The sequence below is a fragment of the Oncorhynchus gorbuscha genome, linkage group LG20 (assembly GCF_021184085.1).
Source record: "Oncorhynchus gorbuscha isolate QuinsamMale2020 ecotype Even-year linkage group LG20, OgorEven_v1.0, whole genome shotgun sequence".
In the NCBI taxonomy this organism is placed as follows: domain Eukaryota; kingdom Metazoa; phylum Chordata; class Actinopteri; order Salmoniformes; family Salmonidae; genus Oncorhynchus; species Oncorhynchus gorbuscha.
In genome coordinates, this window is record NC_060192.1 from 33,300,529 (window position 1) to 33,372,617 (window position 72,089).

Sequence of the window (72,089 nt, forward strand, 5' to 3'; positions counted from 1 at the left end):
AGTTTATTTTTGGATGCATTGTTCAGATATTCACAGAAGAAGATATAGCATAACACAATCATCCTAACCGGAAAAATGTAGGCGACATTTGTCCTAGTGCTGAGGAAAGATTGACCCAACACAAGCAGTCATATTTTCTAACTCTCGGCTGATGTAAACTACAATATGAATTAGCTAATAGCAATTACTGTATATAATTAATCACATCACGGGTGAGTGAGCTCACCATTGATCGAAATAACTAGGTAAAACACTTTATAGAAATAGCGTGCAGACATGCATTTTTTCCTCACAGAAACCGAAGATAATAAGAGAAAACGAGATGAGTTTGGTCTGTTTGTAGTATGCATGTTGAAGGTGTGTGTCATCTACCGTCGTTCACATCCCACCATTCATTTCCGGAAGTCCTCAAAAAAATTTGTGAACTCTTACTCACCTCATTTTGTTATAACATCTTTGGTCAAACAGACGTGAATCCCAGAATGCATTGTATGTCAACAAACATGGCTTCACAGCTGGGATTAGTTTAGCTCATCATAATCAGTACAACCTTCAAAAAGGTATTTTACACGCATAATATGTGCCCATTACAATCTGTGCAAGAATCGGAATGCATGATTTGTCACCTAGAATTGAAAACATGTGAATAAAATCGTAAATGCACAAATAATTACCACACAAAACATTTTCTGATAGTGATTTATTGATACAAGTAGCGCGTGCCGGCAGTCAACCACGTAACCTCCCACTCTGCGCCATTCAGTGTTGTTGCAGCCATGATACTATGCCTTAGAGATGGGGGTGGAAATGCAGTTGTTGTTCAGTCACTGGATGGATATTAAATATGGGTTATGCATATTCAGTTTTTTGTCCTCTAGTAAAACAAGTTGTTGAACCAACTACGAGTACTGCAATAAAATAGATTAATATTACATATGGGCATATGTGTTTTCTTGCTGTGTTTTCATCCAGTACAACTGTTAAGGAGTGTACGTTAGCATACAAAAGCTGGCCTCATTCTTCAGCTCCAAAGATGTCCAGCTCAGTTATGATATTGGCAAATAATGTTTCTGGTTTCTGAAAGTACAGAATAAAGAGGAATTATTCATTAGAATACAATATAAGGATATAGCAATAAAACAATACTACAAAGAAGTAACATAATAAACACTGCTATAAAAAAAAGAGTTTATTGCATTGACAAAACCACAGATTTGAACTAACTTTTGAGCTCCAGAAGGGGGCAAGGCAGGGCAGAACAGAGCTATGCTGAATAGACCAAATAAACAAACCATGGTCATATTTTTTATTTATTTAACTAGGCAAGTAATTTAAGAACAAAATATTATTTACAATGATGGCCTACACCGGCCAAACTCGGACAACGCTGGGCCAATTGTGCGCTGCACTATGGGACTCCCAATCACAGCCAGTTGTGATACAGCCTGGATTTGAACCAGGGTGTCTGTAGTGCCATAGACCGCTGCGCCACTTGGAAGTCATAAGGCCAGGGTAGCTTCAAAATACAACACATGCTAATAGTTTTCTGACGCAACTAGCATCGTTTTACAGAGCTAATAGAATAATGTAGCTAGGTAAGCATGATTGACAATAACACCATAAAGGTTATAACATGTGTAACGTTACCTCACGTGTCCGCAGTTATAAGGAATATATTATGATCTACAGCTACAGCAGAAACGGCATACGGAAACTATTATTATAACTATTATAACGTAATGAGGCACTTTCTTTGATGGAAACGCAGCCTGGATTTGAACCAGGGAGTCTGTAGTGACGCCTCTAGCACTGATGTGCTGTGCCTTTGACCGCTGCACCACTTGAGAGTCATAAGGCCACGGTAGCTTCAAAATGCAACAAGATAATACTTCTCTGACGCATTTAGCATTGTTTACAGAGATAATAGAAGAATGTGGCTACATAAGCACGATTGACTATAACACCATAAAGGTTATAAAATGAGTAACGTTACCTCACGTGTCCGCGTTGATAAAGAATATACACAAATATATTATGCTCCATACATACAGTACGCTACAATAGAAATGTGGAATAGAAAATGTGAACACGTGTGCAGATCCTGTTCTGACGGGAGATGAGCAAATGTCTGCAGACGTGAACTGCACAAACAATTGGGAAGTGCTTGGGGAATTTTGTCCGTTTCAGAAATGTCCCAAAAATGTAATTATCCGCAAAAGTAAAAATGACTATTTTTATGTGAATGAATGAGGAGGCGGAACACACCTAAATTCAAACTGTTTTTAGAAAATAAAAACTTGTTTGAAAATCATTTGAAATTGAAGTTAAAACAACCTATAAATGTAAACAGGCTGCGTGCTTTAGTTTGAGGGCAGCGCGGATCAAATGTACTGTTACGTATCAATCACATTCTGGAATGGAGAGAACATTCTAACATCACGTGCAGAAAAAACTCACGCTGGGGCGACCGTTAGAGATATTTGGAACTCACGCATGAAAGGGTTAATATCTGATCACTTAGTCTTCTGATTAATGACGTATTATTTACCTCATGTTAGTCTCATTCCAAACGTCGTAAATTGTTGGTTATCTGCACGAACCCAGTCTTCACTATGAGTCATCCATACATCAATTGTCTTAAATCACTTATTTACTAACTAAGTAATTCACAGAAATGCATAACCAAACACTAGATAGTTACAAAGAAATTATAACAGTGTTTCTCTAGTGAGTGGGATAAACCGGTATCGCGGCTTGGTGGACACAAAGGGATGTGGGGGTCAACTGAGATGAGACACGACAAAGTTGATATTTATAACAATTGAAATGCTAATACTTTGCACATGAACACTCACTCAATCGGGAATAATTGCAATCAATACAAATATTTACGCTCAGTGTGTCGTCGGGATCTCTGTTGAATAGTGTGTTTCTGTTGGAGAGTTTGTCCTCCTTCTCTCTGTCGTGGTTAGAATGGATAGTTCAGAGTGACATTCATTCATGTCAGTATAGGATAGATGTTTCGGCGGTTGTCGGTCTTCGCATTCAATGATACTGAATTCCTAGCTGCAGACTAGTAATTAATATCCAAGACTTGTTCTTATTCTGTCGGTAGTCTAAGAGTTTAACCACGTGGTATGGTTAAAAGATTCAGCCATCTCCTCAAACCTTAGGTTTATGGTCTCCTCTCAAACTTTGGCCCTCTCGTTATCGAGGTAAGCTGGTCTCAACCTTATTCCTCTCGTAATTGAGCGAAACATGGTCTGTTGAGATTTTCTCAAGGTGGGGGTTTTATTCGGAAGAGCAAAAATGTGCCTGTCCCAGGACGCCAGACCATAACTGTGCTCATGGGCGGTCCTCTGATTTAGTTTCCTTCATTAAACAGACCAAAATCACATTACACAATTTCACAAACAGTATCATCCTCACTCATTCATCTTATACAACAATTAGATGTAAGCCTCATATCTGAGGCTATTGTATAAACAGTGTTATGGTAATATGGCTGTATTGTCTCCCATGAGTTTCACAAAATTTGACCAAACGGACCAGTTCGTAGCTGGATTCTTCACCAATCTTTTATACCTTCTCCAGAACATATATGTTGTTCAGACCTCAAGATCTGGAAGAAATTGAGGTGGAAGAAATTCCTTTGTTCTCTTTATGAAAACTCACTCTCTCTATATACTGTGGCCATGAGGAGATAATCTCCTCCAGGAATTTACGACCTGAGTTCACAGCAGCCTGACTGTAGGAGACAAGGAGAGGGGATGGTAATCGCTGTACCCAAAGAGGGAAATGTCATGACACTTCATAGTCTTCAAAAAGTCTTAGGGGATCTTGTGCAATATTGCCATTTTGCTATCTTCTGGCAGGGAAACAACATATTCTTTCAGATGTGGGGCAGTATGTGTTTGGGACACACTTGAGGGAGATCCTAGTGACATTCAGTTAGATTGAAACGACATGTGGAAAAACATTTACGTTTGAAATAAATAATTGTAAGGTTGGATTCATGGACTGAAATGAACTATACAAAAGACTAAATGGACTAATGATAACAATTTAATGGACTTGAAATCATTCTACACTATGATACAGTGGTGAAAACAAGTATTTGATACACTGCTGATTTTGCAGTTTTTCTTTAAGAAGCCCTCCTGTTCTCCACTCATTACCTGTATTAACTGCACCTGTTTGAACTCGTTACCAGTATAAAAGACACCTGTCTACACACTCAATCAAACAGACTCCAACCTCTCCACAATGGCCAAGACCAGAGAGCTGTGTAAGGACATCAGGGATAAAATTGTAGACCTGCACAAGGCTGGGATGGGCTACAGGTCAATAGGCAAGCAGCTTGGTGAGAAGGCAACAACTGTTGGTGCAATGATCATCCTGTCTGGGTTGGCGCCCCTGTCACACTACCCTGTAATGGATTAAAATCCTGCAGTGCACGCAAGGTCCCCCTGCTCAAGCCAGCGCATTTCCAGGCCCGTCTGATGTTTGCCAATGACCATCTGGATGATCCAGAGGAGGAATGGGAGATGGTCATGTGGTCTGATGAGACAAAAATAGAGCTTTTTGGTCTAAACTCCACTCACCGTGTTTGGAGGAAGAAGAAGGATGAGTACAGCACCAAGAACACCATCCCAACCGTGAAGCATGGAGGTGGGATGCATCATTCTTTGGGGATGCTTTTCTGCAAAGGGGACAGGATGACTGCACCGTATTGAGGGGAGGATGGATGGGGCCATGTATCGTGAGATCTTGGCCAACAACCTCCTTCCCTCAGTAAGAGCATTGAAGATGGGTCGTGACTGGGTCTTCCAGCATGACAACGACCCGAAACACACAGCCAGGGCAACTAAGGAGTGGCTCCGTAAGAAGCATCTCAAGGTCCTGGAGTGGCCTAGCCAGTCTCCAGACCTGAACCCACTAGCAAATCTTTGGAGGGAGCTGAAAGTGCGTATTGCCCAGCGACAGCCTCGAAACCTGAAGGATCTGGAGAAGGTCTGTATGGAGGAGTGGGCCAAAATCCCTGCTGCAGTGTGTGCAAACCTGGTCAAGAACTACAGGAAACGTATGATCTTTGTAATTGCTAACAAAGGTTTCTGTACCTGTCTGCTTTTCTGATATATCAAATACCTATGTCATGCAATAAAATGCAAATGAATTAAAGATCATAAATGTGATTTTCTGGATTTTTGTTTTAGATTCCGTCTATCACAGTTGAAGTGTACCTATGATAAAAATTACAGACCTCTACATTCTTTGAAAGTAGGAAAACCTGCAAAATCGGCAGTGTATCAAATACTTGTTCTCCCCACTGTATACGTTTCAGTCAGAAGGTCCCAGTCACTGACTGTAGGATTGTGGTTACGTGGTGAGCATAAACAGGAAATGCACAGCAGCAACCAGGAAATGCTTTGTCGTCAGTTTTTTTTATTTGAACATTTTTATTTGAACATTTTTAACAGCATTAAACAATCAACGTTTTATTCAAATCTTATTCTACTTAAATTCATCCCATTTTAAAGAAACAGAAAGAGAAGTATCAATATGAGTATAGGAAATCAGAAGAAACAGTGAGAATACGTCCCTTCATTGCAGTCTCCTCAGGAACTTCTCAGTCTAAATTAATTGAATATATGAACACAATATGTCAAAAGTCCTCTTTGACTGGTTAAAGACAAGGTGGAACACCTAATCTGATCCCTTCCAATATTCTAACACCGAACAGAAGGGATAGAGAAGAGTTTTCATAATATAATCAGAATGAATGGATCCCTATGGTTTTTAAAACAAGAAAGTACGGCTTCTGGACAGAGATGTTAGTGGGAGATTGATTTAGTCGTTGTCGAGTCTGGCTTCTTCTTCAAGGTGCTGCAGCAGAGTATGGTTCCTCCTATCAGGAGCATGGAGGCGGCCCATCTACTGTGTTCAGCAAAAGATATCAAAAGCCCCCTCCTGTATTCTGGAAGGTTATGTGTCAAGTAATAGCTCAAGAAGACATTGGTGAATTGCAGGATACCAGCCAGGATGAAGAATATTCCAACAATGAACCTGGCCTTGACCCTGATCCTGTTACTCTTGATGCAGTTACAGCACCTGGTCCCAAAGATGGACCCCATCACTCCTAGAGCTCCCAGGATGGAGGAGATGGAGGTCGTGATCATCAGAAACGTCCATGTGTAGGGGTACAATATAAACAATACAGAGATATAACAGGGCATGAGGGAGATTATCCATCCAAAGATTCCCATCATCCATCCAAACACTCCCACATTGATGCACAGTATGAACCCTTCAATGAGGAGCAGGGCGGCCGCCACCCAGCTGAAGTACAGCGAGTTCCCCAACTCAAAGTTTCCTTTGTACTGTCTGAAGCAGTCGATTTGGACGGTTATTTTTACCATGAATAAAGTGCTGAGGATGAGAATTCCGTCCAGGATGAAAATAATTCCAGCGATGATTATCAATTTAGTCTGAGACGTTTCATCTTTGATGCAGTAGGTGCACTTTGCTCCGACCATGGAGATTGTGACCCCCAGAACCCCCAGGATGATGGCAGTGAGGATCATGGCTTTGACAGGCTGTATACAATCTGGCAAATCCCACATGGAGTTGTACACCTCACACTGTGTCTGTCCCTTGCCTTGAGTCACACATCTCATCCACAGGCCGTGCGTTACCACCTCTGTGTTGGCAACATTAGCCTCTATGATGGTTATCTCTATCCAGGTGGGGAGTGCACAGACCACGATGGTCAGTATTAATCCTATGACTCCCAGGGCGATGCCCACGACCTCCACGGTAAACACGAAATCCATTCCCATCAAAATGCTGTCTCCCTGACTGCGTCTCATTCAGCAAATGTGTTTACTCAAGTTCGTTGCTGACTCCTGTAAGAATGCGGCGCTGTTCCACTCAGATGACCTCTATCACTGTTCAATGCTGTGATGTCACTTAGATATGTTGTCACGGAAACGTAAATCCTATTAATAAAAATGTGGGGCAGGATGTGGCAGCGACCCGAATAGGTAAAAAAAACTCTACTCAGTTGAAACTCATCAAACAGCATTGTGTAACAGTATGGAATGTTGAGAACCAACCTAGAATTAACCAATTAATACCAAATAGGGATAATTATAATAACTATACAACAATGTTGTTGTGATTTGATGAAAATTAAAGTTTCCCAATCTGAGTTTGGGCTGAAGAGGTATTAAAACCTGTTTTAGTCTTCCCTCAACCCAATCCTAACCTTAACCATTAGTGGGGAAAATGCTAAACTGACCCATGATCAGCAACTATGGGCAACTTTACCCGACACCCCAAAGCCTGTTCTGAGGGGCAATGATAAAGGGACTGGGCCTAAACAGTACACATTAATAGATTGAAACTACATGCTGAAAAACGCTTGACTGTGAAGTAAACAATTGTGAGTTTGGATTTATGGACTGAAAGGAACTATACAATAGACTAAATACACTGTGGCAGACCAGGGGTTTTGGTCAAGACTTTTACACAGATCAGACATGGACAGAGTATTATTAGCTCAGTTTCAATGGTCTTTATTAAATAATAAATCCAAAGAAAAGGATAGGTCTCCCCATGAGACACTCTCTGGGATACGTCTTCTGGGCTCCGGGTCTTGCTGTATCCTGTCGGGCACATAAACTAAAACTCCCTCGTGTTAGCTCGGGCACCTTCTCCAACTACACGGAAGTCACCTTACTTCCCCACCTTACTTCACCAACTCCCCAATCAGCCCCAATTAGTCCTGGGCGGAGAGACCGTTGAGACCTGGCATGTCCAGCAGCTGGAGCCATCGGCTCGTGATGTATACTCCGTCTATCACCGGGCCTCGACCAGTCTCCCCCTGGTGGATGATCTGCTGTAGGCCACAAGACTAATGATAACAGTTTCATAGATAAGGCTTGAAATAATTCTACATTATGATATATGTTTCAGATCAAATCAGTCGAATGAAGCACAGCAACTGGACGCAAACCATAGTTTGCAGTGCATCAGTACCACTGTCATGGAGGATGTAAACTCAAGCACCGAAGTAACAACTGAGGTGGAACCAGCAACAGGAGTGAAACTCACCCAGCCTCCCAGACCTGCAGTCGAGAGAGGAGACTACCAGGGCACAGACCGTATGTGAAGTGGCCTGGCGCCAGTGACAAGAAGTTGTGGGAAACAGTGAATACTGACCTTACCTTGACCCTCGAGAAACTTCGCGGCACAGTGGAGAAGAAGGACACCATCACAACCCTGGTGAAGTCGTACTTCCAGGATCTGCAGTTCTGCTTCACCACCTCAGAGTTCACCACCTCATGGCAGTGCCTGAATGTAGGTATAATGGCGAGATGTACCATTTCTCCGTTGGCATTCATAATGGCAATGGAGGTTATCATCAGATCCTCAAAATGGGTTGCTGGTGGACAGCGAGTCGACTCTGGTTTCCGCCTCCCTCCACTCAGAACATGGACGACATTACAACATTGACCACCACTGTCCCATGCACCAGGAGACTGCTCAGAAAACTCAAGGAGAACATCAGCTGGGCCCGTATGAAGATTAAACCATCCAAGTCACGCAACATCTCAAATGTGAAGGGAGTACTCTCTGCCCGGAAATTCTTCATCGGAGATGACCAAATCCCAACAGTGTCTGAGCAGCCAGTAAAAAGCCTTGGAAGGTGGTATGATGCAAGCCTGAAGGACAAAGCCCAGGTGCAACAGCTACGCAAAGACATCAGTAGTAGCCTACAGTCGATCGACAACACCCAGCTACCTGGAAAGTTAAAGGCCTGGTGTCTGCAGTTTGGTCTCTTAGCCCGGGTGTTGTGGCCCCTAGCAGTGTATGAGGTTCCAATCTCAACAGTGGAGAAGATGGAAAGAGGAGTCACAGGCTACTTAAAGAAGTGGCTCGGAGTTCCATGATGCCTTACCACCATAGGCCTCTATGGAGATGGTGTCCTCAAGCTGCCCCTCACCAGTCTAACAGAGGAATTCAAGTGTACACTGAATGAATCTCGAGACCCAGTGGTGAGCAACAACGCGCCGACCTTGGAGGCAACAGCAGCCCTCAGACATGCTGACATTGTGGGTCATGTTCAGCAAGGGAGAGGAGGCCTTGGGCTAACTAGCCATGCTGCTTGAAGTAAGGCCACTCCTTCAGAGCAGCGGAAGATGGTAGTGCAGGAAGTATTCCATCAGGAGGAGGGTGCAAGGTGAGCCAAGGTAGTCTCTCTTGCCAAACAGGGACAGTGGACTCGATGGGACAGTGTGGAGAAGAGGAAGATCAGCTGGAAGGACCTGTAGCCTTGGAAGCGAGGCGGTTGAGCTTTTCCATCAGAGCAACATATGACGTCCGTCCAACACCAGTTAATCTTCACCAATGGTATGGTGAAGATCTGGACTGTGCCCTCTGTTCCATGCCAGCCAACCTCAGGCACATTCTCACAGGGTGTAAAACAAACCTCACCCAAGGACGCTACACTTGGCGTCACAACCAAGTCCTTAAAAACCTTGTGTCCGCCCTGAAAGACAAGCGAGCTGCCACCAACTCTCTACCATCCCCAGCAGCACCACACCCCTTACGGAAGATCTTTGTCCGCGAAGGGGCTAAACCACCGAAGAGCGGCTCTACACCATTAGAGCGAGACCAGCTGCTCTTGGCCCACGACTGGAAAATGCTAGCTGACATTGGCCGGCAACTTGTGTCTCCTCCGGAGATCGCAACCACCACTCTAAGACCTGACATGGTGCTCTGGTCCCGTTCGCTCAATAAGGTCTTCATCATTGAGCTCACAGTACCCTGGGAGGACTCAGTAGATGAGGCTTATGAACGAAAAAATCTGCGCTATGCCGATCTAGCTGCCAAAGCACGGCATCATGACTGGAACGCAGAAGTCCGACCAGTGGAGCTGGGCTGCAGAGGTTTTGTGACAACATCTACAACCAGACTGCTTAGAGACCTGGGAATTAAATTCACACAGGACACCGGATAAGACTCCCATTCGGAGTCAGGGTCACTATGAAAGAAAATGTTCAGTTAGAATAGTTTCATATATGAGCCCTGTATCAACAGGTATAATAAACAGATATATATATAGAGAGAGAGAGTACAGGGAACATAAGGTTGAAAATATTATTATGACCTGCTAGATCTACTGTCTCTTTTATATTATGACAGACCAGCTTGATCTACTGTCTTTATTATATTACAACAGACCAGCTGTATCTACTGTCTCCATTTCACTTTGGCCATTGTTGTGGGCCTGCCCTCCCCTCAACAGCCTCAAATAGGCTATTTCACATTTCATGACATTACATGTTTATATATTGCTTCTAAAATATAAAATAAAAATCACAAATAATATTTTATATTATTAATTTCAAACAAGGGCATTAGCATGATAAGAACTTACCAGTTCAAAACGATGTCCTCTCCCGTTCAAAAAATATTCCTCCACAATCGCTAAATGAATCGTCCTACAACAATCTCTGTCTCACCTTCCCAATCAATTTATTCTGAAATTGTGTGTACAGCTGTATATCTAGACTTAGATTTAGCTTTCACTGACTTAGTCGCCATAATGATTGATATATAAACAGCTGAATCTGCGCGTTTACCAAACAATGCAGTGCGTAATATGTGTTTCTCCTTCAGGTATGAAACTTCAATAGCGAATCACTCACTTTACGCTGGAGCTTACTACATGGGTTGGTCTTGCAACACATAAACATGGCCTATTGCCGTTTACCTCAGCTCATTGGCTATCTACCCAGCTAGATTTCAAGATGATCAGTGGTCATTGGGTTAAAAGACAGTCAATCAACGAAACAGCGGGCAAATCATTGGTGCACAATGATGTCATGACTTGTTGTCTTCAAATCGGTTTCTTTCAGTCAATATGTCCCGCAAAATCGCCCATCAGGTTCGATTGTGTTACAAACCAAACATGACTGGAAAAGTCATGTTCTGTGTGGGTTATTTACCTGGAATGTGTCGTTGAAAATGGAATGAGACGGAATTCACGACACAAGCAGTTCACAAAATGTTTCGTGTTAGGCTATAAAAACGGATTTTATCAAACCAAAGATCATTCATTGTGTAACAATGAGCATTGGAATTGCAAACAGACGAAGCTCGTCAAAGGTAAACAATTTATTTTAATGCAGTTTGTGATTGTGCTGGTTAAAAGTGTTGTTTTTTATGGGGCTCTATGCTCAGATAATCACATCGTATTCTTTCGCAGTAAATCATTTTTTAAATCTCACAACGCAGTTGGATTAGCAAGATTCTAGGCTTTCGATACATGTGAGACACTTGTATTTTCATTAATGTTTAATATGACTATTTATGTAGCGATCACCATATGCTGGTGGAATTTCAGCCCGCTAGCGGGTTCCGTGCGCAGAGAGGTTAAGAGTTTATTCAGAAGATAACAGATCTATAAACATTATTTTGTGGTGCTCCGACTTTCTAGTTAATTACATTGATTAGCTTAATCAGGGAATATTAATTACAGATAAATTATTTTACAGAATAGCATGTCATATCACTTAATCCGGCATAGCTAAAGACACTACAATAGAGAAAAAGTAGAGTCGCAATTAAATGGCTCAGACACAAGAGGAATGTGGCAGGGTCTACAGTCAATCATGGAGTACAAAAAGAAGACGAGCCCCGTCTCTCTCTCTCTCTCTCTCTCTCTCTCTCTCTCTCTCTCTCTCTCTCTCTCTCTCTCTCTCTCTCTCTCTCTCTCGATAAATAAACACAGCATGGGGATGAGGTAGATAGATGGGCTGTTTACAGATGGGCTATGTACAGGTACAGTGATCTGTGAGCTGCTCTGACAGCTGGTGCTTAAAGCTAGTGAGGGAGATATGAGTCTCCAGCTTCAGTGATTTTTGCAGTTCATTCCAGTCATTGGCAGCAGAGAACTGGAAGGAGAGGCGACCAAAGGCTAGTAGTCTGGCTAGTTCCACTTGAAAATGCAGCAGCCCTGTCTGGTCCCTCCTATCAGGAGCATGGAGGCAGACCAGCTCCTCAACTCAGCTAAAATAATCAGGTCGTATCGGATAAACCAGACAAGATATGTGAGCTGCAGGTGGACATCCATTATCAAGTAATGGAAAACCTCAAATTCAGTGGTGAGCTGCAGTATAACGGCCAGGATGAAAAATCTGGCCTTGACCCTTGTCCTGTTACTCTTGATGCAGTTACAGCACCTGGTCCCAAATATGGACCCCATCACTCCTAGATCTCCCAGGAAGGAGGAGATGGAGGTGATCGTCATCAGAACCATCCATATGTCCATATATTGGGATTCAGGATAATTCCCTACAGAGATATAACAGGCCACTAGGTAGACTATACATCCAAAGATTCCCACAGTGATGCACAGTATGACCCTCCAATCAGGAGCAGGGTGGCCGCCACCCAGCCGAAGTACAGCGAGGCCCCCAATAGTGTCTTTCTTTCGATCTGCGTGGAATGGTCGATGATTGATATTGCTACCAAGAAAACAGGGATGAGGATGATAATTCCGGCCAGGATGAATTGTATTTCAGTAATATTTATAAACTTGTCCTGAGACTTTTCGTCTTTGACGCAGTTGGCTCACCTGGCACCGACCACGGAGACCACGACCCCCAGAACCCCCAGGGTGATGGCTGTGAGGATCATGGCTCTGGCGGCCTGCAGAACATCGGGCAAATACCACCCAATGGAGTTGTACACCTCACACCGTGTATCTCCCACGCCTTGGGTCACACAGCTCATCCACAGGCCGTACAAGACCACACCTGTGTTTGTAAAGTTAGTTACTATGAAGGTTGTCTCTATTCAGGTGGGGAGAGCACAGATCACGACGGCCAGTATTCATTCTGGGACTCCCATTGGCGATGCCCTGACCTCCCCCATTTACACGATATCCATGCCCATCGAAATGCTATCTCCCTGACTGTCTCGCTCAGCTGATTCGTTCACTCCGAAGTTTGTGATAAAGTAACTTATATGTTTAAAGTAATGACTAAAGAATTCCCCCCTGAAACGTATAAGACGATGTGAAATGTATTCTAATTACAAGACTATGTGAAATATATTCTAATTATAAGACGATGTGAAATGTATTCTAATTACAAGACGATGTGAAATGTATTAGAATTATAAGACTATAATCCAATAATGTATGTGTGAGAAGTTAAGGGTGAGAAATGGATGGTTGAGAAAACAAAGGACAATTGAACTACACATGACCTGGTTGTAACTCTGACAACTGATAACAGGACAGAGGGCCTTTCCAAGGCCCCTCTAATCTAGGGAGGACAGACACAGCGAGAAACTGCCAGGCCGGTGGGGGTAAGAGTTATAAAATGACTGTGTATGCATTGTTTGACTTCAGAGCTCTCTGGATAAACTACAACTAACCTTTTGCAGAATCTTAGTCTTTGCATAATTATTATTAAACCCAGAGTCTTACAAATCTCGAGAATTGGTCAAAGCTTAAATTATTGTTTAGTTATCATCATTATCATCATTGGGGTGGAAAATCTCGTGACAGGTTGTTCATCAGTAACTAGGGGCAACATCCCCCCTAGACGCCAAAGCCTGTTCTGAGGGGCAATGATAAAGGGACTGGGCCTAAGAGTACACATAAATAGATTGAAACTCTATGCTGAAAAACCCTTGATTTTGAAATAAATCATTCTAAGGTTGGGTTGATGTACTGAAATGAACTATACAATAGACAAATGATTACTGTTTCATTGATAAGGCTTGAAATAATTCTACACTATGATATACTGTATGTTTCAGTTAGAATGTCCAGATCACTGACTGTAGGCTTGTTGGTAATGTAGTGAACATAAACAGGAAATGCACAACAGCAACCAGAAAATGTTTTGCAGTCAGATACAATTATTTAATTTAAACATATTTAACAGGGTTAAAAAAAAAATCAACTACTGACTCAAATCTTCTCCACTTAAATTCATCTATTTTTTTGTCCCATTTGATAGAAACTTAAAGAGAAGTTTTAATATGGGCATAAGAAACATTGAGAATTTAACCCTTCATTGCAGATTCTCCTCAGGAATTTCTCCTCGCAGTCTAAATGAACTGAATATTTGTCATAAACTCCTCTGTGACCTGTTAATGACAATGTAGAAAAATACTAAAGACATTACTGTAATGTAATCAGGTTGTAACCTTCGTATGCTTGCAATGTGCAATGATAGAAAAGTACTTGGTAATGGAGATGTACTGCTTTACTTCTCAGGCTGAGAACTGCCTGCATCTATTGATAGTCACGTAGCCTCAAGGCCAAGATGTTCCGAAAGCAGCAAAGGGCCTGAGACTACACAGGTGTGGTTGATGGCTAATAGCAGAGTGAGAAACCACAGTCTATACATGTTTTTCTCATCTTAGATACTTTGTACCTAATCCAATGTATCAATGTTAAGGTATGATTGGCAGTAGGTTGTCCACACCAACTAGTATAAGGAGTGTTGTCTCCGGTTTCGCCACACAGATCTATACTATAGACTACTGAGGTATTCTGTATGTGAATCTGTCTGCAATTGCATTTTATTACAAACGACTTTAATACCAAGAGTCCTGTGTCTGTGTCATCTATCTGAAGGAAACTTACATCACCCCTTGCAAAGGACCACCCAACACCCACGACCTCCACCATTTCCACAATATCCATGCCCATCAAAATGCTGTCACTCCGAAGTTTGTTCTTGATGTCTGAAATGAACAATATAATACATTACATAGACTAATGATTACTGTTTCATTGACAAGGCTTGAAATAATTCTGCACTCTGATGTACTGAATGTTTCAGTCAGAAGGTCCCGGTCACTGACTTTACAGTCGTGGCCAAAAGTTTTGAGAATGACACAAATATTCATTTTCACAAAGTCTGCTGCCTCAGTTTGTATGATGGCAATTTGCATATACTCCAGAATGTTATGAAGAGTGACCAGATGAATTGCAATTATTTGCAAAGTCCTTATTTGCCATGCAAATGAGCTGAATCCCCCATAAACATTTCCACTGCATTTCAGCCCTGCCACAAAAGGACCAGCTGACATCATGTCAGTGATTCTCTCTTTAACATAGGTGTGAGTGTTGACAAGGACAAGGCTGGAGATCACTCTGCCATGCTGATTGAGATCAAATAACTGACTGGTAGCTTCGAAAGGAGAGTGGTGCTTGGAATCTGATTCGATCTTAACGGTTAAGAATCGTTATCCGCAACCCCTGTGTCATCAGCCTTCGAGATTTGAGGGAGCCAGGTTTTACTAAGTTGACTCTTCGTAACGCCTTACCATCTCGTGCCCATCAGAGAGGGGGATTGTTCTTCCTCTGTCATCCATTGTTACCTGCAAGGAAACACGTGCCGTCATCATTGCTTTGCACAAAAAGGGCTTCACAGGCAAGGATATTGCTGCCAGTAAGATTGCACCTAAATCAACCGTTTATCGGATCATCAAGAACTTCAAGGAGAGCGGTTCAATTGTTGTGAAGAAGGCTTCAGGGCTCCAAGAAAGTCCAGCAAGCGCCAGGACTGTCTCCTAAAGTTAATTCAGCTGTGGGATCGGGGCACCACCAGTACAGAGCTTGCTCAGGAATGGCAGCAGGCAGGTATGAGTGCATCTGCATGCACAGTGAGGCAAAGACTTTTGGAGGATGGCCTGGTGTCAAGACGTGCAGCAAAGAAGCCACTTCTCTCCAGGAAAAACATCAGGGACAGACTGATATTCTGCAAAAGGTACAGGGATTGGACTGCTGAGGACTGGGATAAAGTAATTTTATCTGATGATCCCTTTTCTGATTGTTTGGGGCATCTGGGAAAAAGCTTGTCCGGAGAAGACAAGGTGAGCGCTACCATCAGTCCTGTATCATGCCAACAGTAAAGCATTCTGAGACAATTCATGTGTGGGGTTTTGGACCATGGACCCAAAATATCGATATTTTGTTCCCCGAGCCACTTAGTTATAATTTTTGCCTTATGGAAAGGTGCTCCATCACGTTGGAAAAAGCATTGTTTGTCACCAAACTGTTCCTGGATATTTTGGGTCCATGGCCAGGAAACTCCCCAAACCTTAATCCCATTGAGAACTTGTGGTCAATCCTCAAGAGATGGGTGGATAAACAAAACCCCACAAATTCTGAAAAGCTCCAAGCATTGATAATGCAAGAATGGGCTGCCATCAGTCAGGATGTGGCTCAGAAGTTAATTGACAGCATGCCAGGGCGGATTGCAGAGGTCTTGAAAAACTGCATATATTGACTCTTTGCATCAACTTCATGTAATTGTCAATAAAAGCCTTTGACACTTATGAAATGCTTGTAATTATACTTCAGTATCCCATAGTAACATCTGACAAAAATATCTAAAGACACTGAAGCAGCAAACTTTGAAAATATTATTTGTGTCATTCTCAAAACTTTTGGCCATGACTGTAGGCTTGTTGGTGATGTAGTGAACATAAACAGCAACCAGGAAACGTTTTGCAGTCAGATACAATTATTTTATCTGAACATAAATCACAGGGTTAAACAATCATCAACTGATTCAATTCTTTCTCTACTTAAATTCATCCCATTTTAAAGAAACATATAGAGAAGTGTCAATGCTGTTATAAGAAATCAGAGAGGAAACAGTGAGAATATGTCCCTTCATTGCAGTTTCCTCAGGAACTTCTCCCAGTCTAAATTAACTGCACACCCGGAGTGCTGCTGCAGCATTCTGTGGCAAGTCATTTCATTCTCAGACATTTCTTCTATTACTGCAAGTTATTGCTAGTTTGACCACCAGAGGGCATCTTTGAGAAGGATTTGCTAGTATTCTGTATTGGCATTACTAGAGAATATAAAACTTTATTGTAATGACATAGTATATGGGATTGATTTGAAGAAATTTGGCTTAATTCAATTTATGGTGTTTCCATTCAGATAAAACAAAACCCTTAGGTGATTGTCGGGAGTAGGCTACAGGATTGGAGGATTCTAAATTGTTTGCCTTCATTAGACAACTTTGTTCCAATATTTCTGTAAATCAGTCATATTTGTTCCTATAGTAATTTGACTGTAAATGTGCTGCTGGAAACAATTTATTTATGCTTTATTCCCAAAGTTTATTGACACTGGCCATATTCAATGGGTGTTGAGCACTCTCCGCTCTGGTACACTCAGATGAGTGCTCTGAAATGCGGGTAGATAGTAGGCACATTACATTTTTAACAACATTATTTTCTGATAGAAACTAGTTCAATGCATCCGCCTTGGAGCCCAGTTTCAGAATATGACCACATTTCCCATATTTCCCAGCTTATTATTATTGAAGTAATCGCAAAAGAACAGGCCTTATTTTAGTGCATTTTTCACCCTGCCAGCTCCTATTAGTTGTATTGAGCACATACTTGCCTTCCAAAGATTCTATTCCCAGCTTATTGTTCAACGTCACAATGCCAGCCTCGCTATTGTTGGAAATGAGACCTGCTCACATTGTTTTATAGTTAAAATGTAAACAACAAAAATAATATTGGAACTCTGCGGTCTTCCCATTGTTTCCTATGGAAGAAATATAGGCATGTCTGTCTATTTCATCAAATATCTTGCAATGTGTATATTTTGATATTTTTCAAGTCGGATACCATTTTAATCATGAGAATCTCCTCTGTCTAGTTATGTAAGCCTGTGCAGCTAGCTCAGTTGTCATCAAATGCTAGCCCCAAAATACTTTTTGCCCTTGGAACGTTGAGAACCCCCCCATTGTTTTCCTATGGAGAGGCATGCTGTCTATTTTGCCAAATATCATACAGTGTATATTGTTTTTGTGTATATTGTGAAATGGCTAGCTAGTTAGCGGGGTGTAACCGGTGTGAAATGGATAGCTAGTTAGCGGGGTGTAACCGGTGTGAAATGGCTAGCTAGTTAGCGGGGTGTAACCGGTGTGAAATGGCTAGCTAGTTAGCGGGGTGCAACCGGTGTGAAATGGCTAGCTAGTTAGCGGGGTGTAACCGGTGTGAAATGGATAGCTAGTTAGCGGGGTGTAACCGGTGTGAAATGGCTAATTAGTTAGTGGGGTGTAACCAGTCTGAAATGGCTAGATAGTTCGTAGGTTGTAACCTGTGTGAAATGGCTAGCTAGCTAGTGGGGTGTAACCGATGTGAAATGGCTAATTAGTTAGCGGGGTGTAACCGGTGTGAAATGGCTAGCTAGTTAGCGGGGTGTAACCGGTGTGAAATGGCTAGCTAGTTAGCGGGGTGTAACCGGTGTGAAATGGCTAGCTAGTTAGCGGGGTGTAACCGGTGTGAAATGGCTAGCTAGTTCGTGGGGTGTAACCGGTGTGAAATGGATAGCTAGTTAGCGGGGTGTAACCGGTGTGAAATGGATAGCTAGTTAGCGGGGTGTAACCGGTGTGAAATGGCTAGCTAGTTAGCGGGGTGTAACCAGTGTGAAATGGCTAGCTAGTTAGCGGGGTGTAACCGGTGTGAAATGGATAGCTAGTTAGCGGGGTGTAACCGGTGTGAAATGGCTAGCTAGTTAGTGGGGTGTAACCAGTGTGAAATGGCTAGCTAGTTAGCGGGGTGTAACCGGTGTGAAATGGCTAGCTAGTTCGTGGGGTGTAACCTGTGTGAAATGGCTAGCTAGCTAGTGGGGTGTAACCGGTGTGAAATGGATAGCTAGTTAGCGGGGTGTAACCGGTGTGAAATGGATAGCTAGTTAGCGGGGTGTAACCGGTGTGAAATGGCTAGCTAGTTCGTGGGGTGTAACCGGTGTGAAATGGATAGCTAGTTCGTGGGGTGTAACCGGTGTGAAATGGATAGCTAGTTAGCGGGGTGTAACCGGTGTGAAATGGATAGCTAGTTAGCGGGGTGTAACCGGTGTGAAATGGCTAGCTAGTTAGCGGGGTGTAACCAGTGTGAAATGGCTAGCTAGTTAGCGGGGTGTAACCGGTGTGAAATGGATAGCTAGTTAGCGGGGTGTAACCGGTGTGAAATGGCTAGCTAGTTAGTGGGGTGTAACCAGTGTGAAATGGCTAGCTAGTTAGCGGGGTGTAACCGGTGTGAAATGGCTAGCTAGTTCGTGGGGTGTAACCTGTGTGAAATGGCTAGCTAGCTAGTGGGGTGTAACCGGTGTGAAATGGCTAGCTAGTTAGCGGGTGCATGGTAATAGCATTTCAATAGGTGACGTCACTAGCTCTGAGACCTTGAAGTAGTTGTTCAACTTGCTCTGCAAAGGCCGTGGCTTTTGTGTAGAGATGGGTAAAGATGTTTCGAGGGTGGCTGTTGTCTGTGTAATTATGTAAGTCTGGGCAGTGAGTTTGTTTGTCATCGATCGCTAGACCAGAATTTTTTTCATTAAGTAGACATAAGCACAGATGACACCATCGAGGTGCGGATGTTTACTTTCTACACAAGTTGTTTTATTCCAGTTTCGTCCGATAAACAGATTGTAATGGTAAAATAAAAAGGGATACATTTTTTTACGGGATTTTAAGCATCACTCCAGTCAAAACAAGCTCTGAACGTTCGATTCCATTAATCTGCATTGGGCTCACGCCCAGTGTTCCAGTTAACCAGCGTTCTTAAGTTAAGCAGATTTTTCAGCCTTTGGTGAATTTTGACTCGCTCTGTGTCCAGCCTACAGATAGCCAGAGTGAATTTACGAAAGCACCCGAATGTCCATTGAGAAAGCACAACCACTATACCATTTAGCTAAGCGAAGAATGATGACAATAATCAAGTCAATAAACGTTGGGTAGTTAGATAGCCTATAGTTAATATACTGGCAAGTTTGATGTATACAGTTGAAGTCGGAAGTTTACATACACCTTAGCCAAATACATTTAAACACAGTTTTTCACAATTCCTGACATTTAATCCTAGTAAAAATTCCCTGTCTTAGGTCAGTTAGGATCACCACCTTATTTTAAGAATGTGAAATGTCAGAATAGTAGAGAGAATGATTTAATTCAGCTTCTGTTTCTTTCATCAGATTCCCAGTGGGTCAGGAGTTTACATACACTCAATTAGTATTTGGTAGCATTGCCTTTAAATTGTTTCACTTGGGTCAAAGCCTTCCACAAGCTTCCCACATTAAGTTGGATGAATTTTGGCCCATTCCTCCTGACAGAGCTGGTGTAACTGAGTCAGGTTTGTAGTTCTATGGGATTGAGATCAGGGCTTTGTAATGGGCACTCCAATACCTTGACTTAGTTGTCCTTAAGCCATTTTGCCACAACTTTGGAAGTATGCTTGGGATCATTGTCCATTTGGAAGAACCCATTTGCGACCAAACTTTAACTTCCTGACTGATGTTTTGAGATGTTGCTTCAATATATCCACATAATTTCACATAATGCAATCTATTTTTTGAAGTGCACCAGTCCCTCCTGCAGCAAACCCTCCCCACAACATGATGCTGCCACCCCCATGCTTCACGGTTGGGATGGTGGTCTTCGGCTTGCAAGCATCCTCCTTTTTCCGTCAAACATAACGATGGTCATTATGGCAAAACAGTTATATTTTTGTTTCATCAGACCAGAGTACATTCCTCCAAAATGTACAATCTTTTTCCAGATGTGCAGTTGCAAACCGTTGTCTGGCTTTTTATGGTGGTTTTGGAGAAGTGGCTTCTTCCTTGCTAAAATTTCAGGTTATGTCGATATAGGACTCATTTTTACTGTGGATATAGATACTTTGTGCAGGTTTCCTCCAGCATCTTCACAAGTTCTTCACGAGGTTTTGCTGTTGTTCTGGGATTTATTTGTACTTTCGCACCAAAGTACGTTCATCTCTAGGACACAGAACATATCTCCTTCCTGAGCGGTAGTGTCACGCCTTGGTCATTGTATCTTGTGTTTTTGTTATATGTTTGGGTAGGCCAGGGTGTGACATGGGTTTATATGTTGTATTTCGTATTGGGGTTTGTATTTATTAGGGGTGTGTCTAGTTAGGCTTGGCTGCCTGAGGCGATTCCTAATTGGAGTAGCTGATTCTAGTTGTCTCGGATTGGCAACCGTATTTAGGTAGCCTGAGTGCGCGTTGTATTTTCGTGGGTGATTGTACCTGTCTCTGTGTTATTCACCAGATAGGCTGTAATTAGTTTCACTCGTTTGTTGTTTTCATATTTTCAGTTATTTCATGTACCGCTTTATCTTTATTAAAAGTCATGAGTAACCTACACGCTGCATTTCGGTCTGACTCTCTACAAACAACAGACGAACATCGTTACAGGTAGGACGTTCAGGTAGGACGGCTGCTTGGTCCCATGATGTTTATACTTGTGTACTATTGTTTGTACAGGTGAACGTGGTACCTTCACGCGTTTGGAAATTTCTCCCAAGGATGAACCAGACTTGTGAAGGTCAACAATTTTTTTTCTGAGGTCTTGGCTGATTTCTTTTGATTTTACCATGATGACAAGCAAAGAGGCATTGAGTTTGAAGGTAGGCCTTCAATTCATCCACAGGTACACCTCCAATTGACTCAAATTATGTCAATTAGCCTATCAGAAGCTTCTAAAGCCATGACATAATTTTCTGGAATTACAAGCTGTTTAAAGGCACAGTCAACATAATGTATGTAAACTCCTGACCCACTGGACTTGTGATACACTGAATTATAAGTGAAATACAATGGGGCCACAGTGTCTCCTGACCTCTCCTGTCTCAGCCTCCAGTATTTCTGCTGCAGTAGTTTGTGTCGGGGGGCTTGGGTCAGTCTGTTATATCTGGAGTATTTCTCCTGTCTTATCCGGTGTCCTGTGTGAATTTAAGTGTGCTCTCTCTAATTCTCTCTTTCTTTCTCTCTCGGAGGACCAGAGCCCTAGGACCATGCTTCAGGACTACCTGGCATGATAACTCCTTGCTGTCCCCAGGCCAACTGGCTGTGCTGCTGCTCCAGTTTCAACTTTTCTGCCTGTGGCTATGGAATCCTGTTCACGTGCTACCTGTCCCAGACATGCTGTTTTCAACTCTCTAGAGACAGCAGGAGTGGTAGAGATACTCTCAATGATCGGCTATGAAAAGCAAACTGACATTTACTCCTGAGGTGCTGACCTGTTGCACCCTCGACAACTACTGTGATTATTACTATTTGACAATGCTGGTCATTTATGAACATTTGAACATCTTGGCCATGTTTTGTTATAATTTCCACCCGGCACAGCCAGAAGAGGACTGGCCACCCCTCAAAGCCTGGTTCCTCTCTACTTTTCTTCCTAGGTTTTGGCCTTTGTAGGGAGTTTTTCCTAGCCACCGTGCTTCTACATCTGCATTGCTTGTTGTTTGGGGTTTTAGGCTGGGATATCAGCTGATATAAGAAGGGCTATATACATATATTTGATTTGATTTGAAATAATCTGTCTGTAAACAATTGTTGGAAAAATGACTTGTGTCATGCACAAAGTAGGTGTCCTAACCGACTTGCCAAAACTATAGTGTGTTAAAAAGAAATTTGTGGAGTGGTTGAAATACAAGTTTTAATGACTCCAACCTAGTGTATGTAAATTTCAGCTGTAACTACTAACGGTAAGTAGCTAGCTAACATACCGGTACATACTGCTGTAATAATATGCTATGTGGTTCGTAAAGACAGCGTAGCTAACAAATTGTCAGCCAACATAACGTGTAACTTTCCCTCTTCCACCAGTTGTCATTCTGCTGGACAGTTCAGTTAGATTAACAAGATTTTAAGCTTTTTGTCAATATCAGATATGTCTATGTCCTGGGAAATATTCTTGTTACTTACAACCTCATGCTAATCTCATTAGCCTACGTTAGCGCAACCGTCCCACAGGAACCAAGTTTTAAAGACAAGGTGGAACAATAACTATGTTGTTTCACACCTATTTGGTCCCTTCCAATATTCTAACATTGAACAGAAAGGATAGAGGCCATTTTTCATCCTAGAATTAAATATAGAATCACAATTACCGGATCCCAATGGTTTTTATAACAAGAAAGTTCAGCTTCTTGACAAAGAGGTTAGCGGGAGGTTGATTTAGACATTGTCGAGTCTTCCCTCAACCAAATCCTAACTGTAAGCGTGAGTGGGGAAAATGCTAAACTGACCCAAGAACTAGGAGCAACTTTACCCTCCATCCATTCTGAAAATCTGGTCATTGACCAGGTCCTGCCGTGTAGTTCTGGGCTGATCCCTCACCTTCCTCATGATCATTGATGCCCCACGAGGTGAGATCTTGCATGGAGCCTCAGACTGAGGGTGATTGACCGTCATCTTGAACTTCTTCCATTTTCTAATAATTGTGCCAACAGTTGTTGCCTTCTCACCAAGCTGCTTGCCGATTGTCCTGTAGCCCATCCCAGCATTGTGCAGGTCTACAATTGTATCCCTAATGTCCTTACACAGCTGTCTGGTCTTGTCCATTGTGGAGAGGTTGGAGTCTGTTTGAGTGTGTGGACAGGTGTCTTTTATACAGGTAACGAGTTCAAACACGTGCAGTTAATACAGGTAATGAGTGGAGAACAGCAGGGATTCTTAAAGAAAAACTAACAGGTCTGTGAGAGCCGGAATTCTTACTGGTTGGTAGGTGATCAAATACTTATTGCATGCAATAAAATGCAAATTAATTACTTATAAATCATACAATATGATTTTCTGGAATTTTGTTTTAGATTCCATCTCTCACAGTTGAAATGTACCTATGATAAAAATTACAGGCCTCTACATGCTTTGTAAGTAGGAAACACTGCCGATTTTGCAGGTTAACAAATACTTGTTCTCCCCACTGTATATTAACCTCCCACGAACATCTGGGCCAGAAGCTCTACTTTCTTGTTACAAAAATCATGGGGATCCAATAATTGTGAATTTATATTTAATTCTATGATGAAAAATGGTCTCAATCCTTTCTGTTCAATGTTATAATATTGGAAAGGACCTGATAGGTGTGAAAGCAACATAGTCATTATTCCATCTTGTCTTTAACACGTCAAAGGGGAGTTTATGACATATTGTGTTCAAATATTCAGTTAATTTAGACTGGTAGTTCCTGATGAGACTCTGCAATGAAGGGACATATTCTCACTGTTTCCTCTCTGATGTTATATACCAGTATTGATACTTCTCTTTATGCTTCTTTAAAATGGGATGAATTTAAGTGGAGATGAATTTAATCAGTAGTTGATTGTTTAATCCTGTTAAAGATGTTCAAATTAAAAACGTATCTGACAGCAAAGTGTTTCCTGGTTGCTGCTGTGCATTTCCTGTTTATGTTCACCATGTTAACCACAAGCCTACTGTCAGTGACTGGGACCTTCTGACTGAAGCATATATCATAGTGTAGGATTATATCAAGCCATGTCCAAGAAACTGTTATCATTAGTAAATATAGTCTATTGTATAGTTACTTTCAGTCCATGAATCCAACCTTACAATTACTTATTTCAAACTTAAATGTTTTTCAGCATGTAGTTTCAATCTCACTGAATGTCACTAGTGTCTCCCTCAAGTTTGTCTCAACCACATACTGACCCACATCTCAATGGATAGGTTGCTTCACTGGCAAAAGTTAACAATATTGCACAAGATCCCCTAAGACTTTTTGAAGACTATGAAGCTTAATTCAGTTCTCTGCATTTATATTGAGAAACACTGGGCTATGTTAACATAAGATCATATAAGATACTAGTGATGGAATTTAATTGAGCCAGTGTGCAGTCTGGCTACCTTCAAATCAAATATAATATGTCACGTGCCGAATGTGGTGGACAGGTAGACCTTACAAATTTACAACATCGCCACCTGTCATGTAACCTGGGACCTGACCTGGGACCTGTTGCAGTGTCAGGTCTACGACTACATGCTGGCCTTAACCCAGGATCAGCCGCCGCCAGAGCCATGGCCATCATCTTCTGGGTACTGGGAGTATCCATATTCGGTGCCAAGTGCACCAACAGTTACGAGAACAAAAAATCCAAGGCCAAAGTAATGATCATCTCCAGAATGATCTTCATCCTGGCTGTAATCCTGGTGCTCGTTCCTGTCTCCTGGACGGCCAGCACCATTTGGGGGAGTTGGGGGTCGCGCTCTACATCTGCTGGGAGGCAGCGGCCCTGCTCCTGGTTATGGGGGTCGTACTGTGGAGCTCCTACCCTCTAGTGATATTGAAGTCAGGTTTCTGGGAGCGTTTGGATAGATAGTCTCCCTAGTGCCTATATAGTAGTTTTTTATGTACCCCCCCCCCCCCAGTGGGGTCAAATGGGCTCCTATGATGATCACTTCCATCTCCTACATCCTGGCAACTCTAGGAGTGATAAGGTTCATCTTTGGGACCAGGTGCTGTAACTGCATCAAGAGTAAAAGGACCAGGATCAAAGTCAAGTTTATCAGTGGAACATTCTTTATCCTGGCTGGTATCCTCCAGCTCATCACTCTCTTCTTTGTGTACCATTACATGATACAGAATATCCCATTCCTGCTGGATCATTTTGGGTGTTTTGGGTTACTTGGCTGAATTCAATAGGTGGTCCTCCTCCATGCTCCTGATAGGAGGGACTATACTCTGCTGCTGTATCTTCAAGAGGAACCAGCCAGACTCAACGACGACTCAATCAACCTCCCGCTAACAGCTCTGTCTTCAACAGGTCATAGAGGAGTTATGTTACATCGTGGTGGGACCATAGAATGGTGCAGGTGCTGCTGCTACTGCTTTAAGAAAGACATTCCCAACTTAACACACTTAAATTCCATCACTAGTATCTTTTTACGATATCATGTTGCCATAGCCCAGTGTTTCTCAACATAAGTGCACAGAATTGAAATGAGCTTCATAGTCTTAAAAAAGTCATAGGTCAGCATGTGCAACATTGCCATAATGCTTACATCTGCCAGGTCAGCAACAAAACAGTTGGGGTAGAAATAGGCTGGACTAGAAACTCACTAGTCCTCTAGAAACTAACAACCACAGATTTCACCACATCTGTACAGATTGTGTTTCCATGGCAGCAGATGACGTCAAGCACCCCTTAGCTTGCTTCTGACTGGCCGGCCTCTCTAGTCTCACAGAAGAACTCTGCAACAATCGTCTGTGACAAAAGAACGTTGAACAATCTGCTGTTGTTGAACTAAAGTTGCAAAGACTGAAGCTGTAGGCCTGTAGAATCCAGGATTTTCTCTGGAAGTAGAACATCTCCACTGTTCTGGAATCTCTTTGTTAAGTCACATCCTCGTTCTTCCAGGAAATGCAGGTGCAGTAGAGAGAGATGCACCCAAGGAGCCATCATCTTGATGGGCATGGAGATGGATGGATTGTCTCTATAGTGCCCTGTGCTTTGTTTACATCGGGAGTGATGGACTTTCCACAGTACAGAGGCCAGTCTGGTTCAGCCTCTGTGAATAGCATTAACATATACACGGACACAGTGACTGAGTTCATCAGGAAGTGTATAGTGGATGTTGTGCACACTGTGACTATGAAAACCTACCCAAACAGAAAACTATGGATAAATGGCAGCATTCGCGAAAACTGAAAGCAAAATCACTGCATTTAACCACGGCAAGGTGACTGGGAATATGGTTAAATACGAACATTGCATTTATTTCGTCTGTAAGGCAATCAAACAGGCAAATGTCAGTACAGAGACAAAGTGGTGTCACAATTCAACAGCTCAGACACAAGACTTACGTGGCAGGGACTACAGACAATCACGGATTACAAAGGGAAGACCAGCCATGTCGCAGACACCGACGTCTTGTTCTCGGACAAGCTAATCCTTCTTCACCAGCTTTGAAGATAACACAGTGCCACCAACGTAGCCTGCTCCCGAGGACTGTGGGATCTCATTGTCCGTGGCCAACTTGAGTAAGACATTTAAGTATGTTAACCCTCGCATGGCCGCGTCCTCAGAGCATGCGCAGGCCAACTAGCTGGAGTGTTTACGGACATATTCAATCTCTCCTTATCCCATTCTGCTGTCCCCACTTTCTTCATGATTTCCACCATTGTTCCTGTACCCAAGGAAGCAAAGCTAATTGAACTAAATGACCATCATCCCGTAGCACTCACTTATGTCATCATGAAGATCATATGACCTCTACCTTACATGACAGCATAGACCCACTTCAATTTGCATACCTTTCCAAATAGATCCACAGACGACGCAATCACCATCGCACTGCACACTGCCCTACCCAATCTGGACAAGAGGAATACCTATGTAAGAATGCTGTTCATTGACTACAGCTCAGCCTAAAACACCATAGTACCATCAAAGCTCATCATTAAACTCAGGGCCCTGGTTCTGAACCCCGCCCTGTGCAACTGGGTCCTGGACTTCCTGATGAGCGCCCCCAGGTGGTGAAGGAAGGAAACAACACCTCCACTTCGCTGATCCTCAACCCACAATGATGCATGCTTTGCCCTCTCCTGTACTTCCTGTTCACCCATGACTGTGTAGCCATGCACACCTCCTACTCAATCATCAACTTTGCATACAAAGTCTGCAATGACAACAATGACGACACAGCCTACAGGGAGGAGGTGAGGGAACTAGGTGTGGTGTCAGGAAAACAACCTCTCACTCAACGTCAACAAAACGATCGTGGACTTCAGGAAACAGCAGAGGGAGCACGCCCCCATCCGCATCGATGGGACTGCAGTGGAGAAGGTGCAAAGCTTCAAGTTCCACGGCGTACACATCACTGACAATCTGAAAAAGTCCACCCACAGTGTGGTGAAGAATGCCTAATATCTTTAAACCTACTATGGCCTATTTATTGCCTTACCTCCTCACACCATTTGCACACACTGTATATAGACATTATTTTTTCTATTAACTCTGTGTTGTGTTTTGTGTCGCACTGCTTCGCTTTCTCTTGGCCAGGTCTCAGTTGTAAATGAGAACTCGTTCTCAGCTAGCCTACCTGGTTAAATGTTAGAACTGAAATACATTTAAAAAAACAATCCCTGCAGCGGTTTCGTTCACCAATCCGTCTGTTGTCAGGTGGTAAATGACTAAGTAAGTATTGGTGCTGTTTGAAGCCTTTCATCTGGGCTGTTTAGAAATGTCAATGAACATATAAACCCACGCAGATGAAGGAACAGGTGAGACTGGTTCAGGTGTACACAGGTGCTGTACCTCCCTCTTCCTCCCTGGCGACATGCACCGCTCCACAGTCCATTACATTTCAACCATATTCCAATAGAATTGCTGTTCTTTTTCAAATTTGCTGCCTTCGTACTTCAATTAACTTAGTGTTTAGAATTGAACCAGCAACATAATTCAGTGTTTTTAAAAACATTTATATTTGTAGTTTAAGAACATATAACAATGCAGACAGATAGTAAAGAGAAGAGAGATGCTGTGGCTGTGTACCAAATGCTACCCTATTCCCTATATAGTGCACTACTTTCGACCAAGGCTCTGGATGGAGTGCACTATGTAGGGAATAGGGTGCCATTTGGTATGTAGATACAGGGCGTATCATCCAGCACAGTCAAATCAGATACAATATTATTTGACACATGCTTTGTAATCAACAGGTGTAGAGCAACAGTGAAATGCATAGATACGGAACGTTCCCAAAAATGCAGAGCGAAAAATAGTCCAAAAAAAATGACAAAAAGATGAAATACACAGTGAGTATCCTGGATATCAACACAGTGAACCAGTACCGAATCGATGCTCAGTTTGGTTGATCAGTTTGGTTGATCAGTTTGGTTGATCGATCAGTTTGGTTGATCAGTTTGGTTGATCAGTTTGGTTGATCAGTTTGGTTGATCAGTTTGGTTGATCAGTTTGGTTGATCAGTTTGGTTGATCAGGTTGGTTAATTGCCATGTGGAATGTAGATACCGGGTGTGGCATCCAGCTCAATCAAATCAGATTGTATTTGTCACATGCTTCACAAACAACAATGTGGAGAGAAATGGTTTAGTAGAAAAATCGAAAAATAATAACACAAGGAATAAATACACAATGATAACGTGGCTATATACACGGGTACCAGTACTGAGTCCATGTGCAGGTATCATGGTGATCATGTGACCACATACACAATGATAACGTGGCTATTTACACGGGGTACCAGTACTGAGTCCATGTGCAGGTATCATGGTGATCATGTGACCACATACACAATGATAAAGTGGCTATTTAAACGGGGTACCAGTACTGAGTCCATGTGCAGGTATCATGGTGATCATGTGATCACATACACAATGATAACGTGGCTATTTACACGGGGTACCAGTACTGAGTCCATGTGCAGGTATCATGGTGATCATGTGATCACATACGCACTGTGTGCCTTTGGGTTCAGTTTGGTTCATCAGTAAAATGGTAAAACCTAGAACTCACCTGTCTGTTATTCCCCTGCCTGTAATTCCACTGTCTGTTACTCACCTGTCTGTTATTCCCCTGCCTGTAATTCCACTGTCTGTTACTCCCCTGTCTATTATTCCTCTGTCTGTTACTCCCCTGTCTATTACTCTCCTGTCAGTTACTCCTCTCTCTGTTACTCTCCTGTCTGTTACTCTCCTGTCTGTTACTCCTCTGTCTGTTACTCCTCTGTCTGTTACTCCTCTGTCTGTTACTACCCTGTCTGTTACTCACCTGTCCTTTACCCCTCTGTCAGTTACTCCTCTGCCTGTTACTCTTCTGTCTGTTACTCTTCTGTCTGTTACTCCTCTGTCTATTACTCCTCTGTCTGTTACTCACCTGTCCTTTACCCCTCTGTCAGTTACTCCTCTGTCTGTTACTCACCTGTCCTTTACCCCTCTGTCAGTTACTCCTCTGTCTGTTACTCTCCTGTCTGTTACTCTTCTGTCTGTTAACTCCTCTGTCTAATGGTAAAACTCTCTGTTACCTGTCTGTTACTCCCCTGTCTGTTACTCCCCTGTCTGTTACTCCCCTGTCTGTTACTACCCTGTCTGTTACTCCTCTGTCTGTTACTCCCCTGTCTGTTACTACCCTGTCTGTTATTCCTCTGTCTGTTACTACCCTGTATGTTACTACCCTGTCTATTATTCCTCTGTCTGTTACTCCCCTGTCTGTTACTCCTCTGTCTGTTACTACCCTGTCTGTTACTACCCTGTCTGTTACTACCCTGTATGTTACTACCCTGCCTGTAATTCCTCTGTCTATTACTCCCCTGTCTGTTACTCCTCTGTATGTTACTACCCTGACTGTAACTCCCCTGTCTGTTACTCCCCTGTCTGTTACTACCCTGTCTGTTATTCCTCTGTCTGTTACTCCTCTGTCTGTTACTCCCCTGTCTTTTACCCTGTCTATAACTACCCCTTTCTGCTCTCTGTTCATCTGTCTTTGCAGGAGATTTTAATCGTAATCGTAAGACAAACATCTGCATTTGTAAAGCACTACTCTTCACCTCAAAGGACTTCACATATCCTAGAGTTCTATTTTAACAAATCTAACACAATGGTACATTATGTGTCATGTTTTGTCTTAGATTGTCTTGTCATTATGCTTTCCCTTCTGTTCATTTTCCCCCTGCTGGTCTTTTTAGGTTCGTTCCCCTTTTTCTCTCTCCCTTCCTCTCTCTCTTCTCTCTATCGTTCCGTTCCTGCTCCCAGCTGTTCCTATTCCCCTAATCAATCATTTAGTCTTCCCACACCTGTTCCCGATCCTTTTCCCTGATTAGAGTCCCTATTTCTCTCCTTGTTTTCCGTTCCTGCCCTGTCGGATCCTTGTCTAGTATTCACCGTGCTGTGTCTATGTATTGCCCTGTCGTGTCGTGTTTCCCTCAGATGCTGCGTGGTGAGCAGGTGTCTGAGTCTGCTACGTTCAAGTGCCTTCCCGAGGCAACCTGCAGTTCTTGATCAAGTCTCCAGTCTGTTCTCGTCATTACGAGTAGTATTATGCCTTTTGTTTGTAAAGTAACTTTACTGGATTAAAAACTCTGTTTTCGCCAAGTCGCTTTTGGGTCCTCATTCACCTGCATAACATTATGTGACTGCATTGGGCAGGACAAAAAAGCTTTCATTGAGGGGAGTGGCGGCTATGCTTGGTGTTTAATCAAATGAAATTAAAAATAAGCAATCTGATTTTTAAAACCAAAATAATATTTCTAAATAGGATGGGGTCAGAAGCTACATTTAATAAATGTCATCTCTTGTTCCATGGCACTGGTGCTCACGTGGGCCTACAGGTCTTTACACATAACATTTACACTTCTGTACAAAATACTAGCCACCTGTCAGTTGTATTGTGGCCTATGTGTGAGACACATGCTCAAAAATATCTGCCGTAGATATGGCATTACAGAAGGACTGAATAGTTTGGAGGAGCACGTCTTGAGTGCTGATCTTGGGTCAGTTTAGCATTTTCCCAACCAATGGTTAAGGTTAGGATTGGGTTGAGGGAAGACTAAAACAGGTTTTATTATATCTTTAGCCCAACTCAAAATGAGAATTTGACATTTTCATCACTTCTCTACAACATTGCTGTATAGTTATTATATTATAATTATCCCTTTTTGACAATTATTGGTTAATTCTAGGTTGGATCTCAACATTCCATATTGTTACACAATGCTGTTTGATGAGTTTTAACTTATCAGAGTTTTTAACGCATTTGGGTCGAAACCACATCCTGCCCCACATCTGTGTTAATAGGATTTATGTTTCCATGACAACATATTTAAGTGACATCACAACATTGAGCCGTTATAGAGGTCTTCTGAATGGCTCAGTTCTCCAATCTTACATAAGACCTCAGCAACGAGCTTCAGAGTGAACAAATCTGCTGGGCGAGACGAAGTCAAGGAGACAGCATTTTGATGGGCATGGATATCATAGAAGTGGTGGAGGTCGTGGGCATCGCCCTGGGAGTCATAGGATTAATACTGACCATCGTGGTCTGTGCTCTCCCTACCGCGATAGTGACAACCATCATACAGGCGAATGTTGCCACCACAGTGGTGGTCTTGAATGGCCTGTGGATGAGCTGTGTGGCCCAAGGCACGGGACAGACACAGTGTGAGGTGTTCAACTCCATGAGGTATTTGCACCACTTTCTGCAGCCTGCCAGAGCCATGATCCTCAGTGCCATCACCCTGGGGGTTCTGGGGGCCATATTCTTCATGGTCGGAGCCAAGTGCACCAACTGCATCAAAGACAAAACATCTCAGGCCAAGTTGATAATTATTGCTGGAATACTTTTCATTGGTGCCGGAATTCTTATCCTCATCACTGTTTCCTTGGTAGCAATATTTATCATCATCGACTTCCCCATGTGGATCGAAGGAAAGCCTGAGCTGGGGGCCTCGCTGTACTTCGGCTGGGTGGCGGCTGCCCTGCTCCTGATTGGAGGGGTCATACTGGGCATCACTGTGGGAGTGTTTGGATGGATGATGGGAATCTTTGGATGGATAGTCTCCCGAGTGTCCTGTGCTCTCTCTATATTGCTCCCATTCAGTTTTTCTCCTGAGACCCTCTATAGGGACATATGGATGGTTCTGATGACAATCACTTCCATTTTCACCATCTTGGGAGCTCTAGGAGTGATGGGCTCCATCTTTGGGACCAGGTGCTATAACTGCATCAAGAGTAACAGGGTCAAGGCCAGGTTCATCGTTGGAATATTCTTCATCCTGGCTGGTATCCTGCAGCTCACCACTGTATTTTTGGTTGACCATTACTTAAGAACGGATGTCCACCTGCAGCTCAACCCATTCGTCCTGTTTACCCATAATGACCTGGTTATTTTAGCTGAATTCAATAGGTGGTCCTCCTCCATGCTCCTGATAGGAGGGACTATACTCTGCTGTTGTATCTACAAGAGGAACCAGCCAGACTCAACAATGACTCAATCAACCTCCCTCTAACAGCTCTGTCTTCAACAGTCATATAGGTCTTTATGTCATATTGTGTTGGGATCGTAGTCTGGTGCAGCTGCTGCTGCTACTGCTTTAACAGAGAGGCTGTACTTTCTTTTCATGAAAACAATGGAGAGAATATAATTGTGATTCTATATGTAATTCTATGATAAAACGGCCTCTATCCTTTCTGTTCAGTGTTAAAAAGTCAGAAAGGACCTGATAGGTGTGAAAGCAACATAGTTATTGTTCCACTTTGTCTTTAACATGTCACAGAGGAGTTTATGAAACATTGTGTTCAAATATTCAGTTAATTTAGACTGGGAGTTCCTGATGAGACTCTGCAATGAAGGGACATATTCTCACTGTTTCCTCTCTGATGTTATATACCAGTATTGATACTTCTCTTTATGCTTCTTTAAAATGGGATGCATTTAAGAAGCGAGAGAATTGAATCAGTAGTTGATTGTTTAACCCTGTTAAAGATGTTCAAATAAAATAATTGTTTCCTGGTTGCTGCTGTGCATTTCCTGTTAATGTTCACTACATCACCAACAAGCCTACAATCAGTGACCTGGACATTCTAACTGAAACCTACAGTATATCAGAGTGTAGAATTATTTCAAACCAAGTCCATGAAATTGTCATTCGTCTATTTAGTTAATTTCAGTCCATAAATCCAACCTTACAATTATTTATTTCACACTCAAGGGTTTTTCAGCATGTAGTTTCAAGCTATTGATATGTACTATGAGGCCCAGTCCCTCTATCATTGCCCCTCAGAACAGGCTTTGGGGTGTCGGGTAAAGTTGCCCATAGTTGCTGATCATGAGTCAGTTTAGCATTTTTCGACACTAATGGTTACGGGAAGTATTGGGTTGAGGGAAGACTAAAACAGGTTTTATTACATCTTTATCCCAAACTCAGATTGGGAAGCTTTCATTTTCATCACGTATAAACAACATTGTTGTATAGTTATTATATTATAATACATTTTTGGTAATTATTGGTATATTCTAGGTTGGATCTCAACATTCCATATTGATAGACAAGGTTGTTTTATTAGGTTGATGCGGAGTAGAGTTTTTCACCCATTTGGGTCGCAACCACATAAAGCCCCACATACGGGTTAAACACAGAGTTGGCATCACACCCATTTGACACATCAAAGTAGCCCCAAGAAGCGTTCCTGAATAACGCCCTGATAATCCACATTAGACGTTGACCGATTATGATTTTTCAATTCTGATACCGATACCGAGGACCAGAAAAAAACGATAATGATTCATCTGCCAATTTGTATATATATATTAGTAATAATGACAATTACAGCAATACTGAATGAACACTTTAATGTTAACTTAATATAATACATAAATAAAAAAGTATTTAGTCTCAAATATATAATGAAACATGTTTCTATTTGGTTTAAATGATGCAAAAACACAGTGTTCGACAAGAAAGTAAAAGTGCAATATGTTAACAAAAGTGCAATAACTGCTAACATTAATTTATTTTAACTAAATATGCAGGTTTAAAATATATACTTGTGTATTGATTTTAAGAAAGGCATTGATGTTTATGGTTAGGTACATTGGTGCAACGTGAATGCTCTTGTTAAATCATCACCAGTTTGGCGAAGTAGGCTGTGATTCGATGATAAATTAACAGGCATCGCATTGATTATTTGCAATGCAGGACAAGCTAGTTAAACTAGTAATATCATCAACCATGTGTAGTTAACTAGTGATTATGTGAAGATTGATTGTTTTTTATAAGATAAATGTAATGCTTGCTAGCAACTCACCTTGGCTACTTGCTGCACTCGCGTAACAGGTGGTCAGCCTGCCACGCAGTCTCCTTGTGGGGTGCAATGTAATCGGCCATAATCGAAGTTCAAAAATGCTGATTACTGATGGTTATGAAAACTTGGAATCGGCCCTAATTAATCGGCCCATCCGATTAATCGGTAGACCTCTACTCCACATACCTGATGATAACTGACAACTGCAAGCAGACTGGTGGCACCATAGGTCTAAGAGCAGGGGGGCAATTTTTACCTTCTGGGCCCGGAGTTTTCCCTTATCTGTTTTAACCTAACCAGGAAAACTCTGGACCCTATAAGGTATAACAGTGATTAATCAGTCGTGAAAAAGTTTTTACAAGGGCTATCATGGGACCAGTATTTCCTAAATCAGGTCACATGGTTTTTTTTTAAACTGAGAGAAAAAAACTCCTGGCCCTAAGGGGGATGAAAACCCTGTCAAACTGCAGAAACCTTATACTTGTTCATATTAATTATATCTAGACTAGATTAGGAAGGGGATTTCCTCTGCCCAGACACAGAGACAACAACTGATAGACAATAGAACTCACAGGGCTGAGCTTTATGAATGTTTGCTTCATGCAGTTCTATACAACTGTAGGCCTTATAAAAATGTTCTCACAACTGTCATCACTATTATGTTGATTGACTAATTCCAGTTTACACGTTTTGGATTGAAAACGTATTGGCAGCCAAGCCAGCCCAGTTTTGAATATAAACCAAATTTGATCACATTCACATGTTCTCCTGGCACACAAATGGACTATAAATACATAACGTTACCAACAACCTGACCAAATGGACAGCGCACATAGGCTGTATGCATCTGCTCTTATTAGTAGCCTACAGTTGATCAGACTGAAAAATGGTCTAGTTTTCATCCCATTCAGCAGATTTCTAATGTTTAGGTGTAGCCTAGGCTGCTGCAACATTTATATCATGAGTTTTTGATTGTCTGTCCGGAGTGATTATGTGTATTAATCTTTGCCAAATAAATACCAGAGTAAAGTGAAAAGCCTACTTGAGCACACGTGAAAAAATGCACTGTGTCAACCTCTCTCTTTAATCTTTTCATGGATGTTGCGATGGAAGATATCAAATCAATCAGAATTGATTTCTACATCCCAGAAAAGACAGTCTAAAGTTTGATAAGCTCAGCAAGTGAAATATTGTTGTTACCTGTGATTACCTCTGCAAGCTCATTGTAGTTTCCCTTGTCAGCAGAACTTTCCCTCTCGTAGTGTCCTCTAAAAGAAAAATCTTTCAGGCCCAAAAACGCAGTGGTGTTGATAAGCTGCTTGTCACCGTAGTTATCTTTGTTTTCTTTATTATTTTGGTTTGGTCAGGGTATGACAAGGGTGGTATGTGTGTTTTTGTCTAGGGTTTTTGTACATCTATGGGGTTTTGGTTTGTCTAGGTAAATATAGGTCTATGGTGGCCTGAATTGGTTCCCAATCAGAGGCAGCTGTTTATCGTTGTCTCTGATTTGGGATCCTATTTAGGTTGCCATTTTACATGTTGGTTTTGTGGGTTATTGTCTATGTGTAGTTTCCTGTCTCGGTTTATATTCGTGTTGTTATTTAGTGGTCTTTCTTTATTAAAGGAAGTATGTCTTCATATCACACTGCACCTTGGTCTCATCAATACGACGAACGTGACACTGCCTACTTTCTCGATGCGTCGCGCAGTCTGGATACACAGACCTTCGTCTTGATCGATGTAGGTTTTTCTCAGAAGTTTGAGCCTGATGTGGGCATTTACATGCTGCCTGCTGAACGATCAATGTTCCTCGGGTCACTGTACTCACCTTTCGACCAGAGTTGACCATTCTGGTGGAGAAAACTGCACACTCGTGCTGGTAGCTAGCTAGCTATTGAAGTTAACAAGCAAATTTTAATACATTTCACAAACTGGACACAAAAATTAAGTTATAAAACCAAGAAAAGTATTTTATAATATACTTCCTCTCTCCTGTAAATTGAAAAAAAATCTTTTGAATTGAATAATATCACTTTTCCCTCTTAATCTCTATCCAACAATGTCACCAAGACTCTCAACACAGAACCCCCATAATGCTCTGTGGCACAATCCCAATACCACTCACGAGGTTCATTCTCTGATACTAATTCTATGATTGGATGGAAAACATGTCTATTCACACAGCAGAAGTTTTTGATTGAATGGATGAATTCCTCCGGAAGTGGTCATAATGACCATTTATGTCTATGGAACCGTGTGAGGCCTACGAACCTCCTAAGTTTTGTATTGAAGTCAATGTAGCCAGAGGAGGATGGAAGCTAGCTGTCCTCCGGCTACACCATGGTGCTACCCCAGACAGAGCAGTTGAAGTTACTGTAGACCTTCATTGCAAAACAGTGTATTTTAATAAATGATTTGGTGACATATAAATATATTTAAACAGTTGTATCTAAAAAGGATAACTTTCTTAATGTTTCACTATTTACATTTTTATGACATTTCACTGAGGAGGATGGTCCTCCCCTTCCTAATCTGAAGAGCCTCCACTGTGTTCAATGTTATAATATTGTAAGGGACCAGACAGGTGTTAAAACAACATAGTTATTGTTCCACCTTGTCTTTAACAGGTCAAAGAGGAGTTTATGACATGTTGTGATCAAATATTCAGTTAATTTAGACTGGGAGAAGTTCCTGAGGAGACTCTGCAATGAAGGGACATATTCTTACTGTTTCCTCTCTGATGTTCTATACCAGTATTGATACTTCTCTTTATGTTTCTATAAAATGGGATGAATTTTATGAAGAATTGAATCAGAGGTTGATTGTTTAATCCTGTTAAAGATGTTCAAATTAAAAACGTATCAGACAGCAAAGTGTTTCCTGGTTGCTGCTGTGCATTTCCTGTTAATGTTCACCATGTTAACCACAAGCCTACAGCAAAGTGTTAAAATCAAATCAAATCAAATTGTATTTGTCACATACACATGGATAGCAGATGTTAATGCGAGTGTAGCGAAATGCTTGTGCTTCTAGTTCCGACAATGCAGTAATAACCAACAAGTAATCTAACTAACAATTCCAAAACTACTGTCTTATACACAGTGTAAGGGGATAAAGAATATGTACATAAGGATATATATATATATATATATATATGCCATTTAGCAGACGCTTTTCTCCAAAGCGACTTACGAATGAGTGATGGTACAGAGCAGCATAGGCAAGATACAGTAGATGGTATCAAGTACAGTATATACATATGAGATGAGTATGTAAACAAAGTGGCATAGTTAAAGTGGCTAGTGATACATGTATTACATAAGGATGCAGTTGATGATATAGAGTACAGTATATACGTATGCATATGAGATGAATAATGTAGGGTAAGTAACATTATATAAGGTAGCATTGTTTAAAGTGGCTAGTGATATATTTACATCATTCCCATCAATTCCCATTATTAAAGTGGCTGGAGTTGAGTCAGTGTCAGTGTCAGTGTGTTGGCAGCAGCCACTCAATGTTAGTGGTGGCTGTTTAACAGTCTGATGGCCTTGAGATAGAAGCTGTTTTTCAGTCTCTCGGTCCCAGCTTTGATGCACCTGTACTGACCTCGCCTTCTGGATGGTAGTGGAGTGAACAGGCAGTGGCTCGGGTGGTTGATGTCCTTGATGATCTTTATGGCCTTCCTGTAACATCGGTGGTGTAGGTGTCCTGGAGGGCAGGTAGTTTGCCCCCGGTGATGCGTTGTGCAGACCTCACTACCCTCTGGAGAGCCTTACGGTTGAGGGCGGAGCAGTTGCCGTACCAGGCGGTGATACAGCCCGCCAGGATGCTCTCGATTGTGCATCTGTAGAAGTTTGTGAGTGCTTTTGGTGACAAGCGAAATTTCTTCAGCCTCCTGAGGTTGAAGAGGCGCTGCTGCGCCTTCTTCACGATGCTGTCTGTGTGAGTGGACCAATTAAGTTTGTCTGTGATGTGTATGCAGAGGAACTTAAAACTTACTACCCTCTCCACTACTGTTCCATCGATGTGAATAGGGGGGTGTTCCCTCTGCTGTTTTCTGAAGTCCACAATCATCTCCTTAGTTTTGTTGACGTTGAGTGTGAGGTCATTTTCCTGACACCACACTCCGAGGGCCCTCACCTCCTCCCTGTAGGCCGTCTCGTCGTTGTTGGTAATCAAGCCTACCACTGTTGTGTCGTCCGCAAACTTGATGATTGAGTTGGTGGCGTGCGTTGCCACGCGGTCGTGAGTGAACAGGGAGTACAGGAGAGGGCTCAGAACGCACCCTTGTGGGGCCCTAGTGTTGAGGATCAGCGGGGAGGAGATGTTGTTGCCTACCCTCACCACCTGGGGGCGGCCCGTCAGGAAGTCCAGTACCCAGATGCACAGGGCGGGGTCGAGACCCAGGGTCTCGAGCTTGATGACGAGCTTGGAGGATACTATGGTGTTGAATGCCGAGCTGTAGTCGATGAACAGCATTCTCACAGGTATTCCTCTTGTCCAGATGGGTTAGGGCAGTGTGCAGTGTGGTTGAGATTGCATCGTCTGTGGACCTATTTGGGCGGTAAGCAAATTGGAGTGGGTCTAGGGTGTTAGGTAGGGTGGAGGTGATATGGTCCTTGACTAGTCTCTCAAAGCACTTCATGATGACGGAAGTGAGTGCTACGGGGCGGTAGTCGTTTAGCTCAGTTACCTTAGCTTTCTTGGGAACAGGAACAATGGTGGCCCTCTTGAAGCATGTGGGAACAGCAGACTGGTATAGGGATTGATTGAATATGTCCGTAAACACACCGGCCAGCTGGTCTGCGCATGCTCTGAGGGCGCGGCTGGGGGATGCCGTCTGGGCCTGCAGCCTTGCGAGGGTTAACACGTTTAAATGTCTTACTCACCTCGGCTGCAGTGAAGGAGAGACCGCATGTTTTCGTTGCAGGCCGTGTCAATGGCACTGTATTGTCCTCAAAGCGGGCAAAAAAATTATTTAGTCTGCCTGGGAGCAAGACATCCTGGTCCGTGACTCGGCTGGATTTCTTCTTGTAGTCCGTGATTGACTGTAGACCCTGCCACATGCCTCTTGTATCTGAGCCGTTGAATTGAGATTCTACTTTGTCTCTGTACTGACGCTTAGCTTGTTTGATAGCCTTGCGGAGGGAATAGCTGCACTGTTTGTATTCGTTCATGTTACCAGACACCTTGCCCTGATTAAAAGCAGTGGTTCGCGCTTTCAGTTTCACGCGAATGCTGCCATCAATCCACGGTTTCAGGTTAGGGAATGTTTTAATCGTTGCTATGGGAACGACATCTTCAACGCACGTTCTAATGAACTCGCACACCGAATCAGCATATTCGTCAATATTGTTATCTGACGCAATACGAAACATATCCCAGTCCACGTGATGGAAGCAGTCTTGGAGTGTGGAGTCAGCTTGGTCGGACCAGCGTTGGACAGACCTCAGCGTGGGAGCCTCTTGTTTTAGTTCCTGTCTGTAGGCAGGGATCAACAAAATGGAGTCGTGGTCAGCTTTTCCGAAATGGGGGCGGGGCACGGCCTTATATGCGTCGCGGAAGTTAGAGTAACAATGATCCAAGGTTTTTCCACACCTGGTTGCGCAATCGATATGCTGATGAAATTTAGGGAGTCTTGTTTTCAGATTAGCCTTGTTAAAATCCCCAGCTACAATGAATGCAGCCTCCGGATAAATGGTTTCCAGTTTGCAAAGAGTTAAATAAAGTTTGTTCAGAGCCATTAATGTGTCTGCTTGGGGGGGATATATACGGCTGTGATTATAATCGAAGAGAATTCTCTTGGTAGATAATGCGGTCTACATTTGATTGTGAGGAATTCTAAATCAGGTGAACAGAAGGATTTGAGTTCCTGTATGTTTCTTTCATCACACCATGTCTCGTTAGCCATAAGGCATACGCCCCCGCCCCTCTTCTTACCAGAAAGATGTTTGTTTCTGTCGGCGCGATGCGTGGAGAAACCCGTTGGCTGCACTGCCTCGGATAGCGTCTCTCCAGTGAGCAGTCTCTGATGTCCCTCTGGAATGCTACCCTTGCTCGGATTTCATCAACCTTGTTGTCTAGAGACTGGACATTGGCAAGAAGAATGCTAGGGAGTGGTGCACGGTGTGCCCGTCTCCGGAGTCTGACCAGAAGACCGCCTCGTTTCCCTCTTTTTCGGAGTCGTTTTTTTGGGTCGCTGCATGGGATCCATTCCGTTGTCCTGGTTGAAAGGCAGAACACAGGATCCGCGTCGTGAAAAACATATTCTTGGTCGTACTGATGGTGAGTTGACGCTGATCTTATATTCAGTAGTTCTTCTCGACTGTATGTAATGAAACCTAAGATGACCTGGGGTACTAATGTAAGAAATAACACGTAGAAAATAAATAAAAAAAACTGCATAGTTTCCTAGGAACGCGAAGCGAGGCGGCCATCTCTGTCGGCGCCGGAAGTAAAAAAATCCTGGTTGCTGCTGTGCATTTCCTGTTCATGTTAACCACGTTAATCACAATCCTACAGTCAGTTACAGGGACCTTCTGAACAAAATCATAGTGTGTAATTATTTCAACCATGTTTATGAAACTGTTATCATTCGTCAATTTAGTCTATTGTATAGTTCATTTCAGTCCATGGATCGAACCTTAAATTATTTGTTTCACACTCAAGGGTTTTTCAGCATGTAGGTTAAATCTAACTAAATGCCACTAGCATCTCCGTTAAGTGTCAACCCCATACTGACCCACATCTGAACTAATAAGTTGTTTCCTTTGCAGAGGTTAGCAATATGGCAATATTGCACAAGATCCACTAAGACTTTTTAAAGACTATGAAGCTTAATTCAGTTCTGTGCATTTATATTGAGAAACACTGGGCTATGTTAACATAAGATAATAAAATATACTAGTGATGGAATTTAATTGAGCCAGTGTGCAGAGTGACTAACTTCAAATCAATTAAAATGTCATTTGTCACATGTGCTGAATTCAACAGGTGTAGGTAGACCTTACAACATTGTAACCTCTCATGTAACCTGGGACCTGGGACCAGGGACCTGACCTGGGACCTGATGCAGTGTAAGGTCTACAACTCCATGCTGGCCTTAACCCAGAACCTGCAGGCTGACCGAGCCATGACCATCATCGCCATCATCGTCTGGGTTCTGGGAGTCTCCATAGTCAGGGCCAAGTGCACCAATGACATAAATAACAAAAAGTCCAAGGCGAAAGCAATGATCATTTCCAGGATGATCTTCATCCTGGCTGTAATCCTGGTGCTCGTTCCTGTCTCCTGGACGGCCAGCACCATTTGGGGGAGTTAGGGGTCTCGCTCTACATCGGCTGGGAGGCAGCGGCCCTGCTCCTGGTTATGGGGGTCGTACTGTGCAGCTCCTGCCCACCTAGTGAGATTGAGCCATGTTTCTGGGAGCCTTTGGATGGATGGTCTCCCAAGTGCCCTGTGTTGTCTATTTAATAGTTTCTTATGGACCCACCAGTGGGGTCATATGGGCTCTGATCACAATCACCTCCATCTCCTACATCCTGGGAACTCTAGGAGTGATGAGGTTCATCTTTGGGACCAGGTGCTGTAACTGCATCAAGAGTAAAAGGACCAGAATCAAAGTCAAGTTTATCAGTGGAACATTCTTCATCCTGGCTGGTATCCTCCAGCTCATCACTCTCTTCTTTGTGTACCATTACATGATACAGAATATCCCATACCTGCTGGATCATTTTGGGTGTTTTGGGTTACTTGGCTGAATTCAGTAGGTGGTCCTCCTCCATGCTCCTGATAGGGGGGACTATACTCTGCTGCTGTATCTTCAAGAGGAACCAGCCAGACTCAACGACAACTCAATCAACCTCCCGCTAACAGCTCTGTCTTCAACAGGTCATATAGGAGTTATGTCACATTGTGGTGGGACCATAGTATGGTGCAGCTGCTGCTGCTACTTTAAGAGAGACATTCCCAAATGAACAACTCCTTTAAATTCCATCACTAGTATCTTATTTGATATTGTGTTACCATAGACTAGTGTTTTTCAATATAAATGCACAGAATTGAATTAAACTTCATAGTCTTCAAAAGATTTCAGGGGATCTTGTGCAATATTGCCATATTGCATAGTTCTGCCAGGGCAACAATAAAACAGTTCGACTAGAAACTCACAACCACAGACTTCACCACATCTGTACAGGTTGTGTTTCCATGGCAGCAGATTATGCCAAGCACCACTTAGAGGGCTTCTGATTGGCCGACCTCTCTAGACTCACAGAAGAACTCTGCAACAATCGTCTGTGAGAAAATAATGTTGACAATCTGCTGTTCTAGAACTTCACCTGCAAAGACTAAAGCTGTAGGCCTGTAGATTCCAGGATCTTCTCTGGAAGTATAACATCTCCACTGTTCTGGATTCACTTTGCTGAGTCACATCCTCGTTCTTCCAGGAAGTGCAGGTATAGGAGAGAGTGACGCTCGCAGGGAGCCAGCATGATGAAGGGCATGGAGATCATGGGCATCACTATGGGAGTCATAGGATGGATTGTCTCTATAGTGCCCTGTGCTTTGTTTACATCGGGAGTGATGGACTTTCCACAGTACAGAGAGGTCAGTCTGGTTCAGATCATCACCTACTTCTCCATTATTCTAGGGTTGCTAGGGATGATATTCTCCATCTCAGGAACAAAGTGCACCAACTGTACCCAGAGGAATATGAATACGTCTATAGCTGAAGTGATTATCTTTGGAGGAATATTCTTCATCCTGGCCGGTCTCATCCACCTGATCTTGATCTTCTTGGTTGTCCTTGACTTGACACAAAACTCGGACCCTGAGAACTTCCTGCGGAGTAATAACCTTACGTTCTCAGCTGAATTTAACAGATGGGCTGCTTCACTGCTTCTGATAGGAGGAACTATACTCTGCTGCTGTTGCTGCTTCATGAAACAAAAACCTGAGTTGAAAACGGACTCTGATTCCCTAAGTCATGTCTTACACAACCTGAATTTATCTTAGCCATTCTACCACTGTAAGCAATAGGTTGTAAGCAATACATGCAGTATAGTCATAAGGAATATGATGATATATAATAGCTACACTTAGAAATCAGTTGAATCAGGTGTGTTACTGCCTGGCTGGAATAAAAGCCTACATCCACACTGGTGCTTTTCAGGACTGATGCTGTTCTTTGAATCAGTAAGACTTACTCAAAATGGCCATACAAAAAGTATTGCCATGTGGTGACTCAGTGATGCACAGAATAGACTCCCACTTGAGAGAGAGATGTAAGCATGCTGTCTAAGGGCTGGGGATGAAGTGGGATGTTTTTATAGGTAAACTGCTTTTCCATTATTATTTACAATAAATTATTAAATAATTATTAAATTATTAAATCTTATTAAATTGCAACTCTTGTGCTGTGTCCTGACTTCATTTGGTGGAACCTCGTTCTTCTTCCCACCCCGGGGTTGTTTCTGGACAGGGCCACGGTCTTATCATGGTGTAAGTAGTACGCAGGTTGTCTGAGTTTATAACCAGATGTTATTGGGTCAAATGTTAGATTCTATCATCACCCATGTATCCTGGGGTGGATTTAGCAATTGGGGAGCCCATTTTAAAATACCTTCGAGGGTATTCCCTACACTCCAAAACAGACATTTCCCCTGTAAATGAACTGCTATAATAGTCATCGGCCCATAATATGAAATATGTCTCTCATGTGCGGTTTTATTTTATTTTATTTAAAGCAATTATGAAATGTTAACACCCTATAAATATAAGACATTTTGATTAAAACAACAGTCGGAATCAGTCGGTAAGGGCCACTTGTCACGCCCTGAGCTTAGAGATCCTTTTTATGTCTCTACGTTGGTTCGTTCAGGGCATGAGTTGGGGTGGGCATTCTATGTTTTGTGTTCTATGTTTTCTATTTCTGTGTGTTTGGCCGGGTGTGGTTCTCAATCAGAGGCAGCTGTCTATTGTTGTCTCTGATTGAGAACCATACTTAGGTAGCCTTTTCCCAACTGTGTTTTGTGGGTAGTTATTTTCTGTTTTGTGTGCCTGCACCAGACAGAACTGTTTCGTTTGTGCCGCGTTGTTATTTTTTTGTTCTAGTGTTCAGTTTTATAAAAAATCATGAACACGTACCACGCTGCACCTTGGTCCTCTTCTTCAAACAGCCGTTACAGAACTACCCACCACCAAAGGACCAAGCAGCGTGGCCAGGAGGAGCAGGGATCCTGGGCCCAGGAGAAGACAGAATGGAGGACATCGTGGACATGGGAGGAGGTGATGGCAGGGGACAAGACCCTGCCATGGAAACAGGCTGAAGTAGCAACTTCACTACCAGGAGTCACGGCAACGAAGCAGACACGAAAGGCAGCCCCCCGGGTGGGGCACACGGGGAGTGTGGCAGAGTCAGGATTCAGACCTGAGCAAACTCCCGTGCTTACCGTAAGGAGCCGAGGATGGAACCAGAGCCAGTCAGGGTGAAATTGGAAGAGAGAAGGAGTTGATGGGGAGATTGGAGGAGAGAGTAATGAGAGTTGCTGTGTTGGTGCATGAGGCACGACATCTACCCAACGGAGCGTGTCCTCGATTTGATGTCACCTGAATCAGCTCTCCATACTCGTCCAGAGGTGCATGCTAGCTATCTGGTGAAGACTGTGCCAGCCCCACGCACCAGGCCTCCTGTGTGCCTCCCCAGCCCTGCACGTCTTGTGCCAGCTTGGCGCTCCAGACCTTCAGTGCGCCTCCACAGCCCGGTGAGTCCTGTGCCGGCTCTAGGCACGGTTTCCCCAGTTCGCCAGGAGGACCCAGTGCGGCCTGTTCCAGCTCCCTGCACGTGCAGGGCTAGAGTGGGCATTCAGCCTGGAAGAGTGGTGCCAAGGCTACGCACCAGATACGCACCAGATCTCCAGTGCTCCTCCACAGCCCGGTGAGTCCTGTGCCTCCTCCATGGACCAGGCCTCCAGTAGGTCTCCACAGCCTGGTGAGCCCTGTGCCTCCTCCATGGACCAGGCCTCCAGTAGGTCTCCACAGCCTGGTGAGCCCTGTGCCTCCTCCATGGACCAGGCCTCCAGTAGGTCTCCACAGCCTGGTGAGCCCTGTGCCTCCTCCATGGACCAGGCCTCCAGTAGGCCTCCACAGCCTGGTGAGCCCTGTCCGGCGCTGCCAGAGTCGCCGTCCTGTCTGGTGCTGCCAGACTGTCACTCCCTAGCCATAGAGGCTTTTATTCTCTATTTCGGTTAGGCCAGGGTATGACTAGGGTGGGCATTCTATGTTCATTTTCTATGTTTTGTATTTCTTTGTTTGGCCGGGTGTGGTTCTCAATCAGAGGCTGTCTTTGATTGTGAACCCATGCTTAGGTAGCTTTTCCCACATGGGTTTTGTGGGTAGTTGTTTTCTGTTTTTGTCTTTCTGCACCTGACAGAATTGTTTCGGATTTCGTTCATTCTCTTTGTTATTTGTGTTATTTCAGTGTTCAGTTAATAAATATCATGAACACGCTGCACCTTGATCCTCTCCTTCTAACAGCTGTTACACTGCTTGACAACTGCGTGCAAAAAAAACTTGTTGTTTTCACACCCTTCGTTTCCTCTTTGTGTCTGTCATGCTTCCCTAGGCGTAGTTTACACCTTACATCTCTTATCGAACGCAGACACCAGCCTGAATGATTTACCATATGTCAACTTCTGCTTCATTCACTTAGAATGCTGGTTTCCTGTGAAAGGGCAAAAGAACTTGACCTCAGGTTTAAATCTAAATAAACAAACTTTTTTTTTCCACATTTGCAGACATACCTATGACCTCTTCCTCATATTTGATGGTAATTCTGACGTTGGGTTGATCTCCCCAGGCTCCCCATTTCTACCTAGTTCCTATTTGGTGTCTGAGTAGTGAGGAATGACAAGGACAGTTTTGCTCTGCTTTTGTTAGTAAAGCCAATTTCAGTAGAAATGAAACAGTCAGGGACGAACGACATGAAGTGTTTTATTTTTCTAGAGCACCTTTTTTACAGTAGGGTCACCCAGGGATCTTATGAAATATACTGAACAGATAGAAACGCAACCATTTCAAATATTTTTCTGAATTACAATTCATATAAGGATATCAGTCAATTTAAATACATTCATGAGGTCCTAATCTATGGATTTCACATGACTGGGCAGAGGTAGAGAAATGACCATTCAGTTCTCTGGAAACAGCTCTGAACATTCTTGCAGTTAGCATGCTAATTGCACCCTCCCTCAACTTGAGACATCTGTGACATTGTGTTGTGTGACAACTGCACATTTTAGAGTGGTCTTTGTAAGGATCATGTTGTTTAATTAGCTCCTTGATATGCCACACCTGTTAGGTGTTTTGAATTGTCTTGGCAAATGAGACATGCTCACTAACAGGGATGTAAACAATGTGTGCATGACATTTGAGAGCCATTCCTTCAAGAAGAATATGAACTCTTCTGCTTGATGCTGCTTTGAACTGAGTCATTACTGAACTCTCTCCATGTCCCTGTGTCTACTGGATGCTGCTGTGAACTGAGTCTTTACTGAACTCTCCATGTCCCTGTGTCTACTGGATGTTGATGTGAACTGAGTCATTACTGAACTCCATGTCCCTGTATCTACTGGATGCTGCTGTGAACTGAGTCTTTACTGAACTCTCCATGTCCCTGTGTCTACTGGATGTTGATGTGAACTGAGTCATTACTGAACTCCATGTCCCTGTGTCTACTGGCTGCTGCTGTGAACTGAGTCATTACTGAACTCCATGTCCCTGTGTCTACTGGCTGCTGCTGTGAACTGAGTCATTACTGAACTCCATGTCCCTGTGTCTACTGGCTGCTGCTGTGAACTGAGTCATTACTGAACTCTCTCCATGTCCCTGTATCTACTGGATGCTGCTGTGAACTGAGTCATTACTGAACTCTCTCCATGGCCCTGTGTCTACTGGATGCTGCTGTGAACTGAGTCATTACTGAACTCTCTCCATGTCCCTGTATCTACTGCATGCTGCTGTGAACTGAGTCATTACTGAACTCTCTCCATGTCCCTGTATCTACTGGATGCTGCTGTGAACTGAGTCATTACTGAACTCTCCTTGTCCCTGTGTCTACTGGATGCTGCTGTGAACTGAGTCATTACTGAACTCTCTCCATGGCCCTGTGTCTACTGGATGCTGCTGTGAACTGAGTCATTACTGAACTCTCTCCATGTCCCTGTATCTACTGACCAGGTCAGTAGACCAGGAAGTAACACGTGGCGCTGACATTTAGGCCGAGGTAAGTATAATGTTTTTGTGTGCTCTAAGGCAACGGTGTCTAGATGGATTTTATATTTGTAGTCCTGCAACTAGACCTTTTTTTTGTCTCACAGAGATTTACTGTCAGGGCCCAGGTTTGACAGAATCTGTGCAGAATATCTAGGTGCTGCTGTAGGCCCTCCTGTGGACAGAAGCACCAGATCATCAGCAAACTGTAGACATTTGACTTCAGATTCTAGTAGGTTGAGGCCAGTTGCTGCAGACTGCTATACTGCCCTCGCCAATTTGTTGATATATATGTTGAAGAGGGTGGGGCTTAAGCTATATCCCTGTCTCAACCTCCAGCCATGTGGAAAGAAATGTGTGTGTTTTTGTTCATTTTAACCACATACTTGTTGTTTGTGTACATGGATTTTATAATGTCCTGTGTTTTTAACCCAACATCACTTTCCATCCATTTGAATAGCAGACCCTCATGCCAAACTGAGTCAAAAAAATTTGAAATCAACTAAGCTTGAGAAGGCTTTGCCTTTGGTTTGTCAATTAGGGTGTGCATGGTTTATACATGTTCTGTCATATGGTCATTTGCTCAGTACATTGTTTTCACTGAGGAAATGTACTGTTATGTCTGCTGTCATTTTTCTACTTCGTTTATCTAGACCAGTTAAGAACAAACTCTTATTTACAATGACAGCCTACCAGGGGTCAATTGCCTTGTTCAAGGGAAGAACTTTTTTTTTAAACTTTGTCAGCGCAGGGTATTGCGCATACTTATTGGGGTCAAATTTGTCTCCACTTTTGTGGATTGGGGTGATCAGCCCTTGGTTACAAATATTGTGGAAGATGCCAGAGCTGAGGATGATGTGAATGAGTTTAAGTATAGCCAATTATAATTTGTGGTCTGTATATTTTATCCTTTCATTTAGGATACCATAAACACCACAGGCATTTTGGGGATTGAGGGTTTGAATTTGTCCTGTTGTTAATTCAGTGTTTTTGGAGAATCCAGTGGGTTCTGGTAGTCTTTAGTTCCTGTTTTAACAAATGTTAATAGAGTGGATGGGACTACCAGCCTTCTGCAACCTTGAGGGCAACCAGTGGGTCTGTCTCCTTTGTACAATGATTATTTTGTCTGTATTACCATGTTGTACCATGTTTCTTTTGTCTGTATTTCCAATTTATTTGATGAGGTCTGGGTTCCTGGTTCCTGGTTCCTCTAGGCCAAAGGCAGATGACCTCAGACCTTGTATATTCCAGGATGAGATAGTAAAAGCTTTGTGTTCCATAGTGTTGTTTTTGTGTGGTATAGGCCTGGACCATCACAGTAGGTGTGAGCAGAACATGTTGAGCATCTGATACATCCTGCGACCTAAGGGGATCGAAGGAAAGCCTGAGCTGGGGGCCTCATTGTACTTCGGCTGGGTGGCGGCTGCCCTGCTCCTGATTGGAGGGGTCATACTGTGCATCACTGTGGGAGTCTTTGGGTGGATGATGGGGATCTTTGGATGGATAGTCTCCCGAGTGTCCTGTGCTCTCTCTATATTGCTCCCATTCAGTTATTATCCGGTACCCCAATATAGGAACATTTGGAAGGTTCTGATCACAACCTCCATCTCCTCCATCCTGGGAGCTCTAGGAGTGATGGGCTCCATCTTTGGGACCAGGTGCTGTAACTGCATCAAGAGTAACAGGATCAGGGTCAAGGCCAGGTTCATCGTTGGAATATTCTTCATCCTGGCTGGTATCCTGCAGCTCACCACTGTGTTTTTGGTTGACCATTACTTAAGAACGGATGTCCACCTGCAGCTCAACCCATTCGTCCTGTTTACCCATAATGACCTGGTTATTTTAGCTGAATTCAATAGGTGGTCCTCCTCCATGCTCCTGATAGGAGGGACTATACTCTGCTGCTGTATCTACAAGAGGAACCAGTCAGACTCAACGACAACTCAATCAACCTCCCGCTAACAGCTCTCTCTTCAACAGTCATATAGGTCTTTATGTCATATTGTGGTGGGACCATAGTCTGGTGCAGCTGTTGCTGCTACTGCTTTAACAGAGAGGCTGTACTTTTTTTAAATGAAAACAATGGAGAGAATATAATTGTGATTCTATATGTAATTCTATGATAAAACGGCCTCTATCCTTTCTGTTCAGTGTTTAACAGTCAGAAAGGACCTGATAGGTGTTAAAGCAACATAGTCATTATTCCATCTTGTCTTTAACACGTCAAAGAGGAGTTTATGACATATTGTGTTCAAATATTCAGTTAATTTAGACTGGGAGTTCCTGAGGAGACTCTGCAATGAAGGGACATATTCTCACTGTTTCCTCTCTGATGTTCTATACCAGTATTGACACTTCTCTTTATGCTTCTTTAAAATGGGATGAATTTAAGTGGAGATTAATTGAATCAGTAGTTGATTGTTTAATCCTGTTAAAGATGTTCAAATTAAAAACGTATCAGACAGCAAAGTGTTTCCTGGTTGCTGCTGTGCATTTCCTGTTTATGTTCACCATGTTAACCACAAGCCTACAGTCAGTGACTGGGACCTTCTGACTGAAACATATATCATAGTGTAGGATTATTTCAACCATTAGTCTATTGTATAGTTCATTTCAGTCCATGGATCGAACCTTAAAATGATTTGTTTCACACTCGAGACGCTCGCAGGGAGCCAGCATGCTGAAGTGCATGGAGATCATGGGCTTCACTATAGGAGTCATAGGATGGATTGTCTCTATAGTGCCCTGTGCTTTGTTTACATCGGGAGTGATGGACTTTCCACAGTACAGAGAGGTCAGTCTGGTTCAGATCATCACCTACTTCTCCATTATTCTAGGGTTGCTAGGGATGATATTCTCCATCTCAGGAACAAAGTGCACCAACTGTACCCAGAGGAATATGAATACGTCTATAGCTGAAGTGATTATCTTTGGAGGAATATTCTTCATCCTGGCCGGTCTCATCCACCTGATCTTGATCTTCTTGGTTGTCCTTGACTTGACACAAAACTCGGACCCTGAGAACTTCCTGCGGAGTAATAACCTTACGTTCTCAGCTGAATTTAACAGATGGGCTGCTTCACTGCTTCTGATAGGAGGAACTATACTCTGCTGCTGTTGCTGCTTCATGAAACAAAAACCTGAGTTGAAAACGGACTCTGATTCCCTAAGTCATGTCTTACACAACCTGAATTTATCTTAGCCATTCTACCACTGTAAGCAATAGGTTGTAAGCAATACATGCAGTATAGTCATAAGGAATATGATGATATATAATAGCTACACTTAGAAATCAGTTGAATCAGGTGTGTTACTGCCTGGCTGGAATAAAAGCCTACATCCACACTGGTGCTTTTCAGGACTGATGCTGTTCTTTGAATCAGTAAGACTTACTCAAAATGGCCATACAAAAAGTATTGCCATGTGGTGACTCAGTGATGCACAGAATAGACTCCCACTTGAGAGATGTAAGCATGCTGTCTAAGGGCTGGGGATGAAGTGGGATGTTTTTATAGGTAAACTGCTTTTCCATTATTATTTACAATAAATTATTAAATAATTATTAAATTATTAAATCTTATTAAATTGCAACTCTTGTGCTGTGTCCTGACTTCATTTGGTGGAACCTCGTTCTTCTTCCCACCCCGGGGTTGTTTCTGGACAGGGCCACGGTCTTATCATGGTGTAAGTAGTACGCAGGTTGTCTGAGTTTATAACCAGATGTTAGTGGGTCAAATGTTAGATTCTATCATCACCCATGTATCCTGGGGTGGATTTAGCAATTGGGGAGCCCATTTTAAAATACCTTCGAGGGTATTCCCTACACTCCAAAACAGACATTTCCCCTGTAAATGAACTGCTATAATAGTCATCGGCCCATAATATGAAATATGTCTCTCATGTGCGGTTTTATTTTATTTTATTTAAAGCAATTATGAAATGTTAACACCCTATAAATATAAGACATTTTGATTAAAACAACAGTCGGAATCAGTCGGTAAGGGCCACTTGTCACGCCCTGAGCTTAGAGATCCTTTTTATGTCTCTACGTTGGTTCGTTCAGGGCATGAGTTGGGGTGGGCATTCTATGTTTTGTGTTCTATGTTTTCTATTTCTGTGTGTTTGGCCGGGTGTGGTTCTCAATCAGAGGCAGCTGTCTATTGTTGTCTCTGATTGAGAACCATACTTAGGTAGCCTTTTCCCAACTGTGTTTTGTGGGTAGTTATTTTCTGTTTTGTGTGCCTGCACCAGACAGAACTGTTTCGTTTGTGCCGCGTTGTTATTTTTTTGTTCTAGTGTTCAGTTTTATAAAAAATCATGAACACGTACCACGCTGCACCTTGGTCCTCTTCTTCAAACAGCCGTTACAGAACTACCCACCACCAAAGGACCAAGCAGCGTGGCCAGGAGGAGCAGGGATCCTGGGCCCAGGAGAAGACAGAATGGAGGACATCGTGGACATGGGAGGAGGTGATGGCAGGGGACAAGACCCTGCCATGGAAACAGGCTGAAGTAGCAACTTCACTACCAGGAGTCACGGCAACGAAGCAGACACGAAAGGCAGCCCCCCGGGTGGGGCACACGGGGAGTGTGGCAGAGTCAGGATTCAGACCTGAGCAAACTCCCCGTGCTTACCGTAAGGAGCCGAGGATGGAACCAGAGCCAGTCAGGGTGAAATTGGAAGAGAGAAGGAGTTGATGGGGAGATTGGAGGAGAGAGTAATGAGAGTTGCTGTGTTGGTGCATGAGGCACGACATCTACCCAACGGAGCGTGTCCTCGATTTGATGTCACCTGAATCAGCTCTCCATACTCGTCCAGAGGTGCATGCTAGCCATCTGGTGAAGACTGTGCCAGCCCCACGCACCAGGCCTCCTGTGTGCCTCCCCAGCCCTGCACGTCTTGTGCCAGCTTGGCGCTCCAGACCTTCAGTGCGCCTCCACAGCCCGGTGAGTCCTGTGCCGGCTCTAGGCACGGTTTCCCCAGTTCGCCAGGAGGACCCAGTGCGGCCTGTTCCAGCTCCCTGCACGTGCAGGGCTAGAGTGGGCATTCAGCCTGGAAGAGTGGTGCCAAGGCTACGCACCAGATCTCCAGTGCTCCTCCACAGCCCGGTGAGTCCTGTGCCTCCTCCATGGACCAGGCCTCCAGTAGGTCTCCACAGCCTGGTGAGCCCTGTGCCTCCTCCATGGACTAGGCCTCCAGTAGGTCTCCACAGCCTGGTGAGCCCTGTGCCTCCATGGACCAGGCCTCCAGTAGGTCTCCACAGCCTGGTGAGCCCTGTGCCTCCTCCATGGACCAGGCCTCCAGTAGGTCTCCACAGCCTGGTGAGCCCTGTGCCTCCTCCATGGACCAGGCCTCCAGTAGGTCTCCACAGCCTGGTGAGCCCTGTGCCTCCTCCATGGACCAGGCCTCCAGTAGGTCTCCACAGCCTGGTGAGCCCTGTGCCTCCTCCATGGACCAGGCCTCCAGTAGGTCTCCACAGCCTGGTGAGCCCTGTGCCTCCTCCATGGACCAGGCCTCCAGTAGGTCTCCACAGCCTGGTGAGCCCTGTCCGGCGCTGCCAGAGTCGCCGTCCTGTCTGGTGCTGCCAGACTGTCACTCCCTAGCCATAGAGGCTTTTATTCTCTATTTCGGTTAGGCCAGGGTATGACTAGGGTGGGCATTCTATGTTCATTTTCTATGTTTTGTATTTCTTTGTTTGGCCGGGTGTGGTTCTCAATCAGAGGCTGTCTTTGATTGTGAACCCATGCTTAGGTAGCTTTTCCCACATGGGTTTTGTGGGTAGTTGTTTTCTGTTTTTGTCTTTCTGCACCTGACAGAATTGTTTCGGATTTCGTTCATTCTCTTTGTTATTTGTGTTATTTCAGTGTTCAGTTAATAAATATCATGAACACGCTGCACCTTGATCCTCTCCTTCTAACAGCTGTTACACTGCTTGACAACTGCGTGCAAAAAAAAAACTTGTTGTTTTCACACCCTTCGTTTCCTCTTTGTGTCTGTCATGCTTCCCTAGGCGTAGTTTACACCTTACATCTCTTATCGAACGCAGACACCAGCCTGAATGATTTACCATATGTCAACTTCTGCTTCATTCACTTAGAATGCTGGTTTCCTGTGAAAGGGCAAAAGAACTTGACCTCAGGTTTAAATCTAAATAAACAAACTTTTTTTTTCCACATTTGCAGACATACCTATGACCTCTTCCTCATATTTGATGGTAATTCTGACGTTGGGTTGATCTCCCCAGGCTCCCCATTTCTACCTAGTTCCTATTTGGTGTCTGAGTAGTGAGGAATGACAAGGACAGTTTTGCTCTGCTTTTGTTAGTAAAGCCAATTTCAGTAGAAATGAAACAGTCAGGGACGAACGACATGAAGTGTTTTATTTTTCTAGAGCACCTTTTTTACAGTAGGGTCACCCAGGGATCTTATGAAATATACTGAACAGATAGAAACGCAACCATTTCAAATATTTTTCTGAATTACAATTCATATAAGGATATCAGTCAATTTAAATACATTCATGAGGTCCTAATCTATGGATTTCACATGACTGGGCAGGGGTAGAGAAATGACCATTCAGTTCTCTGGAAACAGCTCTGAACATTCTTGCAGTTAGCATGCTAATTGCACCCTCCCTCAACTTGAGACATCTGTGACATTGTGTTGTGTGACAACTGCACATTTTAGAGTGGTCTTTGTAAGGATCATGTTGTTTAATTAGCTCCTTGATATGCCACACCTGTTAGGTGTTTTGAATTGTCTTGGCAAATGAGACATGCTCACTAACAGGGATGTAAACAATGTGTGCATGACATTTGAGAGCCATTCCTTCAAGAAGAATATGAACTCTTCTGCTTGATGCTGCTTTGAACTGAGTCATTACTGAACTCTCTCCATGTCCCTGTGTCTACTGGATGCTGCTGTGAACTGAGTCTTTACTGAACTCTCCATGTCTCTGTGTCTACTGGATGTTGATGTGAACTGAGTCATTACTGAACTCCATGTCCCTGTATCTACTGGATGCTGCTGTGAACTGAGTCTTTACTGAACTCTCCATGTCCCTGTGTCTACTGGATGTTGATGTGAACTGAGTCATTACTGAACTCCATGTCCCTGTGTCTACTGGCTGCTGCTGTGAACTGAGTCATTACTGAACTCCATGTCCCTGTGTCTACTGGCTGCTGCTGTGAACTGAGTCATTACTGAACTCCATGTCCCTGTGTCTACTGGCTGCTGCTGTGAACTGAGTCATTACTGAACTCTCTCCATGTCCCTGTATCTACTGGATGCTGCTGTGAACTGAGTCATTACTGAACTCTCTCCATGGCCCTGTGTCTACTGGATGCTGCTGTGAACTGAGTCATTACTGAACTCTCTCCATGTCCCTGTATCTACTGCATGCTGCTGTGAACTGAGTCATTACTGAACTCTCTCCATGTCCCTGTATCTACTGGATGCTGCTGTGAACTGAGTCATTACTGAACTCTCCATGTCCCTGTGTCTACTGGATGCTGCTGTGAACTGAGTCATTACTGAACTCTCTCCATGGCCCTGTGTCTACTGGATGCTGCTGTGAACTGAGTCATTACTGAACTCTCTCCATGGCCCTGTGTCTACTGGATGCTGCTGTGAACTGAGTCATTACTGAACTCTCTCCATGTCCCTGTATCTACTGGATGCTGCTGTGAACTGAGTCATTACTGAAATCTCTCCATGTCCCAGTATCTACTGACCAGGTCAGTAGACCAGGAAGTAACACGTGGCGCTGACATTTAGGCCGAGGTAAGTATAATGTTTTTGTGTGCTCTAAGGCAACGGTGTCTAGATGGATTTTATATTTGTAGTCCTGCAACTAGACCTTTTTTTTGTCTCACAGAGATTTACTGTCAGGGCCCAGGTTTGACAGAATCTGTGCAGAATATCTAGGTGCTGCTGTAGGCCCTCCTGTGGACAGAAGCACCAGATCATCAGCAAACAGTAGACATTTGACTTCAGATTCTAGTAGGTTGAGGCCGGGTGCTGCAGACTTTTCTAGTGCCCGCGCCAATTTGTTGATATATATGTTGAAGAGGGTGGGGCTTAAGCTATATCCCTGTCTCAACCTCCAGCCATGTGGAAAGAAATGTGTGTGTTTTTGTTCATTTTAACCACATACTTGTTGTTTGTGTACATGGATTTTATAATGTCCTGTGTTTTTAACCCAACATCACTTTCCATCCATTTGAATAGCAGACCCTCATGCCAAACTGAGTCAAAAAAAAATTTGAAATCAACTAAGCTTGAGAAGGCTTTGCCTTTGGTTTGTCAATTAGGGTGTGCATGGTTTATACATGTTCTGTCATATGGTCATTTGCTCAGTACATTGTTTTCACTGAGGAAATGTACTGTTATGTCTGCTGTCATTTTTCTACTTCGTTTATCTAGACCAGTTAAGAACAAACTCTTATTTACAATGACAGCCTACCAGGGGTCAATTGCCTTGTTCAAGGGAAGAACTTTTTTTTTAAACTTTGTCAGCGCAGGGTATTGCGCATACTTATTGGGGTCAAATTTGTCTCCACTTTTGTGGATTGGGGTGATCCGCCCTTGGTTACAAATATTGTGGAAGATGCCAGAGCTGAGGATGATGTGAATGAGTTTAAGTATAGCCAATTATAATTTGTGGTCTGTATATTTTATCCTTTCATTTAGGATACCATAAACACCACAGGCATTTTGGGGATTGAGGGTTTGAATTTGTCCTGTTGTTAATTCAGTGTTTTTGGAGAATCCAGTGGGTTCTGGTAGTCTTTAGTTCCTGTTTTAACAAATGTTAATAGAGTGGATGGGACTACCAGCCTTCTGCAACCTTGAGGGCAACCAGTGGGTCTGTCTCCTTTGTACAATGATTATTTTGTCTGTATTACCATGTTGTACCATGTTTCTTTTGTCTGTATTTCCAATTTATTTGATGAGGTCTGGGTTCCTGGTTCCTGGTTCCTCTAGGCCAAAGGCAGATGACCTCAGACCTTGTATATTCCAGGATGAGATAGTAAAAGCTTTGTGTTCCATAGTGTTGTTTTTGTGTGGTATAGGCCTGGACCATCACAGTAGGTGTGAGCAGAACATGTTGAGCATCTGATACATCCTGCGACCTAAGGGGATCGAAGGAAAGCCTGAGCTGGGGGCCTCATTGTACTTCGGCTGGGTGGCGGCTGCCCTGCTCCTGATTGGAGGGGTCATACTGTGCATCACTGTGGGAGTCTTTGGGTGGATGATGGGGATCTTTGGATGGATAGTCTCCCGAGTGTCCTGTGCTCTCTCTATATTGCTCCCATTCAGTTATTATCCGGTACCCCAATATAGGAACATTTGGAAGGTTCTGATCACAACCTCCATCTCCTCCATCCTGGGAGCTCTAGGAGTGATGGGCTCCATCTTTGGGACCAGGTGCTGTAACTGCATCAAGAGTAACAGGATCAGGGTCAAGGCCAGGTTCATCGTTGGAATATTCTTCATCCTGGCTGGTATCCTGCAGCTCACCACTGTGTTTTTGGTTGACCATTACTTAAGAACGGATGTCCACCTGCAGCTCAACCCATTCGTCCTGTTTACCCATAATGACCTGGTATTTTAGCTGAATTCAATAGGTGGTCCTCCTCCATGCTCCTGATAGGAGGGACTATACTCTGCTGCTGTATCTACAAGAGGAACCAGTCAGACTCAACGACAACTCAATCAACCTCCCGCTAACAGCTCTGTCTTCAACAGTCATATAGGTCTTTATGTCATATTGTGGTGGGACCATAGTCTGGTGCAGCTGTTGCTGCTACTGCTTTAACAGAGAGGCTGTACTTTTTTTAAATGAAAACAATGGAGAGAATATAATTGTGATTCTATATGTAATTCTATGATAAAACGGCCTCTATCCTTTCTGTTCAGTGTTTAACAGTCAGAAAGGACCTGATAGGTGTTAAAGCAACATAGTCATTGTTCCACCTTGTCTTTAACACGTCAAAGAGGAGTTTATGACATATTGTGTTCAAATATTCAGTTAATTTAGACTGGGAGTTCCTGAGGAGACTCTGCAATGAAGGGACATATTCTCACTGTTTCCTCTCTGATGTTCTATACCAGTATTGACACTTCTCTTTATGCTTCTTTAAAATGGGATGAATTTAAGTGGAGATTAATTGAATCAGTAGTTGATTGTTTAATCCTGTTAAAGATGTTCAAATTAAAAACATATCAGACAGCAAAGTGTTTCCTGGTTGCTGCTGTGCATTTCCTGTTTATGTTCACCATGTTAACCACAAGCCTACAGTCAGTGACTGGGACCTTCTGACTGAAACATATATCATAGTGTAGGATTATTTCAACCATTAGTCTATTGTATAGTTCATTTCAGTCCATGGATCGAACCTTAAAATGATTTGTTTCACACTCGAGACGCTCGCAGGGAGCCAGCATGCTGAAGTGCATGGAGATCATGGGCTTCACTATAGGAGTCATAGGATGGATTGTCTCTATAGTGCCCTGTGCTTTGTTTACATCGGGAGTGATGGACTTTCCACAGTACAGAGAGGTCAGTCTGGTTCAGATCATCACCTACTTCTCCATTATTCTAGGGTTGCTAGGGATGATATTCTCCATCTCAGGAACAAAGTGCACCAACTGTACCCAGAGGAATATGAATACGTCTATAGCTGAAGTGATTATCTTTGGAGGAATATTCTTCATCCTGGCCGGTCTCATCCACCTGATCTTGATCTTCTTGGTTGTCCTTGACTTGACACAAAACTCGGACCCTGAGAACTTCCTGCGGAGTAATAACCTTACGTTCTCAGCTGAATTTAACAGATGGGCTGCTTCACTGCTTCTGATAGGAGGAACTATACTCTGCTGCTGTTGCTGCTTCATGAAACAAAAACCTGAGTTGAAAACGGACTCTGATTCCCTAAGTCATGTCTTACACAACCTGAATTTATCTTAGCCATTCTACCACTGTAAGCAATAGGTTGTAAGCAATACATGCAGTATAGTCATAAGGAATATGATGATATATAATAGCTACACTTAGAAATCAGTTGAATCAGGTGTGTTACTGCCTGGCTGGAATAAAAGCCTACATCCACACTGGTGCTTTTCAGGACTGATGCTGTTCTTTGAATCAGTAAGACTTACTCAAAATGGCCATACAAAAAGTATTGCCATGTGGTGACTCAGTGATGCACAGAATAGACTCCCACTTGAGAGAGAGATGTAAGCATGCTGTCTAAGGGCTGGGGATGAAGTGGGATGTTTTTATAGGTAAACTGCTTTTCCATTATTATTTACAATAAATTATTAAATAATTATTAAATTATTAAATCTTATTAAATTGCAACTCTTGTGCTGTGTCCTGACTTCATTTGGTGGAACCTCGTTCTTCTTCCCACCCCGGGGTTGTTTCTGGACAGGGCCACGGTCTTATCATGGTGTAAGTAGTACGCAGGTTGTCTGAGTTTATAACCAGATGTTAGTGGGTCAAATGTTAGATTCTATCATCACCCATGTATGCTGGGGTGGATTTAGAGATTTGGGAGCCCATTTCAAAATGTCTTCGAGGGGAATCCCTACACTCCAAAACTGACATTTCACCTGTAAATTAACTGATAGAATTATTATTAACATCACACAATTAAAATACATCTTTCTTTTATATTTAAATATTTTTTTTCAGGCAATTATGAAATATATAAATGCCCTATAAAGCTTTGGCCAACACATTTGGGTAAAAACAACAATCAGAAACAGTCGGTAAGGGCCCCTGGACAGCTGCATGCCAGTTACTTCTTGTTTTCATACCCTTCACTTCCTCTTTGTGTCTGTCCTGCAAACCCTAGGTCTAGTTTACACCTGACATCTCTTATCGAATGCAGACACCAGTCTGACATATTTACCATAAAATGTCAACTTCACTTCTGCTTTATTCATATATAACTAGGGCAAAATAACTTGGTCTGCCCCCCCCCCATTTGGTCACAGCTGCAGACATAACTATGACCTCTTCCTCATATTTGATGGTAATTCTAACATTGGGTTGATCTCCTCAGGCTCCTCATTTCCACCTAGTTCCTCGTTAGTGTCTGTGTCTGAGTAGTGAGGAATTACTTTTGTTCTGGTTTGGTTAGTGAAGTCAATTTCAGTAGAAATTAGTAAGCACCTATTTTAACAGTAGGGTCACCCAGGGATCTTTTTTTACAGTAGGGTCACCCAGGGATCTTTTTTTACAGTAGGGTCACCCAGGGATCTTTTTTTACAGTAGGGTCACCCAGGGATCTTTTTTTACAGTAGGGTCACCCAGGGATATTTTTTTACAGTAGGGTCACCCAGGGATCTTTTTTAACAGTAGGGTCACCCAGGGATCTTTTTAACAGTAGGGTCACCCAGGGATATTTTTTAACAGTAGGGTCACCCAGGGATCTTTTTAACAGTAGGGTCACCCAGGGATCTTTTTTAACAGTAGGGTCACCCAGGGATCTTTTTAACAGTAGGGTCACCCAGGGATATTTTTTAACAGTAGGGTCACCCAGGGATATTTTTTAACAGTAGGGTCACCCAGGGATCTTATGAAATATACTGAACAAAAATATAAAAGCAAAATGCGACAATTTCAAATATCTTGCTCAATTACAGTTTATATAAGGATATCAACCAATTTATCAGCCAAGTCCTAATCTACGGATTTCACATGACTGGGCAGGGACGCAGCCAAGGGGGGGCCTGGGAGGGCATAGCCAGGCCCAGCCAATCAGAATTAGTTTTTCCCCAAAAAGTGCTTTATTACAGACATAAATACTCCTCAGCACCCTTGCCCTCCCCCCTTTGTCGATCCCGCAGGTGAAGATGCGGTGAGATATTCACGTAAGGTGAAAACATGTTATTCTCCTCACTTGTGAAAATGTCTCACACCCTGACCTTAGAGATCCTTATCTATTCTCTATGTTTGGTTAGGTCAGGGTGTGACACGAGTGGGAAAATCTATGTTTTCTACTTCTTTGTTGTTTTTGCCTAGTGTAGTTCCCAATCAGAGGCAGCTGTCTATCGTTGTCTCTGATTGGGGATCATATATAAGTTGTGATTTTTCCGTTTGGGTCTTGTGGGGAGTTATTTTCTGTTTAGCTGTTTTGTTGCCTGACTGAACTGTGCAATTTCGTTTTCTCTACTTTGTTATTTTGTTGCGGTGTTCAGTTTTATTAAAAACCACGATGCACCTTGGTCTCCTTCTTCAACCCACGAGAGTCATTACAAAATGTGATGTTAACATGCGAACTCTAAATTTAATAGATGTGAAAATATGGTTTCACGTGTGAAATTTAAACTCAACATGTGAAAACAGAAATTTGACATGTGAAACTGCAAATTTGACATGTGTTTTTTTTTTGTCAGGGGATACTGTTGACTATATTGTCTGATGATGCTCTAGGAATTGAATTATATATTAAATTGTACATGCTATTGTTATCAGAGAGAGAGAGGAGGAAAGAGATTTAACTAGGAGAGGGGAAGGAGGAAAGTTGGAGAGAGAGAGAGAGAGAGAGACAATAGAGCAGGTTCGCTGTTAGGTGATCTCAAGCATGGCCCCTTCTCTCCTCCCTCCCTCCCTCCACCCTGAGGTGGAGGTTATAAGTACCTGTACTCTTGGTAGTCCTCCCCCATTCGGACTCAGACCTAGAGCAGCACATGGAGACGACCACCCACTGTATTCAGATTACACAGAGAGAAGACAAAGAACCTCTATGCCACATAGAGAGAGAGGAGACACAGACAAAGACAAAAGGCCATACAGTTTCACTCAGACACGCAGACAAACAGAGAAACCAACGCCTACCGGATCCAATATGGTGTCAGCTGGGTTACAGATGCTGGGCACGGCCCTGGGGGTCATTGGCTGGATCGGGACTATCATTGAATGCGCCATGCCCATGTGGAGGGTCTCCGCCTTCATTGACAGCAACATCATCACCTCTCAGGTCATCTGGGAGGGTATCTGGATGAGCTGCGTGGTTCAGAGCACGGGCCAGATGCAGTGTAAGATCTATGACTCCATGTTGGCCTTATCCCAGGACCTTCAGGCTGCCAGAGCCATGACTGTCATCGCCATCCTCTCCGGCATCATCGCCATCCTATTGGCTGTAGCCGGGGGAAAGTGTACCAACTGCGTGGAGGACGAGGCATCCAAGGCTAAAGTGGGCGTGGCGTCTGGGGTGGTGTTCATCATTGCCGGGGTTCTGTGTCTGATCCCTGTCTGCTGGACGGCCCACAGCATCATCCAGGACTTCTACAACCCGCACCTGGTAAGCGCTAAGAAGAGGGAGCTGGGGGGCGCGCTCTATATGGGTTGGGGGGCAGCTGCCCTGCTGTTGATTGGAGGAGGCCTGCTCTGCTTCAACTGCCCCGAGAAGGACGAGGGATCCTACACCGCCAGGTACAACAAGTCCCCTCGCTCTGAAACCTTGGGGCCAGCCTCTGGAAAAGACTACGTCTGAGAAAGGAAGAGAGGGAGAGAGAGAAGAATGGAAGAGCAAGAGTGGAAGAGAAGAGAGCGAGGTCTGTCTGCCATGGGAGACTGTCTGTCTGTAGCTGAGATCTAGCTGTGTATAAATTGACTCTATTCTGGCACTATGGTGCTGCTGTATTAGGAAGGTTTGATAATGAGGATATTTGAAGGTGATGAGCAAAGAGGAGGACCACAGTGACGTCAACGGAAGTTACAGTTGAAAGTTACAGTTGAAAGTGAACCACAGCTGAAGCTAGGTATAAAATATACTTTAAAACAAGAGGATTCTATCCCATAAGTCTTTGCATAAATATTGTCTGAACCTGTATATTCTCGAACTTAGACCTGAAGAAGGAACTGAATTCCTTAAAAACAACCCCATGCAGTCTGCAACATTGTCCTGGGCTGGTTTGGCTGTGTGTGTGTGTGTGTGTGTGTGTGTGTGTGTGTGTGTGTGTGTGTGTGTGTGTGTGTGTGCGTGCGTGCGTGCGTGCGTGCGTGCGTGCGTGCGTGCGTGCGTGCGTGCGTGCGTGCGTGCACATGTTATTGTTAATATTGTCATGTGTAGCTTTTCTTAAAGTGTATGAGTTACAGTAGATAGTTCTGAAACTGTAAATAAATATCTTCCCTATGTATTTGAATTTAGGTTTTGATGGCATTTCATCAACACCATATTCAAGATGAGAAGTATTTCAGCACTTTACTTCTATCAGATGCAATAACTTTAATTAAACTAAATAACAAGTAAATATTAAACTATGTCCATAAAACAAAATATTTCTCAGGTATTTTTCCCTGCAGTTGTACTATCTAAGGGGGGAATTCCTACCCTAGTCAGACTGTTCTCTCTGCTACCACACAGCAAGCGGTACCGGAGTGCCAAGTCTAGGACCAAAAGGCTACTTAACAGCTTCTACCCCCAAACCATAAGACTGCTGAACAGCTAATCAAATGACCACCCAGACTGTTTGCATTGACCCTGCTGCTACTCACTGTTAATTATCTTATCTATGCATAGTCACAATTGTTTTACATGTACATATTACCTCAATTACCACTACTAACCTGTACCCCTGCACATTGACTCGGTACCGGTACCCACTGTATATAGCCTCACTACTAACCTATACCCCTGCACATTGACTCGGTACCGGTACCCACTGTATATAGCCTCACTACTAACCTGTACCCCTGCACATTGACTCGGTACTGGTACCCCCTGTATATAGCCTCCACATTGACTCGGTACCGGTACCCCCTGTATATAGCCTCCACATTGACTCGGTACCGGTACCCCCTGTATATAGCCTCACTACTAACCTGTACCCCTGCACATTGACTCGGTACCGGTACCCCCTGTATATAGCCTCACTACTAACCTGTACCCCTGCACATTGACTCGGTACCGGTACCCCCTGTATATAGCCTCACTACTAACCTGTACCCCTGCACATTGACTCGGTACCGGTACCCCCTGTATATAGCCTCCACATTGACTCGGTACCGGTACCCCCTGTATATAGCCTCACTACTAACCTGTACCCCTGCACATTGACTCAGTACCGGTACCCACTGTATATAGCCTCACTACTAACCTGTACCCCTGCACATTGACTCGGTACCGGTACCCACTGTATATAGCCTCACTACTAACCTGTACCCCTGCACATTGACTCGGTACCGGTACCCACTGTATATAGCCTCACTACTAACCTGTACCCCTGCACATTGACTCGGTACCGGTACCCACTGTATATAGCCTCACTACTAACCTGTACCCCTGCACATTGACTCGGTACCGGTACCCACTGTATATAGCCTCACTACTAACCTGTACCCCTGCACATTGACTCGGTACCGGTACCCACTGTATATAGCCTCACTACTAACCTGTACCCCTGCACATTGACTCGGTACCGGTACCCACTGTATATAGCCTCACTACTAACCTGTACCCCTGCACATTGACTCGGTACCGGTACCCACTGTATATAGCCTCACTACTAACCTGTACCCCTGCACATTGACTCGGTACCGGTACCCACTGTATATAGCCTCACTACTAACCTGTACCCCTGCACATTGACTCGGTACCGGTACCCCTGTATATAGCCTCACTACTAACCTGTACCCCTGCACATTGACTCGGTACCGGTACCCACTGTATATAGCCTCACTACTAACCTGTACCCCTGCACATTGACTCGGTACCGGTACCCACTGTATATAGCCTCACTACTAACCTGTACCCCTGCACATTGACTCGGTACTGGTACCCACTGTATATAGCCTCACTACTAACCTGTACCCCTGCACATTGACTCGGTACCGGTACCCCCTGTATATAGCCTCCACATTGACTCGGTACCGGTACCCACTGTATATAGCCTCACTACTAACCTGTACCCCTGCACATTGACTCGGTACCGGTACCCACTGTATATAGCCTCACTACTAACCTGTACCCCTGCACATTGACTCGGTACCGGTACCCACTGTATATAGCCTCACTACTAACCTGTACCCCTGCACATTGACTCGGTACCGGTACCCACTGTATATAGCCTCACTACTAACCTGTACCCCTGCACATTGACTCGGTACTGGTACCCACTGTATATAGCCTCACTACTAACCTGTACCCCTGCACATTGACTCGGTACCGGTACCCCCTGTATATAGCCTCCACATTGACTCGGTACCGGTACCCACTGTATATAGCCTCACTACTAACCTGTACCCCTGCACATTGGCTCGGTACCGGTACCCACTGTATATAGCCTCACTACTAACCTGTACCCCTGCACATTGACTCGGTACCGGTACCCACTGTATATAGCCTCACTACTAACCTGTACCCCTGCACATTGACTCGGTACCGGTACCCACTGTATATAGCCTCACTACTAACCTGTACCCCTGCACATTGTCTCGGTACCGGTGCCCCTGCACATTGACTCGGTACCAGTACCCACTGTATATAGCCTCACTACTAACCTCACTACGTCATTAGATTTAGGTTCAAAGTTGGGTTCAAAAACAACTTAAGCAAGAAAATAGCACGCCATTCACCCGCTATTAGTTTGGCGTGGAGATCAAATAAATGAAGGTCTGGCGGCGGCGTGTATACAGATATTCTGACCTTGACTTAATTCCACCACCTTTACGTGCGATGAAACGATGAATAAGGTCGAGCAACCTGTCGGTTCCAAGTGGAACGACATCTACTTTATTTATTTCTGATAGAAGTAACACCATTCTACATGCACTGTAATTAACAAATTGATAAGTGCTATTGATAAGTGCTATTGTCACGGTCGTCCTCCTCTTCATTTGAAGAGGAGAGGCGAGAAGGATCGGAGGACCAAAACGCAGCGTGATATGTGTTCATGTTGAATGTTTAATTAAAGAAAGAACGGAACACTGAAACACTATACAAAAACAGTAAACAAAATAACAACCGTGAAGCTAATGCGAGCTGCGCTGAAACAAGCCATCAACATAGACAATCACCCACAAACAAACAGTGCAACCCAGGCTACCTAAGTATGATTCTCAATCAGAGACAACTAATGACACCTGCCTCTGATTGAGAACCATACTAGGCCGAAACATAGAAATACCCCAAAACATAGAAAAACAAACATAGACTGCCCCCCCAACTCACGCCCTGACCATACTAAATAAATACAAAACAACGTGGCAGCTATTGATAAGAGCTATTGATAAGAGCTATTGATAAGAGCTATTGATAAGAGCTATTGATAAGAGTTTTTGATAAGAGCTATTGATAAGAGCTTTTGATAAGAGCTATTGATAAGAGCTAGGTAAATGAGAAATCAATTGTTTTAGATATATTTGACCTTGTGATCACTGGAGACCAGTGTGAAACCTGTCATATGGCAGCAAACTGAAGCATATCATCATATCACCTTTTCCACAGTGAAGTTTATGAAATGCTGGCCTTATAACTTGAAGGGATGAAACTTGAAGACCCGAGCTACAGGCTTCTGTAGCAATGACAGTACAGCGCCAAACCTGCCGAGTTGGTTTATGATTTCTAGAATGGTTTAATTATTTATATGCCCTGACTTTTCACTGTATATAAAAATATATATTGGTAGCCACCATCAGTTTTTATTTTATTTAACTAGGCAAGTCAGTTAAGAACCAATTCTTATTTACAATGTCAGCCTAGTAACAGGGGGATAACTGCCTTGTTCATGGGTAGAATGAACATTTTTTTCCTTGTCAGCTCAGGGATTCGATCTAGCAACCTTTCGGTTTCTAGTCCAACGCTCTAACCAGTAGGCTACCTGCCATTACAGTCATTTATGAGTGCCACTTTAGTATTAGTTTCCTTACATTGTTAACTCACTTTAGTGTTAGTTTCCTGACATGTATAACTGTCACTTTAGTGTTAGTTTCCTGACATGTATAACTGTCACTTTAGTGTTAGTTTCCTGACATGTTATAACTGTCACTTTAGTGTTAGTTTCCTGACATGTATAACTGTCACTTTAGTGTTAGTTTCCTGACATTTATAACTGTCACTTTAGTGTTAGTTTCCTGACATGTATAACTGTCACTTTAGTGTTAGTTTCCTGACATGTATAACTGTCACTTTAGTGTTAGTTTCCTGACATGTATAACTGTCACTTTAGTGTTAGTTTCCTGACATTATAACTAACTGTCACTTTAGTGTTAGTTTCCTGACATGTATAACTGTCACTTTAGTGTTAGTTTCCTGACATGTATAACTGTCACTTTAGTGTTAGTTTCCTGACATGTATAACTGTCACTTTAGTGTTAGTTTCCTGACATGTATAACTGTCACTTTAGTGTTAGTTTCCTGACATGTATAACTGTCACTTTAGTGTTAGTTTCCTGACATTTATAACTGTCACTTTAGTGTTAGTTTCCTGACATGTATAACTGTCACTTTAGTGTTAGTTTCTGACATTTATAACTGTCACTTTAGTGTTAGTTTCTGACATTTATAACTGTCACTTTAGTGTTAGTTTCCTGACATGTATAACTGTCACTTTAGTGTTAGTTTCCTGACATTTATAACTGTCACAGTGTTAGTTTCCTGACATGTATAACTGTCACTTTAGTGTTAGTTTCTGACATTTATAACTGTCACTTTAGTGTTAGTTTCCTGACATGTATAACTGTCACTTTAGTGTTAGTTTCCTGACATCTATAACTTCACTTTAGTGTTAGTTTCCTGACATGTATAACTGTCACTTTAGTGTTAGTTTCCTGACATGTATAACTGTCACTTTAGTGTTAGTTTCCTGACATTTATAACTGTCACTTTAGTGTTAGTTTCCTGACATGTATAACTGTCACTTTAGTGTTAGTTTCCTGACATGTATAACTGTCACTTTAGTGTTAGTTTCCTGACATGTATAACTGTCACTTTAGTGTTAGTTTCACATGTATAACTGTCACTTTAGTGTTAGTTTCCTGACATGTATAACTGTCACTTTAGTGTTAGTTTCCTGACATTATAACTGTCACTTTAGTGTTAGTTTCCTGACATTTATAACTGTCACTTTAGTGTTAGTTTCCTGACATGTATAACTGTCACTTTAGTGTTAGTTTCCTGACATGTATAACTGTCACTTTAGTGTTAGTTTCCTTACATTTATAACTGTCACTTTAGTGTTAGTTTCCTGACATGTATAACTGTCACTTTAGTGTTAGTTTCCTTACATGTATAACTGTCACTTTAGTGTTAGTTTCCTGACATGTATAACTGTCACTTTAGTGTTAGTTTCCTGACATGTATAACTGTCACTTTAGTGTTAGTTTCCTGACATTTATGAGTGCCACTTTAGTATTAGTTTCCTTACATTGTTAACTCACTTTAGTGTTAGTTTCCTGACATGTATAACTGTCACTTTAGTGTTAGTTTCCTGACATGTATAACTGTCACTTTAGTGTTAGTTTCCTGACATTTATAACTGTCACTTTAGTGTTAGTTTCCTGACATGTATAACTGTCACTTTAGTGTTAGTTTCTGACATGTTAGTTTCCTGACAACTGTCACTTTAGTGTTAGTTTCCTGACATGTATAACTGTCACTTTAGTGTTAGTTTCCTGACATTTATAACTGTCACTTTAGTATTAGTTTCCTGACATTTATAACTGTCACTTTAGTGTTAGTTTCCTGACATTTATAACTGTCACTTTAGTGTTAGTTTCCTGACATTTATAACTGTCACTTTAGTGTTAGTTTCCTGACATTTATAACTGTCACTTTAGTATTAGTTTCCTGACATTTATAACTGTCACTTTAGTGTTAGTTTCCTGACATTTATAACTGTCACTTTAGTGTTAGTTTCCTGACATTTATAACTGTCACTTTAGTATTAGTTTCCTGACATTTATAACTGTCACTTTAGTGTTAGTTTCCTGACATTTATAACTGTCACTTTAGTGTTAGTTTCCTGACATTTATAACTGTCACTTTAGTATTAGTTTCCTTACATTTTGTATCACTCCATTATATCATTAGTTTACCTTTCTTTGCTCTGTCTCGTTCTTCTGATTGTTCCTCGGGATCGCTAGCAATAGTGGATCATATCAGGCTAATTTGGGACATGCAGCCTATTTGAATCATTATGGAACCCACACTTAGCTGTTTTAAACCTGGAGCCTGGCCCCACAGTTTAAGACCACTGGACTGTTTTCATCACATGATTAGTGAGGATTATTAGGGTAGATTTATAGAACTGCTGTTTAACCCCTATTGTACACTTCTCTCACCTTCCAATATTTCATGGATTGAACAATTGAATTTGGCAACTTCAATTGATCCATCCAATATATGTTGTACATAAAAGCTCTACAAACCCATTAAAAAATATATAGAATTCAAAATTACTTTCCTAACCTAAAGAATATACAAGATCAGAGTATTTTTAAATCTACCAATTGGTGCTGAAAATGAGATGTGTATTTGCATGGCTTTCTTTCATTGATCTCTAATTATCTGAACGGTCTCTCCATTATATTATATAAAGATGCATGGTAGATGCAGCCAATGCAGCTGCCCTGCGCTCCGGATAGGCAAACTGTTGCCATTTCACGTGTCTGCTGGAACAAACTCTGCCTTCCCGGTGGGCCCGGGGAGGAAATCAAGTGTACTCTAAGTCTACCACTGGCCAATCAGATTGCTCAGATGACCGAGTCAGCAGGAATGTAGCAGGCGTGAAAGAAAGCTACAGTAAAGTTCGTACTGTAAGATTTGAAAATGTTTAAAACCATGGGTAGAGAGAGACTGTCAACGAATACAGCAAAGAGCTGCTGTTTTTATGAGTGACTTCATGTTTAAGTTCTTACTCAGCACTGTCAACACTTTGTATTCAATACTTTTATAAGTCATAAAATGCGTGTTCTTCCTATTTCCACTCAGCGCTACAACAAGCAGTAATGCATTGGGAAAGTGTATCTATAGGCTTTCGTTGTCATTATTAGCAGATTTGGTATTTCACTTTTTCGTAATATCAAGGAAATAAATTTGCAACACTGTCTCTTTGTGGTTCGGAGGGATGTTGAGAGATGGACCCTAACAACTGACCCTGATGCAACACGGTTTGTGGTCATGAGGCAGGGAAAGATGGAAGTTTGCTGCTCTCTCCTCCGCTGAGACTGACCCTCAGATGCAACACGGTGTCTCTTTGTGGTCAGTGTCAGTGGAGGAAAGGGAGAGCGGAGGGATGTTGAGAGATGGACCCTCAGTCTGCTGCTCTCTCCCTCCGCTGAGACTGACCCTCAGTCTGCTGCTCTCTCCCTCCGCTGAGACTGACCCTCAGATGCAACACGGTGTCTCTTTGTGGTCAGAGTGGAGGAAAGGGAGAGCGTTTGTCTCTTTGTGGCAACACGGTGTCGCTTTGTGGTCAGTGTCAGTGGAGGAAAGGGAGAGCGGAGGGATCAGGTGTCTCTTTGTCAGTGGAGGAAAGGGAGAGCGGAGGGATGTTGAGGACCCTCAGTCTGCTGCTCTCTCCCTCCGCTGAGACTGTTGTGGTCAGTGTCAGTGGAGGAAAGGGAGAGCGGAGGGATGTTGAGAGATGGACCCTCAGTTTGCTGCTGAGACTGACCCTCAGATGCAACACGGTGTCGCTTTGTGGTCAGTGTCAGTGGAGGAAAGGGAGAGCGGAGGGATGTTGAGAGACGGACCCTCAGATGCAACACGGTGTCTCTTTGTGGTCAGTGTCAGTGGAGGAAAGGGAGAGCGGAGGGATGTTGAGAGATGGACCTCAGTCTGCTGCTCTCTCCCTCCGCTGAGACTGACCCTCAGTCAACACGGTGTCTCAGTGTCAGTGGAGGAAAGGGAGAGCGGAGGGGATGTCCCTCAGCTCTCTCCTCCGCTGAGACTGACCCTCAGTCTGCTGGAGGGATGTTGAGAGATGGACTCTCTCCCTCCGCTGAGACTGACCCTCAGTCTGCTGCTGCTCTCTCCTCCGCTGAGACTGACCCTCAGTCTGCTCTCTCCCTCCTGACCCTCAGTCTGCTGCTCTCTCCCTCCGCTGAGACTGACCCTCAGATGCAGACTGACCTCAGTCTGTGTCTCTGCAGTGTCTCTTGTGGAGTGTCAGTGGAGGAAAGGGAGAGCGGAGGGATGTTGAGAGATGGACCCTCAGTTTGCTGCTCTCTCCCTCCGCTGAGACTGACCCTCAGATGCAACACGGTGTCTCTTTGTGGTCAGTGTCAGTGGAGGAAAGGGAGAGCGGAGGGATGTTGAGAGATGGACCCTCAGTTTGCTGCTCTCTCCCTCCGCTGAGACTGACCCTCAGATGCAACACGGTGTCTCTTTGTGGTCAGTGTCAGTGGAGGAAAGGGAGAGCGGAGGGATGTTGAGAGATGGACCCTCAGTCTGCTGCTCTCTCCATCCGCTGAGACTGACCCTCAGATGCAAGCACCATCAGCACAGTAAAATAAAAAGCAAATTATTTAAATGTGTGCTCACTCAGCTGTTCATCACAAGTATTTTTTTTAAACTAAGCAAGTCAGTTAAGAACAAATTCTTATTTACAATGATGGCGGCTACCTGCCGCATAGTGGATCTATTGCCGGTGTGATCATATAGCCTACCTCAAATTTTGTAATATCGTTTCAAAAACAGTCCCGAACAACAATGCATTGGCAGGTAAATTCAAGCAAAGACAGTATGGGGTGAAAATGTTTTGGGCCTATAGCTTACTGCACAAACCTCATTGCTACAGTACTGTTTTTAATTGGTTAATGTTGCATCGGCTTACATTTTTTAAGTCCGGTTAATAAAAAAATCAGAGTGGTAGATCTCGGCATGTATTTTGACTCAGAAGTGACCTTGACTCACAAAAGGTTGGTGACTAATGTTCTAGTGAGTCTGTCGAGATAATTCAAGTTAAAAGGTACACCAAATTTAAGTGGATGGCTTTTGATAAATGTACTGAAACCCCTATTGAATGAAACTCCACAAGAAACCACCGAGGGTTTTCAGCAGTTTAATATAATTTATTCAGTGAGCGTGGTGACACATAAGGTCATTCTGAATAGCAACTACTGAGAAGTAGGTAGGAAAGGTGTGTGTAGGAAAGCCATACATTTCATAAGTCTGAATCAGGCCCTAAATTACTGGCTATTAGTTTTTTTC

At 43.2% G+C, this 72,089-nt stretch overlaps 3 protein-coding genes, 1 long non-coding RNA gene and 3 pseudogenes across 4 annotated transcripts in view; 5 read left to right on the forward strand and 2 right to left on the reverse strand.

The window, feature by feature from the left end:
• LOC124006894 overlaps positions 1-441 on the reverse strand; it is a 2,769-nt pseudogene extending 2,328 nt beyond the window's left edge.
• Positions 442-5,453: 5,012 nt separating this feature from the next.
• Positions 5,454-7,030, reverse strand: LOC124006617 (claudin-4-like). Its single transcript, XM_046316669.1, has one exon. It carries the CDS (start codon positions 6,867-6,869, stop codon positions 5,835-5,837), a length of 1,035 nt encoding a protein of 344 aa, XP_046172625.1. The 5' UTR covers positions 6,870-7,030; the 3' UTR covers positions 5,454-5,834.
• Positions 7,031-12,263: 5,233 nt separating this feature from the next.
• LOC124006895 lies at positions 12,264-25,208 on the forward strand (annotated as a pseudogene).
• A 5,767-nt stretch (positions 25,209-30,975) lies between these two features.
• Positions 30,976-33,358, forward strand: LOC124007491 (claudin-4-like). The gene has a single exon (XM_046318108.1). It carries the CDS (start codon positions 31,806-31,808, stop codon positions 32,850-32,852), a length of 1,047 nt encoding a protein of 348 aa, XP_046174064.1. The 5' UTR covers positions 30,976-31,805; the 3' UTR covers positions 32,853-33,358.
• Positions 33,359-41,602: 8,244 nt separating this feature from the next.
• Positions 41,603-42,360, forward strand: LOC124007493 (annotated as a pseudogene).
• Positions 42,361-54,890: 12,530 nt separating this feature from the next.
• LOC124006665 lies at positions 54,891-59,288 on the forward strand. The gene is made up of 2 exons (XR_006833816.1): positions 54,891-55,701; positions 56,994-59,288. It is a non-coding gene; the product is annotated as an uncharacterized LOC124006665 (long non-coding RNA).
• Positions 59,289-61,604: 2,316 nt separating this feature from the next.
• Positions 61,605-72,089, forward strand: part of LOC124006794 (claudin-4-like) — a 13,681-nt gene continuing 3,196 nt past the window's right edge. Inside the window, exon 1 of the mRNA XM_046316950.1 lies at positions 61,605-62,265. Coding sequence (XP_046172906.1) covers positions 61,680-62,265 — 586 coding nt within the window. The 5' untranslated portion in view covers positions 61,605-61,679. The remainder of the gene's footprint in view (positions 62,266-72,089) is intronic.

What these genes read in the sequence shown, in the direction of transcription:
- LOC124006617 (XM_046316669.1), bottom strand. Translation starts at nt 6,869, where the DNA reads ATGAGACGCAGTCAGGGAGACAGCATTTTGATGGGAATGGATTTCGTG.
- LOC124007491 (XM_046318108.1), top strand. Translation starts at nt 31,806, where the DNA reads ATGGGCATGGATATCATAGAAGTGGTGGAGGTCGTGGGCATCGCCCTG.